Source organism: Chlorocebus sabaeus, chromosome 7 (assembly GCF_047675955.1).
Source record: "Chlorocebus sabaeus isolate Y175 chromosome 7, mChlSab1.0.hap1, whole genome shotgun sequence".
NCBI lineage: Eukaryota > Metazoa > Chordata > Mammalia > Primates > Cercopithecidae > Chlorocebus > Chlorocebus sabaeus.
This window is the reverse complement of record NC_132910.1, coordinates 129,705,789-129,777,877: the sequence shown is the minus strand read 5'-3', so window position 1 is coordinate 129,777,877 and position 72,089 is coordinate 129,705,789. Positions and strand designations below refer to the sequence as shown.

The 72,089-nt window shown below is 34.4% G+C and overlaps 1 long non-coding RNA gene across 2 annotated transcripts; it reads left to right on the top strand.

Moving 5' to 3' along the window:
* Positions 1-24,501: 24,501 nt before the first annotated feature.
* On the top strand, positions 24,502-59,670 carry LOC119622303 (uncharacterized). 2 transcript variants are annotated; one of them, XR_012093572.1, is made up of 4 exons: positions 24,502-24,557; positions 27,969-28,022; positions 36,060-36,221; positions 59,503-59,670. It is a non-coding gene; the product is annotated as an uncharacterized lncRNA (long non-coding RNA). The 2 variants fall into 2 exon arrangements; XR_005238950.2 differs by lacking the exon at positions 59,503-59,670 and having other exon boundaries at positions 36,060-36,507.
* Positions 59,671-72,089: the final 12,419 nt, after the last annotated feature.

The window sequence follows — 72,089 nt, the reverse complement described above, 5'->3', positions numbered from 1 at the left end:
ACTCATGGTGGGCTCCTAGATTAGTTTGTGTTAAGGAGATGACTTGAGATGGGATCTGGTCAAGCTAGAAAGAACAACCATGTGATAAGAGGATTGGGGCTTTGAGCCTAACTGCTGGGGACATGAGAAGGGCTTAAGACTGAGTCCTATGGCCAATGACTCAATCACACATAGGTAATTAAGTCATAATTAAAATTCTGGACACCAGCACTGGGTGAGCTTCCCTGATTGGCTGTAATCTGATTATGGTAACACACCAGTGTGCCTGGAGGGTAATGAACCCTGATTACATGGGAGAGGATAATGAAAGTTTCACCTTTGAAACCCTCTCAGAGAGGATTAAGAAAGCAGCTAATGATACTGGGCTTAATACTTGGGTGATGAAATAATCTGTACAACAAACCTCCATGACACAGTTTACCTATGTAACAAACCTGTACTTGTACCCTGAACTTAAAATAAACATTAAAAAATAAATCAATCAAAAATTTAAATGTGAGAAGTCAAAATTAATGATCTTGAATCTATGTATAGAGAAAGAAAGAAAGAAAGAAGGAAAGAAAGAAAGAAAGAAGGAAAGAAAGAAAGAAAAAGAAAGAAAGAAAGAAAGAAGAAAGAAAGAAAGAAAGAAAGAAAGAAAGAAAGAAAGAAAGAAAGAAAGAAAGAAAGAAAGAAAGAAACGCTCCCAGAACTCACCCCAAGTATCTTTCCATTTGGTCGGTTCTGATTTGCATCCTTTAGCTATAATAAAACCATAATCATATGTATAGGATTTTCCTGAGTTATATGAGTCACTCTAGAAAATCATTGAACCTGAAGGAGGATAGTGTAGTGACAGTCTCAGAAATTATAGCCAACTGGACAAAAGTGAGGGTAGTCTTGGAATTTCCAGAAGTGAAGCAGGTGTCTGAAGTACGAACAATCTTATGAAGGACTGCGCCATTAACCTGTGAAGTTTGCCCCAACACTGGTCATTGGTGACAGAAGTCAGGCAGTCTCCATCTACTACCAGCCTCCTGACACACGGAAACTGTGAGAAAATGGACTGTTTTGTTTTAAACTGCTAAGTTTGTGGTCAACAGTAACAACAGAAAACTAATAAAGTGACTATCCCCTTTTATATTTCCACAATATTTCCACAGTTGTTCCCCAGCCTCACCACCAGTGTTGTCAATTGTTTTTTTTTAATTTTAGTAATTTTGAGATACCTAAGATTGTCCTAGCCTGTTGTGTCCTGCTATACCAGAAATCCTGCCAGAGGGTAATTTAGAAGGAACAGAGATTTTTTGTTTGTTTGCTTTTTGTTTGTTTTGTTTTAGGAGCCGGGAAGTCCAAGATCAAAGGGCCCACACCTGGTGAGGGTCTCCTCACTGCATCATCTCATGGCAGAAGGCAGAAGACAAAAGGGCAAGGGAGGGGGCACGTGCAAGAGGGGCCAGAGTTGCTTTTGTAACAAATTCACTTTCAAGAAAACTAACCAACTCCAGTGAGAACACCATTACTCCATTAATGACAGCATAGCCCTCATAACCTAATCTCCTGTTAAAGGCCTCTCCTCTCGATATTGTTGCATTGGGTGTTAAATTTCCAACACATGAACTTTGGGCGACACATTCAAAACATAGGAATGATGGTCTCTCATCTTGATTTTAATTTTCATGTCCTAACAGCTAATTAATATTGAACATCTTTCCATGTCTTTACTTGCAATTTGGTATTGTCTGTTATCCATTGTGCCTTTGGGGTCATGTCTAGGAACATTTTTTCTAGCCCAAATTCACAAAGATTTTCTCTTATGTTGTATAGCTTATGGTTTACATTTAGATCTATTTGGAGTAAAATTTTTTGAATAAAGTGTAAGGTTTAGGTTGTGGTTCTTTTTAAAAAATATATTTCATATTGTCAGTGCCATTGGTTGAAAAGACTTCTCTTTCTCCGTTAAATTGCTTTTGCACCTTTATAAAAATCATTTGGGCATATTTTTGTGAGTCTATATCTGGATTGTGTTCTCTGAGTTGTATGTTTATCCTTCCATACAGTTTTGGTTACTGTAGGTATATAATGAGTTATAATTGGACTGCATGAATCCCACAACCTTGCTCTTACTTTTCAAATAATTTTACTAATTCAGTATTTTGTTGTTGTTGTTGAGACGGAGTCTCGCTCTGTCGCCCAGACTGGAGTGCAATGGCGTGATCTTGGCTCACTGCAAGTGATTCTCCTGCTTCAGCCTTCTGAGTAGCTGAGATTACAGGCAGGTGCCACTGCATCTGGCTAATTTTGGTATTTTTAGTAGAGACAGGATATCACCACATTGGCCAGGCTAGTCTTGAACTCCCGACCTCAGGTGATCTGCCCGCCTCAGCCTTCCAAAGTGCTGGGATTACAGGCATGAGCCACCGTGCCTGGCCATTTTTGTGTATGTATTTTCTTATAAATTTTAGAAATAGCATATCACTATTTACCAGTATCTACCTGAATTTGATACAAATTGCATTGGGGGAAAATTGACATCTTTATTATGTTGTCTTCTGTTCCACAGCCACAATATTTGTCTTCAATGGTTTAGGTCTATGTTTTTTTTTTAGCATAATTTAAAATTTTTTGGCATATACATATGTAAATATTTTATTGGAATAACATCAACTTATTTAATTTATTTGTGGTATTCTAAGTGGTACTGTGTTTCTTATTTAATTTCTGTTTATTGCTAGTATGTAAAATAAGATTGATTTGTATTTTGACTTTGTGTCCTATGAAAGCTTGATAAACTCTCTGATTGGTTCTCGTTTTTCCTATATCCTTGGACTTTTCTGACTAGACAATCATATTATCTGCAACAAGGAGCCTTTATTTCTTATTTTCCAATCTGTATAGGTTTTATTTCATTTTATTTATTTTTATTTCATTTTCTTGTTATTGCTCTGCTTAGAAATGTCAGTTGTTTGAAAACTAATTTACTTGTTTTTTTTTTCTATTTCTCTTTTCAGTTCTATCAGTGTTTTCTTCACGTAACCGAAGTTCTGTTTTTAGGTTCATAGGCATTTATAATTGTTATCTCTGATGAACTACTCACTTGTCATTACTAAATAACTCTTCACGTAGTTTGCGATCCTTTTTTCCTCTGGAATCTCCAGCATTTTATATTAATATAGCCATTCCATTAACAAGTTTTGCTTTTTAATTGGAAAGCATATCCTGTTTGTCTTTAATTTGATTATTGATATTTTAGAGGTTGTATCTATCATTTTGTGCATTTTTTAATCCATTTTTTCTTAGTTTTTTTTTTTTACCTTTTCCTGCCATTTAAAATGATTCTGTATTATTTGCTCTGTTCGCTTATTAGATATATCTTTCTCCCTCTCTCTCTCGTGTGTGTGCGTGCATGTGAGAGAGAGAGAGAAAGAGAAGTGGGGGAGAGAGAAATTGCTTTAGATTTTCTAGTGTAGGCCTTTACTTATCACAGCTTACCTTCAAATACTGTTGTAATATTTAAACCTTAAAAAACCTTTAAAATAAAAGTTTTTACATCTACTTTTCTAGACATGGTGCTATTATTTTTACATATTTGTTTTTACATATGGTATAAGCATCACAACGTGTTGGTGTTACTATTTAAATAAATTTAAAATTGAAGAAAAATTCTATTTATTTACCTATACAACATTTCAAATGTACTTTACTTCCTTTTAGAGATACAGATTTCAATCTGGTATCATTTTATTCTACCTGAAAAACTTTTTTTAAACATATTCTTAGTGTAGACCTATTGATGATAAATACTTGTAGTTTCTCTGAGTCTGGAATAATCTTTATTTTCATCTTTGTTTTTGAAAGATTGTTGGCAATTTCTTAAGTTCAATGAAATGCTGCTCTATTGTGTTTTGTTTTACCTGTTTTCATCCTTATATTTATTCTTCTATCCATAACATGTCTTTTTTCCCCTTTGAACAATTTCATGATGATATACTTTTATTAATTTTCTTCATGTTTCTTGTGGTTGGAGTTTGTTGAGATTCTTAGCTCTATGGGCTTATAATTTTCATAAAATTTAGAAAAATTATGTTATTATTTCTTCATTTTTTTTTTCTCTGCCCCTCTGCCTTCAACTTGCCCACTCTATTGGCTGTGTCCTAGACGCTCCCTCCAGAGAGTAAGTGAAGACATGAATCCGTCTTATATTCTTTATTTTCTGTCTTTTAGGTATCACCATCCAGCACTGCCAAATACTCATTGTCTGAAAGCTATCAATTTATATGCTGTGTAAGTTTCTTTCTATATTGTATTTTCAGAGGTAACTAAAGCAGCACAGTCAGAAACAGTATGGCTCCTGAACATTCAAAGAGGTTTACTCTAAAATGTTCTCAGGAAAGACAGCATGTACAAAAATAGTTCATTAATGCATTCCTCTCAAATGTAATGCATTTTAGCTGACTTTACAGTGCAAAAACTAATTAATACTTAATCTCATGGTAAAGAGGTGACATGAAAATATACATTCATTTTTCAAAATGTTCACTGTCTTCTCAACATTTAAAAAGCAAATTGTTCCATGAATTACTTTTTGACCTTCTTTTCTGTCCTATGCACACTGCATCAATAACTTTATTTAGTTTTACAGCTTTAAAAATTCAGCTGTATAATGGTATCAAATGTACAGCTCTAGAACATTCTTTCTCATGAGCTTTTCAGACTCATATGCACAACTGTGTACTTAACATCTTCAACCGAATATAAAATACAGACTTCAAAATTCATTTAAAATAAAAAAAAGAAAGAACAGAAAAAAGACACAAAGAAAAAGAGGGAGAAAAAAAGAAAAGGAAAGAAACAAACAGCTTAAACCCTACATCTGTTCTTCTCCCTGATTCTCCATCTTGATAAATGGCAAAGCTGTTCCGGCAACTGCTTGGGCGAGAGGTGGTGAGAAGCAAACCTGTAGTTGTCTCCTCTTCCCTTTCCTCTAATCTCAAAGCATTTCTTCTGTATTTTCTAAGTACATATCTGATCATTTTACTTCCCTATGCCAATACAGTCTTTTCCCGGACAATTTCAAGGATCTTGATATTGGTTGACTGTAGTTTGCCTTGTTTCACCTTCCTAAAACATTCACTTCACTCCTGAACACTTCCTCAACTTCACTTTCTGAAGTTCGTTCTCACCAGCAGCCAGATCGTGTCTCTCCATTCCTCTAACCAGCTCTCGCCATTTGGTTATTCCTTACCACAAATTATCATTTCTGGCTTCCTCAAACGTAACTTATTTCAACCCCCTCTTTCCTCAGCTTACTCCATTTCAGAACAACTGAATTTATTTCACTTCATTAAGCAGTTTAATCTTGTTTTGAACTCAGAATTTTAACTTTTATATTTACTTTCTCGTCTGCCTGGAATTCACTTTCCTTGTATCTTCAAATAGATGTTTCACTGGCATACTCCTTTCTTATTATGAACATCATTGGAATTGACAAGTTCACACTACTGTCACTTCAAATATGTAATGCATTTTATTTTGTGAGAAGAAAAAACTCACAACTTTGGATATGGAAATTTGAGATAAGAAGACTGAAGAAATAAATTATTCTTACAGAATCCACTTTTATCTTGTCTCTTTATCATGTTAATATCTATAAATCCTTTAATCAGAATAGTAATGCTAATAGTGAAAGTAGTTAGTAGATAATAAAATGCAATCATCTGTAACGACTTCAGTCACTCTAACCAGTGGAAATATTTAATTACACGTATGAAAGAGAATAAAAAGTTTTACCTATGAGAAGTAACAACACAAGTTAATCTACTTTGAATAATAAAGCAATCAAACTACTTTGTAGTTTGATTATTATAAATCATAAATTATAAAACATTAATAAAGTTCTCCATGATGATTTGTCTATAAATATATGTTTTAAAATAACCTTAACTTTTGATTGAGAAAAATTCAAACACATGCAAAATAAAAGTAATATAATTGCTATGTAATTATCCTATGCATCAATAATTACCAGCTCATGTCTGAAGGTGTATTATCTATACCTTACCTTCTTCCAGAAAACATAGTTTTTCTGTAAAAATTTTAATATGCATTTCTAAATAATATGAATAGAATTCTTACCTTACAAAAATAGATTTAAAAAAAAATCTACAATGTCATTATCACATTCACATTAAAAACTAACTTACATGATTAAATATGTAGTTATTGTTCATATATTTCTAGTTCTCTGGAAAATTCCATTGTTTTCATCTGTTTGTTTGGGTTAAAATCCACATACATAAAACTTATTGTAATTGGTTGATGCACACACGTGTGCACACACCAACATTCACATAAACATGAAAATGTACACACAGTATCTCAACGGCAAGTTTTTCCGTCTCTTGCTTTTCATCTTGCAGTTTATTTGTTGAGAAAGCAAATTCTTTCATGTTCTGGATTTTGTTGATTAAATCTTCATGCTATTGGTTAGCACATTTCTCTGATATCTGAATTTCTATAAATGGGTAGTTGAATTTGAAAGTTTTTACAGATTCAGGCTTAACATTTGGATTCAGCAATTTTTCATGAATCATATTATGTTCCTCCATCAGATGGCATATTGTTTCTGATTTTCTCCTTTTTGTGATATTAGCAGTTGTGATAATTAATATCTATATCGTTTTATCTGATAGATTTATTAAAGTTAAATTAATATGTCTTAAAATGGAATATCACATTTCACTGATAATAATTTTTTGGCAAGATCTTTTTAATTTTCAGAACATCAAAAGTATATATCAGTTTAGCCTTGACAGAATTATTATTAAATTTGGATGATAATTTATACCATCTATATTATATTTTAACAGTTGCTTCTAATAAATGCATTTCCTTTGAAAACATGTTGTTTAATGTGAATGTGTACTATGAAATATAGTTGATTTAGAATACTCAAGTAAGGCAATATTTTAGAAATAATCAATTTTATATCTTTCACTTCTTGGAGTTTAATATGCTATCAAGATAAATTTTAAATATTTGCCAATTATATCAATAAAACATGTATTCAAATAACTTTCTATTGTGTTTTCAAGGCAGAAATTGATTAATTTACAGTTAATATTATAGGGAATGTTAAACCTTTTAAAGCTGAATAAATCTTTTGAGATAAATTAGACCAAGCACTTTAATTTTTTGTTAAAAATGCTTTAACTATGATTTTTTGTGTTATCACTTCAGCGAGTGTTTGAGTTAACATAAGGGCATATATCTCTAAGTGTGACACTAAGCACAACTATGAAGTGAAATATATTTGCCATGAATCTTAATCCCGTTTTTTATACAGAAGCAGACTCTTTTCTCTTGTTTGCTATGCAAAGCCTCTGTGACATTACTTTAATACACAGTTTGCCCTCATTCTACATCAACAGGTCTTACATCACCGCTGAAGTTTCTTACTTCTTTCCTGTTTTCTTGGTACTTTCATTCAATATTTTTTTATGCCATGAATATCCCAATGTACTGGTATTATGCACTTGTAACTCAATATTGTTCAAAATTTTATTCTATAATAGGTAGAACGTATACTCTGTTCTAAACAAGGTGATCTTTGGTTTTGTTAACAAAAGACCATGTGATCTGCAGAGCAAAAAGGGAGAGCTCTATTTTCTATTTTTTTAAAAAGCCACAGGTTAGGGAGACATAGCCTCTGTTGTACAAAAGTAAGTGTACTCCAAGGGGCAGGTTGGACAGTTAGAGATGATTAAAGCAAAAACCAGAAGGCAAGGGAGGGGATTCAGGGGAGTGAGGGACGGAGTTGTGATTGGATGACCATTAAGCCCAAAATTGCCAGTCTCTCTCTCAGTTGGCTAGTTCCAGGTGGTCTGTTATTTGGCACCAGGTGGTCTGCAGGTGATCATTTGGGAAGTTTTCAGCTGCTGTTGTTTCCAGAAATGGTTATTTGACTTGGAGGCAGAAAAACAAGTTTTACAACACTTTGTAGGACACGGAGAACTTGACCATTCCTCAGCCTGCCATGGCCTCTTGGCTCTGCTCTTACTTTTGAGCCACAGGGAGTCCATCTTGCCTGTCAACTGGGGGCATAATTTGACAGTATTTAGGGCTTTATCCTTTATTTTTCTATTTGCATAAAAATATTTGATTAAACCATTCTCTGAAGGTGGCATATTTACTATGCATCTTCACAAAATAATGCATATATTATTTGCCTTTAAAGAGAGTTCATTAAATTGAAAATTTAAATTATATAACCCCATTCTAACTTTATTTTTATGTTTACCAGATATTTTTATGTTTCTGTGGAATTATCAATTAAAGTATTTTTTAATCTGTAATCTACTAGTTACCGTCAACAATTTAAGTGGCAGTCCTTCAGCCTTGCTTATGTAAGGAGCTATTATAGTTAGCATTATGGGCAGTAAATTACACATTCTACTAATGATTAATAATGGATGTTCTGCTAAGCCAGGTGCTTTGCCTCTACTAAAAATACACCTGGCTTGCCAAGTAGAAAAAGCTACTGAGAAAGCTCGTCTATCAAAACAAATGTCTCTGCATCTTGTTTGAGTAAGTAACTGCTATGTGTTATAATTCTTTATACATGTATATGCTGAATTTTTACATAACTGCCACAATTAAGTTGTATATCATGGGTCTTCATCTTCTCAAAACATAAGTCAGTGAATGACTGACTTACAAACTTATGAAGATATAATGATTCCATTGACTCATGAGGTGAAGCTTACATCATGGGGCTAAAAACGAAGGGAGGGAGGGAAGGAGAGTTTAATGCAGTTTTTACTAAAGTGTAAACTAAGAGTGATGAGCTCAAATTTCTTTGAGTTATATGTAAGAATGCATATTCCTAGAAATAATGAAGATCCACTGAATACAAACCCATGGGGTAAGTTAAGGGATTTATACATTTTTAAGTGGTTCTTGAGGGTTCAGGGATACATGCATTTTAAGTAGTTGATTACTTAACTACAGTTTGAGATCACTGGCTTAGGTCTTCAACTATTATATTTTTGAAATAGTTGGCAATTCAATCTATGGCTTCTTTTTTCTAGTATCCTTTTGTAAATCACTAAAATGCCTACTTATTACATAAGATGAAAAAATCAGTAGTCAAAGATTTGAAACAAGCTTGGAGGATGACTATAATCCCAGTACTTTGAGAGGCCAAAAAGGGACGATTGCTTGAGGTCAGGAGATTGAGGCTGCAATGAGCCATGACTGCATTATTGCACTCCAGCCTGGGTGTCAGAGTGAGACATTGACTCAAAAAAGAAAAAAAAAATGGCACAGGTGAATATAGAAATATTTGTTATACAGGGTTAGGCAAAAAAAAAAAAACAAAAAAAAAAACAAAAAAAAAAAAAAAAAAAACCTTTTTTGTTGTTGTTGTTGTCTTGTAATTCTGAAAGGACTTAAAAGTGTTATTTTGAGGACTGTACTATTAATTCAAAAAACATACAAGGTAACCTATTGAAGGAAGCCAAATTATTTCACCCCAAAATATATTTTCCTGGCATAGTTCAAGGTGACTACTTAGAAGGGCTTGGAACAAAAAGATAGTCAAAAAGGTGTCTTGCAGGATGAGATTTGCATCTGCAGGGGAAATCTGCATTGACACAGTCAGGTTTTCCCTGACACCCACCTTTATCTGATCTAGGAAATATTAACTGAAAACCTGACATCTTTAAAGTCTGGAAAAAACATTTCCCATCTTATTCTCTCAGGGGGCTGCGGCCTGCAAGGCTTCATCTGCTTGACAAGACCACCTTGGTTAGCCAGGCCTGGTCTTCTCTCCCTCCCATAACCCAACTTATTGCCATAACCTGTTTTGGGCCATTCTCTGAGCCCCCATTGATCATGTAACCAGAAGATGGTCTATGAGCTTCTGAACCTCACAGGGGCTTGGGGTAATCACTCTGTGAGTTTCCTCCATGCATGTTAATATATTTCTATGCATTTTATCTCATTAATCTGCCTTTTGTCAGTGGTTCAGTGACCCTTCAGAGGGCAACGAGGAAGTTTTCCTTTGGTCCTTACATTATATTCATAAGAAAGATGTAAATGACAGTTACCTTTTTAAAAAATTATAGATGAGTGAGACTGAAAGAGGGAAAATAAATTTTCATTTTTATTTTTGATTTGTTAATATAAACTTGGGAGTTTATTGGGAGAAAGAGATGGGAGGATCATTTGAGCTCAGGAACCTGGGCATCACAGGAAAAACCTGTCTCAATTGGAAAAAATTCATGGTGGTTCATGCCTCTGGTCCCAGCTACTTGGGAAACTGAGGTGGGAGGATCGCTTGAGCCCAGGAGTTTGAGGCTGCAGTGAGCTATGACTGCACCACTGCACTCCAGCCTGGGTGACAGACTGAGATCCTGTCTCAAAAAAAAGAAAAAAAAAAGACAATTATAGAACAGAAAAATAAGTTTTTGAAACATCTTGTTATTAATGGTGACATGTATCTACTATAATTTTGGAATTTTGCATTGGTAATTTTATGTCAACCATATTTAAATATTTATAACATTCCCATAATATAGGTAAGTTTTCTAATAAGTGAAGAATTTAGATAATTTGCCCAAGAGCACCCATTTGCAAGTAAAATACCTGAAGTAGAAATTGAGAAAATTTTTATTTCAGGAGACATCTATTTACTACATTCTTTATGCTTCCCTTCCTCGTTTTCCTCCTCCCATTCTTTTCTTTGTTTGTTTTTATTAATTTGTGTTGTGGCTATTATAAAGTTGCTTTGTGTACAAACCATTGTGATTCTTCAAGCATTTTCAAGGAAAATAACATAACCTAAAAATCTTTTCAAAAATAAACTTATTATTTTCCAAGATGTTTGGTTGTGACAAAACTTGACTTCCTTTTTAATAAATAATAAAATATCTTTATTGATATGATTAGGCTTTCTGTCCCCCACCCAAATCTCATCTTAAATTGCAATCCTCACATGTCAAGGGAGAGATCCAATGTTGATAATTGAATCACGGGGTTTTTCCCACGTGCTGTTCTCATGATAGTGAGTGAGTTCTCATGAGATCTGATGGTTTAATAAGGGGGGTTCTTCCCTCTTTGCTCAGGATTTTTCCCTCCTGCTGCCTTGTGAGGAAGGTGCCTTTCTTCCCTTTTGCCTTCCATCATGATTGCAATTTTCGTGAGGTCCCCCCAGCCATGTTGAAGTGTGAGTCAGTTAAACCTCTTTTCTTTTTAAATTACCTGATCTCGAGCAGTTCTTTATAGTCATATGAAAACAGATTAATACATTTATGTAGTTACAGAAGCACATTACCCACTGTGAAAAAAATTAAAGACTGTATGCATATCTTAAATCTTTGCTCTAGGTGTAACTCCTATGATCAATAGAGTGTTTATTTCTTCCACTTTTTAATTGCCCTGCAATATATGTATACAAAGATATATAAGGTTTCTCAGGTGTGTGTTTAACACAAAATCATAGAAAACAATATGTTGTTTTCCATCTTGTTTTTCATTTAAATTGGAAACTTGAAGCTTTGCAGAATAGTTCATGCAAGTATGCTTAATTCTTTAAAATATTGCATGGAATTCTTAGTGTAAAAATGATATATTTAATTTAATAGTCACCAATTTAAAAAAATTAAATGTTCCTGATATCTGCTATTATAAATATTCCATAAATTTCTTGGTCATGTATGTTTTGTGTAAAAGTGTAAAAATTATTAAAAATAACTGCCAAAAAGAGAATTTGGGATTAAAGCATGTGCTTAATAATACTATAAATTTTATGTTGGCCAATTTGCACTACAAGAAAAAATTATTAATTTTAGTTTTCACTTTCTCTATTACTGAGGTAGTAAATTTTAAAATACATTTTCACTTGCTAATTATTTTATCTTTTTAATGAAATACATTTTTGTTTATTTTACCCATTTTGGGTTTGTCTTTTTCATTATTAGTGATCTGTTAGGAATTTTACATATTTTGAAAATGAAGTCTTTGTTGCATTTGTGGTAAATACTTATACCCGTATTGTATTTTTCTTCATTGCTTTCTGTTGTATTTTTAAATTAATATATTTTTAATTAGTAAAATGTGTTGGTCTTCCTCTTTTATGGATTCTGAGTTTTCTGTTTGGCTAAAAATTTCTCAAGATTTTAAAGTATTCTCTAAATTTTCTGTAATTTTACTTCCAGTTTCATGCTTACTTAAAAATCTTTATTCTAATCCAGGCTTTTAGCAGGTTTCTGGCGAGCCAAAAAAGAAAGACTTGGGAAAAAATATAAAGGGGTCTCTTTTTTAACCTCTTCTTCAACTTGGTGCTAGTTTACTCTGGGGATTTCATTCACAGTTATTTACCGTATGTGGGTAAAGAAGGCTCAGAGATGCAACATTACACAACTCATCTAACTAGTGATCCCAGAGGAATAAGGGCCCTCTCTTCTCCATATAAATTTTGTATTAAATCTCAGTAAAACTTTCACAATTCTGCTTTGTTTTCCAAAACCCTCTCTGACTTTAGTAACAAAACCAAAAGGAAAGAAATTTTTCTAGGCAGTTTAAAAAATATGTTCACTCTGAGACATGCGTTAATTGAGGGAAACTCGATAAAAGCTCCACTGCACAAAGTTCACTATATGCAGTGAGAGAGGTGGAGATAAAGCTTACAGCTTGTTAGAAATGTCTCATCTTTTAGTTGAATATGCTTAAATTTTATAGCAACATTTCATTATAAAGATAAAATAAAAAGACCGTTGATCAAATTATAAATTGGGGAAGGTATTTTCAGACTATACTTCTCAAAGGCCTTTTGTGTGGTTCTAGAGGGGCAAGTGTATCAGCACCACGGAGAGCTCCGTGCCAAGGCAGAGGCAGCATTCCCTTGGGGTGACCATTTCTGTCTCCTTGTTTTCATCTCTGTAACAGAATTCCCATTTTATTCATGCATATTCTTCACCTTTTTCACTAGAGTTCTAAATATATTTTTCATAGTTGTAACGCATTTTCTCTCTGATAGTTCCAAGGACAAAGGCATGGTTTTGTTGATTACTTTCTTTATCGAGAGTGTTTACTATTCTTGTTTCTTTGTGGTATTTTTTTTATGATTTAGGATTGAAAACTAGATATCTCACGTAAGCCACCAGAGACTGTGTTAAATAATATCAATGTCTGCCAATGGACACGTTTCTTTTTCTGCTAAGCCTTTGTTGTGGGATGTTAAGTCAACCTGTTTAGGAGTTATCTGGGTTGGTTGTGTTTTTGTTATGGCTGTTCTCACAAACCATGGGCTTCAGATTCCTCCATAATTACCCTGTTCTTAATGTGGGAGTTAATTCTTCTTATGGCTTTACTCAATGTTGCTCCACCCTCAGTTTTAGGTGTTTTATCTGTGCTTGTGCCTCAGAAAATGTGTCTCTCGTGCTCTTGAGCCTTCCCAACAATGGATTGCTATTGTTTGTTACTCAGTGCATGCCAGCCTCTAGATGGGGAGAGTGGGGTGATTTTCTGTTGTCTTGGTTTAGCCTCAGACTTAGCTTCTTCTCAGTGATGCTGTCCCCATGTTAGTTATAGGGCATATCTGTGTACTGTTCCTACCCGTCACTCAGGTGTAGAATGAGATGCTTTCTCTTCTGTTCCCCCAGCTGCAATGGATCTTCACCTGTGCTCCAAACGCAACAGGATTTACTCCTCTTCTCCCAATGTCTTGATGTCTTTTCTCTTAGGAAGGAAAGGATCAAGGATCATTCTGAGGTGGTGTCACTTTCCCACATAATATGAAAGGGGGAGCATACAGCTCTTCTTTTCCAAATTTTCACAAAGGATTCTTTCTCTGGTCTCTCGTCCTGACTTCAGTCTTTCTCATAAGCATGCAATTGAGTTCATGAAGAAGAGCCTATAAGTGTTAATGGCTCTTGGTTCTGTGTCCTCCGATGTTTATGTAGCCCACAACATCCTACAATAATTTTAAGAATTTATTGAATTCTGTAGTTCTTCTTAAGAGTTTGTACATCACATTGCATCCACTGCAAATTTCAAGTGCTTAAGATCTGAACCTCTTTGGAATTGTGTGTCTTTCCTCAGATTTCAGGCTAGTGGGTTGCTCTTTTACTTCAGTTTTCTAAGAAGCCAACAAAAGTTATGTTCTTACAGGTTAAAAGGTTTTCTTGTTCAAAATATAAAGAGGTGTCTTTTTCATCCTCTTTTGTGTGATGCTACTTTCCTCTCGGGATTTCATTCTCAGTTACTTTCTGTATGTGGGTAAAGAAGACTCAGAGATGCAGTATTACACAATCCTTCAAAGTATTAATCCCAGAGGAATCCGGACCCTCTCTACTCCATATAAATTTCATATCAACACCCCACACTGAAGGCCTAGAAGCAAAAGAAAGGTGTCCATGTGCAGGCATTGATATTATTTAATTTAGTCTCTGTTGGCTAACAGATACAAGCTTTCATTCCCAAATCATTTAAAATCACACACACCAAGAAACAAGAATAGCAAGCACTCTCAATAAAGAAGGTAATCCACAAAACCAGCCTCAAACATGCCCTCGCTACTGGTACTATAAGACAGAAAATTTATTTTAACTATGAAAAATACGTTAAAGACTTTAGTGAAAAGGGTGGAGAATACGTATCAATAAGATCGACATTTTGTAACAGAGCTAAAAACAAGGAGACATAAATGGTGACACTAGGTGAATGTTACAGAGGCCTGTTCATGGAGCTCTCCATGGTGCTGATGCGCTTGCTCTCCTAGAACCACTCAAAAGGCCTTAGACGAGTACAGTCTGAAAATATCTTCCCCTGTTCGTATTTCATAAGATAATTTTTACCTTTATGATAAACTATTACTATGAAATTCAGACACAGTCATTAAAATATGTGACGTTTCTAACAACCTGTATACTTTATCTCCACCTCTGTCAGTGTGGATCAGAAATCTGGTGCAGCTTGACTGGGGTCCCCTAGCTCAAGGTCTGTCATAAGGATGCCATTGAGTTGTCAGCTGTGGCGGCAGTCATTATGAAGTTTGATTGGGAAAGGACCTGCTTCCAGGCTGCCTCATGAATGTTAGAGGTCTCAGGTCTTTTCTGACTTTTGATCTGAGATAACAGTTGATTGTCACATGAACTTCTCCATGGGGTAGCTACATCATGGCAACTTACTTCTCTGAGAAACAGAAAGAGAGAGCAATAGAGAGCTGATATCATTGACATATCCTCTGTGTTGCATATTTTATACATTATCAGAAATTCACTTGGTTAAACCTTCCATTGAAAGGAAGAGATTACACAAGAGCATCACATCAGGAAAATGGGAGGCCTGAAGTTGAGAATTATGTGTCCACCTGACTTCTCCTCCAAAGAGATAAATTTTTTCCTATGCAAAGCAAATTAATATTTCTGCGCTGTGGAGTTTGACTCTCACCATTGTTTTAGTAAAAGACGTGCATGAACCTTCTAGTCTCCCTACTGTGCATCTTCGCATTTCTTTGTCTGAGCACATAAATGTAATTAAATTTTTTATCAACTTAGAAAGACTTTAAAAGCTTTAGAACACTATGGGAGGCCGAGATAGGCAGATCACGAGGTCAGGAGATTGAGACCATCCTGGCTAACACAGTGAAACCCCGTCTCTACTAAAAAAAATACCAAAAAAAAAAAAAAAAAAAAAAAAAAAAAAAAAAAAAAACTAGCCGGGCGAGGTGGCGGGCACCTGTAGTCCCACCTACACAGGAGGCTGAGGCAGGAGAATGGCGTGAACCTGGGAGGCGGAGCTTGCAATGAGCTGAGATCCGGCCACTGCACTCCAACCTGGGCGACAGAGCAAGACTCCATCTCAAAAAAAAAAAAAAAGCTTTAGAAAGCTTGGCTATGAAAAGAAAAAGTGCTGTAGAGTTATGGCAATATGTCTCAGTCCATATGTTTACCTTCCAATCACTTATTTACCTATTTCAATCTTACTCTTATATCTAACTCTTCACTGAAAGTTTACTGAATAATGCTTTTGATGATTGTTACACCAAGTTCATTCAGCACTCTTCAATCTTAATTTTATTTAAAATTTTTTCTGGCATTTGACACTCTTGGTATCTTTTTTTCCCCTTGAATGTATCTATTGGATTTACTAAGATTTGTATGTTGGTTTAGGCAGGCATCAATTTATACCTGCATTCAGAAATGCTCAGGGTAGAACCAATTCAGCCATGATTTGTGAAATAGAGCATTGTGAGCTTAATTCTCAAGTCAACTGTGCAGTAAAGTGAATTGAAAGCCATTATCTGAAGTTGATTTTGGCTGCTCTGCCCGGGGCCCCTCTCAAGGCTTATGTCTGAATATAGGTTGAATGTTCTACAATTCAGATGCCTTTTAGACTGTTCAGCTTTCATGGAAGGGTATTAATACCTTGTCAGCTCAACATATGTCTGATGAGTGCCCTTTAATAATTTTCAAGCAAGATTTGGTCAGGGAGTATGATTTTGTATTTATTTTAATCTCTAAATATTTATCAAAATCTTAGTTTGCAGAAATAATATTGAGGAAATATTGATGAAAATATAACCAAATTATCCCCTCTTTCTGATATGCCCAGATACAAACACACTAGCTCCTCCACCCAAACAAAAGAGATCTGTGCATGTATATCGCATTATGCTGACCCATAAAAACTTGTTATATACTGAGAAGACAATATAATATAGTAATCAAAAACTTGTACTTTGGAGTGAGACAGCCCTGGGTTTGAATCTAGTTGAACAAATTCTTAACTGGGCAATCATGTAAAATGCTATTTCATCTCACTAAATCTAAATGGAATGACAATTACATCCACCTGTGTAAGTTAGCTTTCAATCCTAGTAAAAAGTAACTCTAATAATATTCATTATACCTTCTCATCCAGCTGAGACTAACAGTTTTCCTAATAGTATCACTAGTATTAAAGTCCTCAGAAATCAGAAACTTCTTTTATACTTTTACACTTAGGAATTTATCCTGATACCACAAGGCCTAGTATCTGTTTATCAGTCAGTAAAATGTGTGTACTGTTGTCTTCTCTGCCTTAGGAATACCTAGTGTCTTTTACACCTATGCTACCACTATATTATACGTTATATATATACTTACACATGATATATGCATATATTATACATTACATATAATTATATATATTATATATAATTTATTTTATAGACAGGATTTTCTAAAATGTGTTTGTGAATATGGTTGTGCCTGTGTGTGCATCTCTCCACTTCACTGACCACATGTATGAACTTCGGGGAATAGAAGGTGGTTTTCATTTTTTGTTTGTTTTTTTGTTTGTTTGTTTTTGTGTTTTTGTGTTTTTGTTTGCTTTTTAGATTTTTATGGCCATTAATTAATACAATAACTGGTCATTAAAAACATGGCAAAAGCAGTTTCTGGATGTACATATAAATAAGTAATTGATAAAATACATCATAGCTTTATCTGGAGTCCTATCTTCTGTTTTATCAACATTTTATCAATAATTTTAATCAATCTACGGAAAATACCAAATTTGCAGATGACAGAGAAGAGAATAACACATACATGATTAAAAGTTTGTCTTAAAATCTTTGAGTGGGTGAAGTAATGAGTTGGTACTGAAAACAGCAGATACAGGTAAATTTTTCAAATATAGTTAGAAACATCTCTGTACATGTTCAAAATACAGATAATATAGATTAATGGACACACAAGTATATATGACTTTAGGTTTTTTATGCTTAAAATAATTTTATAAGACTTCTACTTCAAGAAAGTTGCAGCAGTTATATTTTTCCTACTCTTTTTGCTAAGTACAAATAAAAACCTTAAGCAGTACATATGAAAATTATAAGTAAACTCTGAAAGGCAGAGAAAAACCTAAGGACCAAATAGAGGCCTCTGGACCTAAGGAACTACAAGATAGTGAGATTCTTGTTTTTCTTTGGTTTGTTTTTCTTCCAATATCATGAATTTAGAGCCAAAGATACTGACAGCTGGAAACATCAAAGGGTACAGACACAACTTTTAGACAATAATTGCACTACTACAGAAAAATATTGCATAAAAAAATATGTCCCCCATTTTCACCCATACCACAAAAGACCTAACGGAAAGCTTAAGATTTCATGCTCTTCAGGCCAAAATTAGGCACCTCAAACCTCTCACTAAGGTGGTATCAAAGAAGTCCAGCTATAGGTCCAGACCTTACATCCCTGCCAGGCTATAGCCAGGCAAGGCCATACCCCTCTGGAAAAGCAGTGACCACAGTAAGGAATATAGATTGCTACCTAAGCAGTGTTCTCAGGTGTCCTTCTCCTGTCTTCCTCTTTTGAGTGGTGTCAGAGGAAACATTGTAGAGTATCAGGACTTTCACCACTGCCCAGTAGTATTGATCACCCATGCTTCCATTCTGTCTGTGGATTCCAAATAGGGAACAGTACGAAGATAATCCCAACCAGATAGATCACAGGAGGCTGAGGAGAGAGCCAGAACACCCACCATACTCAGTATTAATGAGATGTTTTGTGGGTGTCAATATATGCCAAGTGAGGGGCCCTGGCAGGGCAGTAATGATAGATCATCAGGCATCAGGAGAATAAAACAGAAGGCCTAAAACATAGTCATGTTCAAAATGCTCAAGTTTCTATAAAATTACTTATCATACCAAAACCCAGAAACAACTCAAACTAACAAAAAAGAAAATCAATAAATCACCACCAAGACAGCATAGATGTTAAATTTATTTGTAAAAATGTTAAAATATCTATTATAAAAGTGCTACAGTGAGCAATTGCAAACATGCTTAAACACTGAAAAAGTAGAAAGTTTCAGCAAATACGGAGTCTCAAAAAAGAAATAGAAGAAAAAGAGAAACATGAAATTGTAGAACAGAAAATTACAATAAGCAAAATAAAGTACACAGTTGATAGACAGAACTGCTGAATGGAGGAAAAGAAAGAGTAAATCTGAAAATAGGAAAAATTAAAATTATCCAAACAGAACAAAAGAGATAAAATAAGACAAGAGGAACAACAACAGCTATAAGAAAACAGAACATCAAAAGTTATAGTATTAAACAATAAAACTAAAATTTTTGTCCCTGGATTCTCAGAAAGAAAAAAAAATGAACAAGGCTGAAAACACTATTCAAAACAATAGATGACAGAAAGTCTCCCAAATGTGGGGAAAATGTGTCTAGAAATTCAGGAAGTTTAACAAGCTGCAAACAGGATAAAGTCCAAGACATTTACACCAAAAGACATGATAATCAAACTTCTGAAAACTAAACACTAAGAAAAAATATTGAAAGAAGAGGGAGAGTAAAATGACATATTATCTGTAGGGGAAAAACAGTTCGAATGACAGTGGAGGCCTCCACAGAGACAGTGGAAGCCAGAAGGAAGTGTCTCAATATTTTTCATATTTTTCATGTATTGAAAGAAAGCACATGTGTACATGCACATACACACACACACACACATACACACAGATGAAAAGCACTGTCACACCAGAATTTTATATTCAGAGAAAATATCCCTCAAAATGAAGGAGAAAGACATTCTCAGATAAAGAATAAAGAATAAAATTCAATTACAGGAGATTTCCCTTAAAATAATGACTACAGAAAATTTTCTAAACAGATAAAAATAATAATAAAGAATATTGAAACGAGAAAAAAAATCACATTTCACATTGTCTTGAGAGAATTATGTTTGAAAGTTGAAGCAAAAGTTATCACACTGTCCTATGTGGTTCTAAATGTAGGTATAGAAAACAATTATGATAATAAATTATGATAATGATAATAAAGGGAAACAAGGTTTCTAAACTACTGATGAACTGGTAAAAAGTTGATACCAGTAGACTGCAGTGAGATACAGCAACCACTAAAAAGAGAAATATATCATACGAAGACACACTCAACAACACTGTAGACAGGTTTTATTAGTCTGCTTTGGCTGCCACAACAAAATATCATAGACTGGTTGACTTAAATAACAGAAATGTATTTTTTTCACAATTTTAGGGGCTAGAAGTTCCAGACCAAGTTTCCAGCAATTTAGATTCTGGAAAGGGCTCTCTTCCTGATTTGCAGATAGCAGCTCTGTCCCTATGACCTAACATGGCCTTCTTTGGTGCATGTGTGTAGAGAGAGAACGAGCTCATTTGTCTCTCTTCTTATAAGGATACTAGTTCTGTCAGATCGGTGCCCCACCCTTATGATATCATTCAACCTTAATTGCCTTTTTAAAAGTCCCATCTCCAAATACAATCACACACAGTAGAAGTTAGGGATTCAACATATGAATCTGGTCAGGGTAGCACAAATACTCATTTTGTCATACATCTCTAAAACCGTGAAAAACAGGAGCAAAATAAACCCAAGACAAGCAGCAGGATGGAAGTGATAAAGATAAGAACAGGAAGAAATGAAATTGTAAATAGAAAAAGTGATGGAGAAAATCAATAAAAAATGAGCTGGTTCTTTGTAAAGATCAATGTATTTGACAAACTTCTTACAAGACTGACAAAGAGGAAAAGACACAAGTTACTAATAATGAAGAAGGAAAATCTCAACAGACCACACAGACACTAAAATGATAATAAAACAATACTACAAAAGGCTCTGCATACAAAATTTAGCAAGTTTCATAAAATGTGCCAATCCCTAGAAAAGTACAAATTCCCAAAATTCATCCCGTATAAAGGAAACTGAATAGCCCTACTAATTATTAAGAAAATTGAATTTGTGATTAAAAGCAACAATGAAAAGCCCTCTAAACCCAAGTGATTTTCCTAAATAATTCTGCTGAATGTTTACAGAAGAGCCAATTCCTCACAATCTCTTCCAAAAAATAGAAGAGGAGGAAATGTTTCCCAGTTTTTTTTTTTTTTTTTAACGAATCTAGAATTACCTAGATATCAAAACCAGAAAGAGATAGGAAAGGGGGAAAAGGAAGAAAGCTAATATCTGTCATGAATATAGGTACAAAGTGCAAAGTTTCTAACAAAATTTGGCAAACAGAATTTACTAACATAAAAATTAATTCCACACCATGACCAAATAAGTTGATTCCAGAGATGCAAAGCTGATTTGATGTTGGAAATCATTCAAAATAATACACCATACTAAGATGTTAGAGAAGAAAAGCCATATGATTATTTCAATGAATGCAGAAAAAATATTTGACAAAGTTCAACGATGATTACATATAAAAACTCTGAGGAAAACAGCAAAGGCCATTATCTCAAGCCATAAGTGTCTTCTACTTAGCTAATATTATACTTAATAGTAAACTTCTAAGTGCTTTCTCTCTAAAATTTGAAATGAGAAAAGGATATTCACTTTCACCACTATTATGCCACATCATACTGAAGTTTCTAGCTGGTAAAATAAGGCTACAAAAGAAAATAAAAACATTCAGATCACAAAGGAAAAATGAAAGTGATTTATTTTTGCTGATTACCTAATGATCTATGTATAAAATCCCTAGGAGTCTATAAATAAACTTCTAGAAATAACAGTGGCTTCAGCAAGATCGAAGAAGTAGTATAAACATACAAAATCAATTCTTTTTCTATATACTTGCCACAAAAATAGAAAGTATGGTACTATTTACAATTACGGAAAACAACAAAACCTGGGTGTAAGTCTTTCAAAACAGGTACAAGATTTATATAGTAAAATATTTTAAAATTACAAGATTAATCAAAGCAGATTTAAGTAACTGAAGAAACAAATCTTAATTCATGGTTTGGGAGATTCAATATGGTAAATTTGCCAATTTTCTCCAAATTGAAAAGAAGTTTATCACAATTCCTATCAAAATCTCAGCAAGATTTTTAGTAGATATAAGCAATATAATTCTAAACTTTTTCTGTAAAGGCAAAGGAAGTAGAATTGCTAAAACAATTTTGGAAGGGAAAAATGGGGTGAGGGGACATCTCTACTCAGTTCCAGGACTAACTGTATAATAACAGCGATCAGGACTGTGGTGTTGACATAGAGATACACACATAGATGTATCAAGTAGAATTGAGAATCTAGAAATAGATGGAGATATATACATACATATATATATGTCATAGCTGATTTTATACACAATCAGATGCAATTTAATGGAAGAAAGCTAGCCTTTGCAATAGATGGTGCTGGAGAAATTGGTCACCCCTAGGCCAAAAAGAGAAGAAAAAAATAAGCTTAGCTTATGCTTAATATTTACATAAAGTTAACTCAAAATGCTATTAGATTTAAATGCAAAATAAGGAGCTACAATTTTTTTTTTTTTTTTTTTTTTTTTTTTTTTTGTCAACAAATGAGAAAATCTTCAGGATCTAGAGCTAGGCAAGGAATTTCTCAACTTGATACAAAAAGCATTTTTATAACCCATAAAAAGAAGAACTGATAAATTGAAACTCAACAAAATTAAAACTTTTTTCTACTCCAGACAATGTAAAGAGAATAAAAATTCAAGATAAAGGCAGAAGAAAATATTTTAAGCAGTATATCAATTAATAAACTAGTATTTAGAATACATTTAGAACTCAAAAAACTCAACGGTGAAAAAACAAATAATTCAGTGTTTCTTAAATGGGTAAAAGACCCGAAAAGACATTTTATCAAATAAGTTATACAGAAGGCAAATACGTATGCAAAAAGAAATTCAACATCACCAATCTTTAGGAGATTAGTTATTAAAAGCACACGGAGTCACATGTGTAATCCCAGCATTTTGGGAGGCTGAGTTGGGCAGATTGCATGAGCTTAGGAGTTGGAGACAAACCTGGGCAATGTGGCAAAACCCTGTCTACCTGAAAAGAAAAGAAAATAAAAGAAAAATTAGCTGAGCGTGGTGGCCTGTACTTCAGTCTCCCTAGTTGGGAGGCACAAGTCACAGAAAATATATATGCTGGATGATTTCACTTATGTGAAGTACTTAGTGTAGTCAACATTATAGAGACATAAAGTTTTGTGACTTGGAATTGGGCAGTGGTTTCTTAGCTGCAACATCAGAAAGACAACAAATAAGTAAATAAGAAAAGATTGATAAATTGGACTTCATGAAAATTAGAACCTTTTTTGCTTCAAAGAACACCATCAGGAAAGTTAAAGTCTCAATGAACTACAAATAGCAAAACTTTACTGAAAAAGGAGAACAGAGCTGGAGGACACAACTTCCTGCCTCAAAATTTGCTACAAAGCTTTGTTAATCAAAACAGCATGGTGCTTTCCTAAATACAGGCACATAGACTAATAAAATAGAACAGAGATTCTAGAAATAAGCCTTCACATATGTAGTCAAATTATTTTTAACAAGAGTGCCAAGACCATTCAATTGGGAAAATAGTCTTTTCAAAAAAAGATTCTGGGAAAACTGCCATACATGCAAAAGAATGAAGTTCAACACTAAATTAACACCATAGTCCATATTACACTCATTACAGTAGCTACTATCAAAAAATGGAAAACAACAAGTGTTGGTAAGTATGTGGAGAAATTAGAACTTTTGTGTACATTGAGAATGTAAAATGATACAGCCACTGCAGAAAGCAGTATGAGAGTTCCTCAAAAAAATTAAAACATACTAGCCACATAGTCCAACAATTCCTCTCCTGCTTATATACTCAAAATATTTGAAAGTAGTATTTCAAAGTGATATTTGTATACCATGTTTTTAGCATCATTCACAGTAACTAAGATGTGGGGAAAACTCTAATGAATGATTGAATTGAAAAACGGAATATACATACAATGGTATATCATTCAGGCTTAAAATGGGAAGAAATTCTGACATATGCTGTCACAGGGATGAAACTGGAGCACATTGTGCTGAGTGAAATACACAAGTCACAGAAAAGATATATGCTGGATGATTTCACTTATGTGAAGTACTTAGTGTAGTCAACATTATAGAGACATAAGGTAGAACTGTAGTTGCCAGTGCCTAGGCACTGGGGTAATGGGGTAATGAGGAATTATTGTTTAATGTGCAGAGAGCTTCAGTTTTGCAAGATGGAAAGAGTTATGGAGATTAATTCTGGTGATTGTTGCACAATATTAAGATACTTAATACCACTGAACTGTATATTTAATAATGGTAAAGACAGTAAATGTTGTTATGTGTATTCTTACACAATAAAAAATTGTGGAAAAAATGAAGACAAAATAACTTTTTTAAACAAATGACATCATCAAGAGTTTTAATTCTATTGAAATCTTCTCTGAACAGTATTTTGTTGTTCAAAATAATTGAAAGAACATCCTATAACACATTATATAAAAATTAAATATAAAAAGACCTTTTAATATATATGAATGTTATATACATATGTGTATACGTGTGTGTGTGTGTTTTATATGTGTGTATATGTGTGTGTATGTATATGTATATCATATCAGAAAAATATTTGGTCACGTGTTCAGGCAAATGTTTGATTTTGTTGACTAGTGATGGTGTTAAATCATTTTCAGATATTTTATGGCATGTAAATATTGCTTCCCTAGGACATCCAACTGATACCATGAACTTCCGAGCTTCAGTGAAGGTGTGTTCATCATGTAGAATTAGCAATTTATTGATTGAATATAATTGTCAGCCATGGGATTATGGACTTGCAATCTAAGCGTTTTTTAAAAGGAAACATATTTTATTAATTTCATTGGCACCTGATTGGTCTTCTTGATCATTTTAGTGTTTTATGTAGTGGAGGTCTCAATTAAGCAAGAAGGGCTGTGAAAGAAATTTTCCTTTCTGTCACACATAACATTGTAAAATTAAAAAGTGTAAAGTAACATTAAATATAATAAAACCTAAGGCCAGAATACCCCTCTGTCAATGCAAGAATGGAATAATATTGGAGGGCTGAGATAATATTTGAGGGGTGAGATAATATTGGAATATTTAAGAAAATGTGTAAGGAAGAAAGATCTCATCTTTCTTATTGTTTAGTACTCTGCATCTCACAGCACCTCATTGTAGAAACTACAGTATGACCTTATTGAGTGTGGCTATACAGAAGGAAGTCCTCACTTTAAATATTCAAAGCTTTTCTCCATTTTTATCTTACATGAACAGTGTTAATATGGGAGTGGATAATATAGTCCCTTATAATATAATATGGAAATCTTGATATGGGATCTCTGTTGCCAAAACATATAAAGTGAACTTCCTGGTTCATGGTTATATGGGAATCACAGCAGACCCAAAATGACAGGTGGAGACTATGTAGATAGACTTGAGGGCATCTGCAGTATTAAGGGCTGATGTAGAGCTGCCACATCCCAGGAGATGCTATAAATATGTACAATTAATACAAAAAGAAGACTAATGTAAAAAAAAGTTTGGGAATTGGCATGAAATATGCCATCAATGACAGCATGGGGTGATACAAGCAGGTATCAACTAAGAGCAAAATCTGGGCTAGTGATTTCTAATCAGAGGCTGCTGAGGATATCACTTTTACTTGACCCCCATATGGTCAAATAATTCACATGAGTCAACTGTGAATCCACTTCATATCTTGGAAATTAGCAATAAAGTATGTATGGAAAATATTCTTTTAAAAGAACATTTTATCTAACAGAAACTGCATTACTTATGGGCATATAAAAATTATCAAATTAGAATGACTTTTCTGGATTTTAACAAATCCCCATCTCTCTTACCATAGTGAGGATTTTTAATTGAGAAGAATGACTTAAAAGGAAACAAAACAAGAAAGGAATAAAATGAGTTATCTTTATGTCTGAATATAGTGTCAGTAAATTTGGGACCACACATAAACAATGTAAAGTGTGTATAAGATAGAAAAAATCTATACTAAAGAAATACAAATTCTCTCTATGGAAAGACTGAGGTAAATTTTAGACACACACACACACACACACACACACACCACTTGAATAAGATTATTGAATGGACATTCATCAGATGCCACTAACTAGGAGGAACATTATATAAAGTAACCAGGATGTCCAATGTCACTGTATCATCATATATTCTAGAAGTTTGGGAGAAACAAGAGGTTTTAGAATCATTTAAGTTTGAAGTGCAAATAAAAGAATGATGAAAGACTAGACTTCAGAAATAGAAAGAATTAGGTGATGGATTGTCTACGAAAATGTTTTTTAAAAGGGAGGGCTATGATTTGATATGTGTTTTGGCTTGATCACTGCCTTAGCAGTATGAAAAATTCACATAAAGATGGAAGATACTTGAGCAGAGAGATTACTTATGAAATATTTGTAGTAATCCTGGAGATTCAAGATGAAGATCTGCTCAAAGTAAATTATTAATGGCAGGAATCCATAGGTGAAAAGAAATTTGAAAGATATTTGAGAGTGAAATTGATAGTATTCAGTAAATGGTTGGCGAAGGTTACTGAGGGAAAAAGTGAAGACATGGACCCTTCCTTAAATATATATGTTTATAATTGGATGACCACTAGTGCCATTTGTATAAAGTTAGAAAAAGCAGGGGTGAAGTGGGTTTGAGTCAGAGATCAAAAAGAGGAAATGCTGAGTTCCGTTTTTAAGTTGAATTCGTTTTCACCAGCACATCAAAAAGAAGATGTCTTGCAACAAACATTCTCTTCAGAAACTCAAAACTAGGGATATGAATGTGCTGGTCAGTGACTTACCTATCTACCATCCTCTTGTGCTTCTAAGCTCTCTGACTGGGACTACAGGCATACACCACCATGCCCAGCTAATTTTTGTATTTTTAGTAGAGACGGGGTTTCACCACCTTAGTCAGGATGGTCTCAATCTTGACCTCGTGATCTGACCGCCTTGGCCTCCCAAAGTGCTGTGCTGGGATTATAGGCGTCAGCACTTATTTGCAAAAAGAAAGTTTGCATTCCTTCCATTATATTAAAACTAATGTAGATATTTACATGATACAGAGGAAACTAAACATCAGGATTTGGATTCAGTTTTAGCTGGGACAAGACGTGAAATAAATATTGAAATTATTATAATATCCATATTTTCTGAATGGATTACATTGAGAAAATGTTTCTTTTTTTTTTTTCATTCATTTTGATTAACTAACAATCTTACCAGAAATGGAATGTCATGGCAAATACATCAGTATACTCAACTTAAATCTTTAATATTATTCTTTACACAAATAGTTTGTAATATCAAAAAAATCACTTTCCTGACAGGAACTAAAAAGAATAACAAAAGCACTAAAATGAAAGCCAGCATTCCACTGAGTTAGACAGAAATTCATTTAACTTGTTAGGATTCTGTCTGAAATAACTGCACTCAATTTGCTAATAGGTCTGTGAGTTCTTTTATAGGCTGTAAATTTTAAAACTGTTCCACTGACAGTTCAACATTCACAAAACTAGCTCTAGTTCTATCAACACACTGCATGAATTGTAAATTTCACATTTGGCAAGCAACAGAAATTACTTTACCTACAGTGAGTATTCTTAAATGTAATTTAAGACATGGTGTTTAGTCTTCTGTTTGTTAATAGCATCTACTGAGAAATAACTTTTATTGAGGAGCCAAACAACTGGAATTTATTTCATGCTCTATAATTTTATGAGAAACAAATGATAATAAACAGACTGATAGCATGACTATATTCACAAAAGCAACTTAGAGATTATACTCAGTCTAGATACTATGTTAATAATTGCACTTTTTACAGTAAGATACTTGATGTATATAGAATAAATCCATACTTATTAAAGGTAACATATTGAACTCTCAGAAGAGGTGAGCTTATTTGCGAAGTTTAGATTCCAGAGCTTAACTGCTTGAATTTCAATTAGTATTCACTGTAGTTGTTGTATTAAATGCAGATTGTGTTAATCTAGCTAAGAACAAAACAGAAACCTACACATTAGGGTATTGGTTAATTATCTTTCCATTACAAATATTTATTTAATTACACAATATAAACTTTTAAAGACCTGCTTATTATTCTCCCCATTTTACAGATGAGAAAACTAACACATTCAGTGGTGAAGAAACATGCCCAAGTTTACCAGCCAGTAAGTATTAAACTCATGTTATCAAACCAGCTAATACTCCATGGATGCCAAGGATATTTATTCTACTAAGAATTCTGTGCTAAATATATAACTGTAAAATAAAAAAGTATCTTACGATCATCTTAGGATGATCTAGCGGTCTTACTGGACTCACTAAAAGAAGATTACCATGTCTAACTTTTAAGAGAATATAATCTGAATTGATAATTATAAATGTCATTTATTTACCTAAAGATATCACCAAAATATGTTTTGGACTCTTAGCTGACTATACATTAAATGCAGAGTTCACTTAGGCCCCAAGTACTAGAAAATATCATATCACTCTAGATAGTCATTGTCACTATTACTCTTAGAGTTTACCTAATGGTCATTTAAAAATATGTAAGCTTGCATTTTTAACCTTCTTTTACTGGAGTTAATAAGTGAGGGTTTGGGGTTCATTGCACTGATGTAGCTCTCCTTACCTGATCATTTGTCAAAACTCTTATGTGTATTTATTACTTATATGTGTAAATGTATATTTCTGTGACCAACCAGCCATAGAATACATGTCCAGCCTGTAGGTTCTCTATGGTTGTTTAGTAAATCTTAACACATGTTTTTGTTTACTTGTTTGTTTTAGTTTCCTACAGATGCTTTGAATCATGGATTTACTTATGTTTCACAAATTGAGAGATGAAAATTTTATAGTAAAATATCTGTATTGCTTCCCTATAACAATTGTTCTAGACTTTCAAAATGCCTTTTTGTACTTTTCTTATATCTGACTTAACCTTATTTCTCACATCCTCTTCCTTTGGCCTTAATATCTACTTAATCAATACCTTTGATATCTATTATTGATCTTGGTAATGAATGAATTCTTTAATTTGTATAAATAAAGACTGGTATTTATATGTGTATTGCAAATAAGGAAACAAAGCAAAGCAAATCACACGATACCTTTTAGGGTATTTAAAATCTTGAAGTTTCAGAGTAGAGCCAAAGGAAGTTTAACCAAAACAGTTATGATAAAAATTGGCATATCCTAAGACCATCAATGGTGATATATCTAATAATACTTACTAAATACTTAACTATGCATACTTATGGGCACAGTATATTTATAACCAAAGGTGAATGAAATATCTGAATTAGAAATACACACTATTTAGAAGAGTATTTGTAACCTTATTAAAGATATATTTGCATGATCTGAATGCTTTTCTTATGGTAGGCAGGAATAAAAGCTGTGAACAAAGTCTGAAAAGCATAATGACCGACTCTAACACATATAGGATACTACATTAGAGGACCACAGCAGAGAGGAATCATGGAAACAGATATGTGAATTGAATCTGATGTGGAAGGCACTGGCAACCTCTCTTCATAAAATAGAAATGTGTACCGTCTTTAGTGTTGTGGATTGCTGGTGATTGAGCAATTACTGTGAACCACTGACTCAGAGCTCAGAGGTGGTTGTTGCTGTTATCGTTTGTTATCGTTTGCATGCTGAAATACTTCCATATCCAACTGCTTTGGGGCATAAATAGTAATCCTTGATAGTGTGACATATTTTTTTCTATTTGTAAACATTATATTGAAGTATCATAAACCATACAGAGAAGCACACAAATCATAGGTGTTCTCTTCAATGAATTTTCACCAAGTGAATGTCTCCATGTAACTACCATTTAGATTTTGAAAAAGAAAACATAAACAGGACCACAGATAACTGCCTTGCCTCTTTCGGACACTAAACTCTCTAAGGAGAATCCGACTTGACTTCTAGACCATAGACATATTTTACCAGGTTCTAGATTTTATATAAATAAACATATACAGCATATACTCTTATGTCTACTTCTCTTACTTAACATTGTGATTTTCAGTTTCATCCATATTATTTTATATATAGTTTTAAATAATTCATTCTCAGTGTTCCCAATAGAACTTTCTGCAGTACTAGAGTACTTCTATATCTGACCTGTCATATTGATGCTGTAAAATAACAGTAGCCATTATTCACGTACAGGTACTTAGTACTTAAAATATGATTAGTGCAAATGAGCAACTAAGCATTCCAAACAGTATAACACTCATTCTTATGTAGAATACTATTTGGGTATTTCATATTTATACTGTTTGGAATGCTATTGTTTTGCATTATAGTTATATGTCTTTTCGTTTTGAGACGGAGTCTCACTCTGCCATTCAGGCTGGAGGGCAGGGTGCGATCTTGGCTCTGAAAGATTCTCCCTGGGGCCTGAAAGCTTAAGGGAATGGGTAGCTGCCCCCTCCTCAGACCTAGTCCCAAGGCTCAAGACCACTTGCGCCAGCAGCGTGAGTCAGCAAGATAGCAGAAGCAGGCAGAGAGCTGGCCAGAAGATACGTAACCCCTGAAGATCCAGAGGGAGGCTGTCCAGGTGCTACGTAGCAGTCATGTCAGAGAGGGACACTTCGTGTTTACAGAGGGTTATAAAACCCATGCCCTGTCCTCACTTGGGGCTGATGTCGTTTTAGGCCCCAGCTTGCCTGCACCCAGACGCTCATTAAAACAGCGTGTTGCTCCACATTGCCTCGTGTTGTTTGTTGGCACTCTCTCGGCGTTCAAATCAATACAAGAACCTTGAAGGCTCACTGCAACCTCCACCTCCCAGATTCGAGTGATTTTCCTGTCTCAGCCTTCCAAGTAGCTGGGATTACAGGTGTGAACCACCACGCCAAGCTAATTTTGTATTTTTGTTAGAGACAGGGTTTCACCATGTTGACCAAGCTGATCTCGAACTCCTGACCTCAGGTGATCTGCCCACCTTGGTCTCCCAAAGTACTGGGATTACAGGCGTGAGCCACGGCACCCGGCCTACTTTTATATTTCTTCGGGGTAAAATATGTATATATTTCCATTAAGTATTTATGTAGGAGTCATATTACAACCTGTAACTTTAACAGATTCTGTCAAATTATTTTTCAAATAGGTTGCACCAAAGTATCCTCTTAACAGCAGGGTATGTATGCTCTATCTAGTTACTCCACATTCTCATTAACTATATTGTCTGTCTCTCAATTTTACATTTTGGTAGATATTCGATACAGCAGTTGTGATTTTTACTTCCATTTTTCTTATTACTCAAGAAAGGGAACATTTTTTCATACATTATGAGAATGGCAGTTCACCAATGTGATCTTCCTCCCAAACACTCATAACCCAATGTATCAGAAAAATCCAATTGAGCGGCACTCTAGAAAAAAGCTGACCAGTACTTTTCACACTTTGAAAGCAATGAAAATCATGAAACGTCTGAGAATCTATCACTGTCAAGGAAAGCTTAAGCTACATGACCACTAAACATAATGTGGTTTGCTGAACGGGAACTTGGACCAGTAAAAGTACAGCAAGTAAACACTGAGACATTCTAAAAAAGGCATAGACTTTAGTTACTAATAATGTGTCCCATTAGTTCATTAATTGTAGTGAATACACCATATTCATGTAATATGTCAATAATACAAGAATATTAGTGTAGGTTATATGGGAATTCTCTGTACTATCATCACAAATTCTCTCTCAATCTACAACTGTCCTAAAATGAAAAATTTAAACACATAGACCTAGAATATTTTTTTTTTGCATTGTTTGACTGTCCAGAATCATACTCCTAAATCTTAATAAACAACTTTAAAATACTCTACTAATAAAGATATTGCTCAATCTTAGAGTAGAAATTGAAGTTTCATGTCTATACATGTTTAAAAGAATTATTTTATTTTTTTCAAAATTCAGTGTAAAAGGTCACTAAATTCTTAAAGGTACCTTTTGTAGACTCTGAATGAGAGACTAAAAGGAACATAGATTTCTAAACTGCCTCACAGCACTGATACTCCATGATTGACTTACTGTGACAAATAGTAAATGAGATTTTTTTTTAAAGTCCACAATGCCACAGTGAGTAATTTTTCTGCCCCAAGCATGCAGTAGGTAAAAGAAGCCAAATATGTCTTTTTGAGAAGGAAACATCACTTTTATTTTATCAACGCATGAGATTAATTTCAGTAGAGCTGATCTCCATGAATATATTTCCCTTCTGACATTGCCAAGGTCAATGGAATTTTAACTTCCTGGTGCATTTGTACTGGTTACACAGCTTAAGCCTTCGTAGAGCAAATATAACTCACCATCTATCAAGTTTGCTTTTTAAAGTTCAAGTTGAATATTTCTATTTCTAGCTCAGCCTTTACATGCTCTGCTGGTTTTTTCTCTGTGCCATATTCCTTGGCTTCTTTTATGTACCTAAGATCTCAGATTATATTGATTAAGGTTTCTTAGTGAACACCAAAAAAAAAAAAAAAAGGGAAATAAAAGATTATTGGATTTAAAGCAATAATTACTCATGAGCACTGAGCTTGCAAGCATAAACTAGGGTTGATGTTTACTATAATTAGAATTACGCGGTGATGAGAAAATTCAGTGTTATGTGTATATGTGTGGAAGAATGGGTAATGTGGTGGCCTTTTTAGACCATGTGACTTATGTGATTGTTCCAGACAGATTTTTAAATGAATGACTTCAAGCAATATACAAAGTAGAATAATGTACACAGATAAAAAATAAAAATATTGAATTTATACATCTTAAATAATTTGGTTTTAAACTAAATCTGTACTCTAGACATTTATCTTTACATATTTGATCCATTTGAAACATCTTTTAAGTTTTAGCAATTTATCATTTTTTTAATGAAGAACTCTATCAAAGCTGTTCCTCTACATTTGCCAATTCTAATACTGCCAGTTAAAGTAAACAACCCTGCAGTTTGATAAACGAAAGTTCTGCTGTATATTTCAAAAAGTAAAATACAACCAAGCACATCTGCTTGGGTATACTAAGGCATAAATATGATTTTACTTTTAATGAAAAACTCACCTGTTGTTTAATGAATGAATTTCTTTTTTAAATTTAACTTTTATTGTAAGTTCACGGGTACATATGCATTTTTGTTATGTAGGTAAACTTGTATCGTGGGGGTCTGTTTTATAGATGATTTTGACACCCAGATATTAAGCCTAGTACCCACCATTTTTTCTAATCCTCTCCCTCCTCCCACCCTCCAGTGGGAGGCCTCAGCGTCTGTTTTTTTTTCTTTTATTTGTCGATAAGTTGTCATCATTTAGTTCCCACTTATAAGTGAGAACATGCAGTATTTGGTTTTCTGTTCCTGCATTAGTTTGTTAAGGATAATGACCTCCAGCTCCATCCATGTTCTTGTAAAGGACATGAACTTGTTTTTTATGGCTGCATAGTATTTTATTGTGGGAGCTGGCCAGCAGCCCGCAATGTAACAGGGGCTCTCTCTTTGTTCCCAGGTGGATCGGCAGGTCGAGAAATAATAGACACACACAAGATAGAGAAAGCTGGGTCCAGGGGTGTTACCGCCTTCTGGTCCCATGGTGCCAACAATGCACTGGATATACCAGCGTTTATTATTACGTTTAGTGAGGGCCAGGGTAGGTTAGTGAGGGATTTAGGATCATTTGATTATGAGGTGAGATGGTTATATGGGCATTAAGTAATTCTTTAACATAACATCTGCATGCAGAAGAATAGTACACAGAGGTAAGAATTTACAACATAGTGTGTGCATCAGTAGTTTCTAACAGAGCCTTAAAACAGAAACACAGTCTTTCCATAACCTATGATTAGCAAGATATTAATCAGCAGTAACAGTTGCAGCAAGAGCTGGGTACAAACAATCCATAGTAACAGGACGTGAAGCTAGACAAATGGTTAGACCAGAAATTCTCAGAAGGGAGTATGCCTTAACCCCAAAGAGGCCCAGAAGACCCGGGGCAAGATGAGGGCGTTTGTAGCCCTATCTTATCCATATGGACAGGTGCCCCCCATGTGTCCATTTATAGGCTCTCCACAAGGGTGGCATTCCATTCCCAGAGCTATGAACATCTGTTTTTCTGGGATAGGAATCTTGGTGATGTGAAACCTCCCTGACTGCACGTCCATTCACAGGCTCTCTGTAGGGGGAAGCACATCACATGCTGTTGGCTCATTCTGGCAGACCAACCTGGCATTGTCTTTACACAATCCTGCATACAATTTTGTATTTACAATAATCAGGAGCATTTCATCTTTTATTCCATAGCAATAGTTTCAGGGGGTCTCCCTACAGTATGCCATGGTGTATATGTACCATATTTTCTTTTTCCAGTTTTCCTTTGATGGGCATTTAGGTTGATTCCATGTCTTTGCTATTGTGAATGGTGCTACGATGAACATATGCATGCATTTCTTTATGATAGAATGATTTACATTCCTTTGGGTATGTACCCAGTAATGGGAATTCTGAGTCAAACAGTGTTTCTGTTTTAGGATAGGTCTTTGAAGTAATCACCACACTATTTTTCATAGTGGTTAAACTAATTTATAATCCCACCAACAGTATACAAGCGTTCTTTTTTCTCCACTACCTCACAGGCATCTGTTATTTTTTGACTTTTTATTCATAGCCATTCTGACTGCTGTGAGATGGTATCCGATTGTGGTTTTGATTTGCATATCTCTAATAATCAGTGATGTTGAACTTTTTATACGTGCTTGTTGGTGGCATGTATGTCTTCCTTTGTAAAATGTCTGTGCATGTCCTTTATTCACTTTTTAATGGGGGTAATTCGATATTTTCTTGTAAATTTGTTTAAGTTCTTTTTAACTTTCTATTAGTTTCTGCACAAAGAGTGCAGAAACTCTTTAATTACATCCCATTTGTCAATTTTTGCTTTTGCTGCAATTGCTTTTTGTGTCTTTGTCATGAAATCTTTGTTATTCCTAAGTCCAGAATGGTATTGCCTAAGTTGTCTTCCAGGGTTTTGATAATTGTGGGTTTTACATTTAACTCTTTAGTCTATCTTGAGTTAATTTTTGTATATGGTGTAAGGAAAGGATCCAGTTTCAATCTTCTGCATATGGTTAGCCAGTTATCCCAGCGCCATTTGTTGAATAGAGTGTCCTTTTCCCATTGCTTGTTTTTGTCAGTTTGTTGAAAATCAGACAGTTGTAGGTGTGCAGCCTTGTGTCTGGGCTCTATTCTGTTCCGTTGGAATATGTGTCTGTTTTTGTACCATGATGGCCTTTTCCTTCTTAATTTGCCTTATAGACAACTTGCCACCTGGCAACATTTGGATATGATCACATTTGTATAAAGATAAATGTAAAAATTTTTAAATGAGAATTTCAGACTATTGAAGAAAATAATATTAAAGAGATTCATCAGGGAAATAATTTATCTATTTCATGGTTTCTTTCAAAATGTCTAACATCGTTCTTTTTTATTCTAGTAACAGAATCCTGTGTTTTTTGGGGGAATAGTTCCTCCCTTACTTGATGTGGTCAAGTGAGGCCTTCAGCATGAGAAACAGAGTGGTAGAATTATGAGCCAGGTCGGCCAGTATCTGCCAGCTCCTTGGGCATGGGTTTTGGTTGAGAAAATGGCATATGACACAAACTGGGACAGTCAGATTTGTTTTACTGAATTGAAAGGACACAGAAAGATGACATTTTCTTTTAAAGGTTATTAAGAGTAAGATACATTTTAGCCTAAACCTTCTGGTGCTTATTTGTTCCACCATGTAGAAACATCCCTCAAGAGAATGGAGTCAGCCTGTACGAGCATGGAGCCAAAACACAGACAGGCATATCCCTCAAAATATTTTTGAGTGCTTCTCTCAAGCCGTACCTAAAGCTACTTATAGCTTGACCTTCTCAGTGAGACTCTGAACGCTTTGCATTTGATTTCTGTCCCTTTCATTGAAACATAAGAGAATAATATGTGAAAGCATACATATATAGTTATTTCCTTCATCTATGTCCCCGTCTGGTTTCTGGCCAACATTGTTTATAGCAATTGCAATGGACTGAATATGTATATGTCCTCAAAATCTATATGTTGAAATCCTAACCCTCAAGGTTATTAAGAGGTGGGGCCTCTGAGAGATGATTAGGTCCTGAAGGTGGAGTTCTCATAAATGACATTATTGCTCTGATTACAGAGACCCCAGAGAGATCCTGTGCCCCTTCCTACATGTGAGACCAGAGTGAGAAGACGGCCATCTGTGAGGAATTGGGTCCTCACCAGACCCAATCTGCCTGAGCCGTGACCTTACACCGAATCTGCCTGAGCCGTGACCTTATACTTTCCAGCCTCCAGAACTGTGAGAAATAAACTTCTGGTTTTTTTGTAAGCCAGTCAGTCTGTGGGGTTTTACTATAGCAGGCTAGCCTGAATTAAAACAGCAGTCCATGATAAATGCCATATATACATTAGGAAAAAGGAGACCACAATGCTTAAAACATCTTGCCAAATACACAACCACCTTAAGCTTTTTAGGAAGTCACAACTATGAGAAAAGTCAGTTCTAGCAGGGGTTTCAGTAAGGTGATTCTGCTTTGTGACAATGGAATCTTTGTAAAAACAGAATTAAAAAAAAAAACAAAACCCAAAACTGTTGTACAGATATTCTCCTTTGATTGATTGTGTATCAGAAAGACACTAATTGTTCTTTTTGGGAATACAATTAAGAAATTAAAATGTATACATGCCAAATCAGTAAAATCTAAAAGAGCAAAATTGAAGAATTTTGCCATTAATCTGCATTTAGCCCCATTTGTCATCCAAAAGAGTAATGATCCCATTTTATCAATGTCAAGTTTTAATGCCTTACTTTTATGGCGGGGGCTCTATTTTCTTTCACCTGGTGCACTTTTAAATTTCACAATTAAAGAACAGCATTTACTAAGCTTTAATTAAGTTTGATTAATATGTATGAATATTTCACTCCTATTACTGGAAAAAATTTTTGGACTTTTTTTCAGTAGATGACATGCCAGTCTAATATAAAAATCAGACTTTTAGTTTTGAAATGTTGGCACGTTTTGCTTTGTGGAATATTCCAGTGAATCAAATAATTTCATGTGGTGTATGAGCTTAATGGCATTGGAAACGGCAGGGCCTTGGCTTGTTTTAAATCAGAATTAGAGATGTGCCAACCTGTCAGAACTCCTATGCACAAAGTACACTATAGTTCTTCACACCCTTTTGAGTTCATATCAATCATTTGAAAATAACATTTTTCCCTCAGAATGAGCTGTCACTATCAATTTGAATAGTGGCTGTTGCGCTGGAATGTATCCAAATTTTCAGCAAGCCATTTGGTTCATTATATCACAAACCAAATGACTCGCAAAACCGTATTTTTTCATACCGTTTTAAACCAAATACAGTAATATCTCTGCACGGATTTCAGTCATAATTAAGATATTTTAATGCAAATATCTATTTAGATTTCTATTTTTTCCTATTTTGTTAGTATTTCTGATTCACTTTGCGATATTCAATTAAAAACCATTTTTCTCAGTTTGCAAATGTGTTTCATTCAGTGGTACTCTAATTCTGGTTATATGTGATTACCAAAATGCAAACAAATTTTGTGATGTCCTGTTCCTGTTAGAAAACTGTAAAACACTAAATGTCATTCAATAAAGATCGTGCTCATGATAAAAGAATACTTGTGAAACATAGATCTGAATAAAAAATATTTTTCTCATTTTAGCACAGTTACCATACATGGCATTTCATAAAAGTCCTGTGATTCTAGGATGTTACTTGCACTGATGTGTCATTAAATGTGGCACAATCTTTTTCATGGGACCTACAATGTAAAATCAGCTGCATTTTTTCCTAGAGGAAAACATCTACTGCCCTTCTCTCCTTGCATTTTTGTTTCATTCTATTTCAAAATTAATACATAAGCTTTTGTATTTCAGGAGATAAATTATTTATTTTTTCAACCACAGAGATTTCCATTTGTACAAGCTATCAATTCCAATTGAGTTTGTATTATTAACTCAAATAAGCTTTACAAACTATTATGTAAGACATATTCATAGAGGATTATTGCAATGAAATCACATAAACTTTACAGAAAACATATTTCACAAGTTCTGGAAAAATTAATACCTCAGAAGATATTGTTGATGTAGAAAATATGAAGTCCAGATTGGGGCATTCACTTTTGATTCCTAGATTTCAAATTACTTTGCCACTTTGAGTTTACTCTGTGTTATATATTACATAACATGAGGCTGAAACACTAAACTGCCTATATCACTAGGAAGTTGTAAAAGTAACACAAAGTAACAGGTGTAAAAGGAATTTGAGGCATTGGAAGTGTCACACTGCAGGAAGTACAGAGACATCACCTGCTACAATGATGCTAGAAAATCCAACTTAATTTTACCTACATTTTTAAATGATGTCTGAAAACACCTTTTGCAGCACATTTACTTCTTTCTATCTTTTATCAAAACTTAAAACCTCAGAATTTATTTGTTGGTTCTCCTGGCTAACCGATCAATTCTTGGTAGTTACTCTTCTGTCCTTTCTATTTTGCCCTAGGAAGTCTGCATTCTCATACTGAACAAAATTTTTGGTCTTGAACATTCGCAATTATTTCTTTGATTCTGTGTTCTTCTCTGGTGATAACTTCTCTTTCAATCATAGACAGTGTGCTTCCCACTCCCCTAATTCATAAACATGGTGTTATGGATCATCATGTTACTAATTCACTTTCATTTGCAAATTATTGATCTGACACTACCATTAAAATTACTTCATCAGATTTAATGGCACTTTAGCATGACTTTCTATTTTCATTACCTCGATTTATGCCCAGGATTACATCAGTATCTTGTTCATTTTCTTTGTAATTAGATGTGTTTTGCCATATATGTCAATGACTACTGATTTCCTATTGATTTCTTATTTTTCTTCTAAATTTTGTAAAATTATTATTTTTAATCACCAAATTTCAATGAATTTTATGTGTATTAGGTTTCACTTACACACATGGGCAAATAACACTTGGATCACATCACCGTGAACTATGCTTTGATCCAAAGATTTTAAATTCTAACACTCATAGTCATCCCCAATAGTCTAATTATTGTAATATCTACATCCAATATTTGTATAAAATACTCGCATTCCTTCAATCTTAACTTCAGCATTTAAACCATCTCATATTTTTTCAAAACTTAAGCAGCAAAATGAATGTTCTATCCTTCCATTGACTCTTTGGTGGATCATTTAAAAAATACATTATATTCTCTTTTTATTGTTGTCACTATTATTATTATTATTATTGCCATATTAGTGGGTGTGAAGTGGCATCTTGCTGAGATTTTGATTTGTATTTCCCCAGTGACTAATGATGTTGAGCACCTTTTAGCCATTTGTACATCTCTTTGGAGAAACAGCTATCCAAGGTTTATTCCCATTTAAAAAATTGGTTCTTTGTCTTTCATTGTCAAGTTGTAAGGGTTCTTATATATTCGGGATAGTAGATTTTTACGATATCTTGATTTGCAAATATTTTTTTCTTTTCTGCAGTTGATGAAAATGTGCTGAAATTGGAATCCTCAAACATTGCTGGTGAAAATGTAAAATACAGTTGCTATGGAAAGTAGTTTGTTGGCATCTCAAAAAGTTGAACATAAAATTATTATATGAGCCAGTGATTTCACTCTTAGGTATATACTCAAAAGAATTAAAAACAAGCACGCAAACAAATACTTGCGCATGAATGTTCATTGCAGCACTATTCACAGTAGCCAAAAAGTGGAAACATAACAAATGTTCATCAGAAGATAATAAACAAATGAAATGGAATGGATTCATACAAATATTATTCAGTCATTAAAAATGAAAATAGTTTTATATGCTGTAACCTAGGGGAACCTCAAAAGCATTATCTAAGTGAAAGAAGTCAGACACGACAATCCTATATTATATAATTCCATTTATATGCAGCTTTTAGAATAGATAAATACATATAGACTGAAAGCAGACTAGTGTTTATTGGGGGTTGGAGAAGAGAGATGGGATTGATTGCCTAATGAGTATCGAATTTCTTTTAGAATGATGTAAACACCTTAGAACTAAATAGGGGAGATGGTTGCACAATATTGTAAATGGACTTAATACCACTGAATTGTACACTTTATAAAGGTTAATGCTTAAATTGATGTTACATGAATTTTATCTCAATTTTAAAAGTTAAATATTATAAAATTTTGTAAAACGTCTTAAAATTCTTTCCATCTAACTACAGTACTATCTTTGGGTATCCAGTAAGATCTGTTTGTGCTTCCACTCCTCACTGACGATTTTTTTTCATCGTATGTAAGACTTTCATTTCTTTAGCCACCTTTCATACCATTTCTCTTTTTCCAGCAAGAAATGTCTCATTCTTTTCCAAAGTTACAGTTTTTACATATATTGGCTTCATACCCTCTTCTAGGTCCTGCTTCATCAATTAAACCTACTCTTCCTCTTTTCTGTTTACCTGCCATCCATATTTTGTCCTTTCTTCTGGATCTACACATTTAACTTGATTGATTTACTGTTGGTACCTTCCTTTACCTTCACTCCATATGAAAACATCTACCCCTCTTTCTTTAAATTTTAACAGCACTCATCCTGAATGAGGGAGATGAAATACATCTAAGGCACTGGGATTGTCTATTGTATTTGAGAAAGGGTCAGCAAAATATATCCTATGGGCCAAATATGGCCCAACATCTATTTTGTAATTAACATTTTGGGGAACAAGGCACACTTATTCACTTATATATTGTCTGTAGTTACTCATATTACAATGACAGTGTTGAGTAGTGAACACAGAGACAATATTGCCCACAAAACCTAAAATATTTACTATCTGGCCCTTATAGAAAAAAAATTCAGGTTCCTATATTGAAATATCAATAGATTTCAGAATTCTATATTAGAGTAACAGTAGGTATTTTAAGAGATAAAGCTCCAAATCTCTGGATTTACATGATAGAAATGTATTCTCACCTAAATTCTATGAAATAGCGATATGGATTCAGGAAACAAGCTTGCAGATGCTTTCCGAAAGTGCCTGGACTTCAACTGGCACGTGGTCAAAAAAAATGTGAATAATTATATTGAACTTTTCCTATTTTTCTTTCTTCTTTAATAGAATATACCTTTAATTGTTATATATTGCTTCCACCAATGCCACCTTCTGGTTATACTTCTACTACTAGCTCAGTCATGCCTCTTCAGAGGTGCAGGGTACCAGTAACTTCTTGGAACTTTAACTCCTTAGATTTCTAAGGAGAGAAAACATTTCCTCCCAGTTCCAGATATACCTGCAACAGGCTTTGAAAATCCTCCTCGAGCTCTGGATCTTAGCTGTGGAGAGGGCTTCTTCTAACTGTTTGCATTTAGACAGTATCAATTCCTGGTGTTTCCTGGATCTGGCTAAAATGACAACAGTGACATAATGCCAAGTTCTGCTGAAAGGTAACTGGAGTAGACTAAGAGTCTCTTATCTCAATCCAGAGTTGTTTTGAGGGCTTGGACTGGGCAGGTCTTGCATGTAAGAGAATGAATATTGTCAGTGCTTCTAGAGACGGAGAACACAACACTTCAGACATTCTCCTGAGAAAAATGGCTTTCCTTGTGTGTCTGGTTTGTTGTTGTTGTTGTTTGCTTGTTTGTTTTGTTTTTGAGACGGGAGTTTCACTTTTGTTCCCCAGACTGGAGTACAATGGCACGATCTTGGCTCACGGCAACCTCTGCCTCCAGGGTTCAAGCGATTCTCCTGCCTCAGCCTCCCAGGTAGCTGGAATTACACTCATGTGCCACCACGCTCGGTTAATTTTGTATTTTTGGTAGAGATCGGGTTTCTCCATGTTGGTCAGGCTGGCCTCAAACTCCCGATCTCAAGTGAGGCCTGCATCGGCCTCCCAAAGTTCTGGCACTGCAGGCATGAGCCACCGCACCTAGTGTCTATTTTATACAACAAACTATTTAAACGCTTTGACTCGAGCTTCGAGCAAGAACTGGTTATAACGTACCATATCGAAGGACAAAACATAATGAATTCATCAACGGATCAATATAATGAGTGTTTTCTTCTTCCCAATCCTCAGTATTCTACATGTTTCTCTTATATTTCAAAATACCGAAGTACATTATTTTAACTGTTATTAAATACCTCTTTCTTTTTGAAATCTGTGTTCTTGTCTTCTTTAAAGCCCCTTGTTTTCCTCATATATATCCCAGACTATTCCACCTTTATCTCTCTTACTAAATCTATATCCTAGCACCAACTAGTCATTGCCCTCACTGTTAATTATGACCAGATTCTGTACTTGTTTTTAATATCTCATTTTTCAAAAGTTGTCTGCAGTTTCCCGTTTCCCACATTCAAAGATCACCATTATTTTATCATTTACATTTCTATGTACTTAGTACTAATGTATTTTTTTCAATTACTAAATATAACATACAGAGGAACAGGTTTATAGAGTATTTTAGTGCACCGTAGAAATAAAGCGAGCAGTTGTGTAAACAATATTCTTATTCCTGTGATTAGAAATTAGAACCCGGTAGATCTCTAAATTCATTTTTTTTTTTTAATTATAAGGCCTGCCCACTGTCTTCAGATAAATACTTTCCTGACTAATTTTCTTCTGTTCTGATTTTATTCATAGATTTTATCACCTAAGTTTTCATCCCTAAACTATAATTTTGTTTTGCATATTTTGAATTTATATTATTGTAGTCATACTTTTCAAGTTCATTTTGGCTAGCTTATTTCCCGCAGCATTACATTTTAAAATGCATCCATGTTCCTGTATACTGCTACCGTTTGCCTTTTATTGCAGTATAAAGTCTAATTGAACATGCAATTATTTAATCAGCTATAATATTTGTGATGGCTATTCAAGTTAGTTCCAGTTTTGTCAATAATAATCTATGGCTTGTGAACATTCTAGTACGTACATTATGGTGTTCATAGGGGAAGTTTTATAAACAGCAGAAAGAAAAATTGTGGCATAACAGGACTTGTGTTATTTTAAATGTTATTAGATGATTTTAAATGTTATTAGATGATGTCAAAGGTTTTCTAAACTGAATTTACCAATTGATATCTCAATTAGCAATGAATTAGAGTTCCCATTTCTTTGTATCTTTCTTGTAATTGCTTTTATGTACAAAAACTTTCCTGATTTTACATTTTTTCCACATGGATAATGACACAATTAATTAAAAACCATATTTTCACCACTCTTTTCTTTAATAACTTCTAATAGCTTTTAAAATGTTTCATGATTAGCTTTCCCGTGTCTGGTTGCATGTACTTTAAAGATGTCATATATTTTGATGTAATAATAACTGGTAGCTTTTAAAACTTCATTTTCTAATTAGCAGATTATCTGCATAAATAAGTAAAATATCTATTTTTACAGAATTTTCATATATAGCAGCTATATCAAAAAATCTTAATGATTGTAATATTTATCTGGAGATTACTTTTCAGATTTTTTTCTTTTTTTTTTTGAGATGGAGTCTCGCTCTGTCGCCCAGGCTGGAGTGCAGCGGTGCAATCTCCGCTCACTGCAAGCTCTGCCTGCCGGGTTCACGCCATTCTCCTGCTGCAGCCTCCCAAGTAGCTGGGACTCTGGGCGCCCGCCACCACGCCCAGCTAGTTTTTTTGTATTTTTAGTAGAGACGGGGTTTCACCGTGTTAGCCAGGATGGTCTCCATCTCCTGACCTTGTCATCAGCCCGCCTTAGCCTCCCAAAGTGCTGGGATTACAGGCGTGAGCCACCACGCCTGGCCTCAGATTTTTTTCATATCTCATCTCGCTTTTGTAAACACTTGCAGTTTGTTTTTACCTCTCCAATTATTTCACTTTTTTTCTTTGTTTTCATATATTTACTTACATGCATTTTAAATTGAACGTGTCAAAATTAAATATGTTTACAGTGTACATTGTGTTTTGTTATATGCATACATGTGAATAATTCAATCAAGCTAGGAACATATCTACCACTTGAAATACTTTTCATTTGTTTGTGAACATTTAAGATATCTGTTGGAATTTTTCAAAAATGCAATACATTATTAACTACAGTCACCACGCTGTACAGTAGATCTTTAGAGCTTACTTATCTTATTTAACTGAAGCTTTGCACCCTTTAAGGAACATCTCCCCATTCCCCTGGACCTTACCACCATAGCTTCTGTCAACCACCATTCTACTTTCTGCTTCTATAAGCGACTATTTTAGAGTCTACCTGTAAGTGAGATCATGCTGTTTGTCCTTCTGTGATTGACTTATTTCATTTAGCATGTCATATTGCATATTTATTCACGTTTTTGCAGATGACAGGATTTTTCTTTTTTTTAAGTCTGAATGGTACTACATTCATTTCATTATTTTCCCTTTGATCATACAACCAGAAATAGGATTGCCGAATTATCTTTCTATATTTTAAACATTTGAGGAACCACTATATCGTTTTCCAAAATTATGGCTCCAGTTTAAATTTCTACCAACTGCATACTAGGATTTCCTCATATCTACATCCTCAAGAGCAGTTATTGTTTACCTTTTTGATAACAGCCATTCTAATAGTCATGAAGTTTGATTTAATAGTTTATTGTGGTTTGATTTTGCATTTCCCTTAAGATTAATGATGTTGCATATATTTTCACATATCCATTGGCCATTTGCAAGTCTTTTCTTGAGAAATGCCTGTTTAGGTCTTTTGCCCCTTTTTTAATTGGATTATTATCATTACTTTGCTATTGAATTGAGTTTATTATATATTTTAGATATTGACTCCTTATCAGATGTCTGGTTCACAAATACTGTGCCCCATTCTGTAAGTTGTCTCTTTGTTTGTTGTTTCCTTTGCAATGCAAAGCTTCCTAGTTTGATGTGGTTTTATGTCTGGTGTCGCTTTTGTTGTTATGCTCTTTTGGGTGATAACAAAAAAATTATTACCCATACCAATGTCAAGAAACTTTTCTTTCATGGTTCTTTCTAGCAGTTTTATAGCTCAGTCTTTAATTCATTTCAAACTGATTTTTGTATATGGCATGAGATAAGAACCCAATTATATTCTTTTGCATGTGAATACCCAATTTTTTCCAACACTGTGTATAAAATAGATTGTCCTGTTCCCATAATGTTTCCAGCACCTTTGTCAAAATTTGATTTACTCTAAATACGTGAGTTTATTTTTGGTATCTCTTTTAGTTCCCCTGCCATTGGTCTACATAACTGCCTTTATGCCAGCATTATGATGTTTTGATTACTGCAGTTTTGCAGTGTATTTTGAAATCAGGTAATGTTATGCTCTAGCTTTGTTCTTTTGTTCAAGATTTCTTTGGCTATTTGGATCTTTTGTTGTTCCAACTAATTTTAGAATATTTTCTATTTATGTGAAAAATATCATTGGTGTTTTGATATGGATTACATCAAATGTTTGTATCAAATTGGATAGTACAGACAGTTTAACATTATGTAGCCTTCCAATCCATGAACATGGGATATACCTTTATCTGTTTGTGTCTTGTTTAATTTCTGTCATTAATGTTTTGCATATAAGTTTATTAGAGATAATGGCCTATAATTTCATTTGCTTGTAGTGTCTGGCTTTGGCATAAGGGTAGTGCTGGCCTCATAAAGTGTACTTAGAAGTGTACTCATCTCTTTAATTGTTTCGCATTTTCTATTTCTTCATGGTAATCTTGATATGTTGTATGTCTTCAGAAATTTGTTCATTTCTTCTAAATTATTCTGTTTGTTGATACATAATTATTCATAGTGCTCTTTTATAATCTTTTTATTTATTTGGTGTCAGTTGTAATATCTCCTTTTTTGTTTATGATTTTTGTCTTCTCTTTTTTCCTTAGTTGGTCTTATCTAAAGGTTTGTCAATTTTATTTTTAAATAAACAACTTTTGTGGATAATTTCTATTAATTTTTGAGACTCTTCTTAATTTTATTTCTGCTCTGACCTTTATAATTCCCTTCCTTCTTCAGAATTTGGTCTCAATTCTTGAGGTGTAATGTTAGGTTGTTTATTGAAGATCTTTCTTCTTAATGTTTGAGTTTATCACTATAACTTCTTTTAAATTTTGCTTTGGATTTCTTCTTTAACCTTTTGATAGTTCAGGAGTATTTGTTTAATTTCACATATTTGTGAATTTTTAAATTTTCCTCCTGTTATTAATTTCTAGTTTTATACCATAATGGTCAGATAAAAAAATACTTGTTATAATTGCAATCTTCTTGAATTTGTTAAGATTTGTTTTGTTGCCTAACACATCATCTATCCTAGAGGATGTTCCTTGTGTATTGGGAAAGAAGGCATATTCTAGTATTCTTGGATGAAATGTTTTGTATGTATCTGTTAGGTCCATTTCATCTATAGTATTGCTTATATCCACTGTTTCATTATTAATATTCTGTCTGGATTACCTGCCTATTATTTAAAGTTGGGTACTGAAGTCCCTTTCTATTATTGTAATGCTGGTTGTTTCTTCCTTCAGTTCTGTTAATATTTGCATTATTCATTTAAGTGCTCTAACATTGGGTGCACATATAGTTACAATTGTTATATCTTGTTGATGATTGACTCCTTTATTATATAATAACCATCTTTGTGTCTTGTGATAATTTTGACATGAAGTGTATTTTGTCTGATATAAATTTAGCCACACCTCCTCTCATTTTCATGAATTTTTTTAATCCCTTCACTTTCTACTTATGTGTGTTCTTGAATCTAAAGTGAGTGTCTTATAGGCAGACTATAGACAAATCTTTAAAAATCAATTCATTCACTGTATGTCTTTTGGTTGAATAATTTAATCTAATATATTTGAAGAACTGATGAAGAGGTAAGGACTCATTATTGCCATTTTGTTAATTACTTTCTGATTATTTTGTATTTTCTTTCTTTCTTTCTCTCTTTCTTTCTTTCTTTCTTTCTTTCTTTCTTTCTTTCTTTCTTTCTTTTTTCTCTTTCATCTTTCTTTCTTTTATCTTTTTTGATTTGATGAGTTTTTGTAGTGGTAAGATTTGATTTATTTCTCTTTGTCTTTAGCGTACCTACTATAGATTTTTTTTTGTTACCATGAGGCTTAGAAGAAACATATTATAGTTATAATACTTTATTTTAAGCTGAGGGTAACTTAATTTTGACCATATACCAAAGGTTTATATTTTAACTTCTCTCCCAACATTTAATGTTATTGTTATCAATATAAATTCTTCTTGTGCATCTATTAAATTATTATAGCTATAGTTATTCATAGTATTTTCATCTTTTAAGTTTTATGTTAGAGTTAAAAGTGATTTATGAACCATTTTTACAGTATTAGAGTATTCTGAGTTTAAATGTATTTTTATCTTTACAGTGAGTTTTATGTATTTACGTGTTTTCATGTTAGCCACTGGTATTTTTTCATTTCCACTTAAAGAACTTTCTTTAGCATTTCTTTTAAGGCAAATCTAGTAGTAATGTTTGTTGTTTGTTGAGGAAGGTATCTTACTTTACATGCTTTTGTTTGTTGAGGAAGGTATCTTACTTTACATGCTTGCTTGGCATTCTTTTCTTGGCAGGTAGTTTTTTTCCTTCAGCATTTTGAATAGATCATTCCACACTCTCCCAACCTTCAATGTTTCTGCTGAAAGGTCAGCTAACAGTCTTACAAAGATTCTTTTGTATGCGATGAGTTGGTTTTTTCTTGTTGCTTTCAAAAGTCTCTCTTTTTCCTTGGCTTTTAAGAATTTGATTATAATATGTCTCAATAAAGATCTATTTATATTAACTTATTTAGGGTTATTTTGACTTTCTGGAGCTGATGTTCATTTTTCCTCTCCAGATTTGTGAAGTTTTCTGTCATTATTTCTTTAAATAAGCTTCCTGTTATTTTGTTTTTCTGTTTATTTTTTGACTCTCATAATGCATCTTTGGTCACTTGATGGTGCCCCATACTTCCTATAGGCCTCCTTCACTTGTTTTTATTTATTTTTGTTGTATTTTTGTCCGTCTTACTAGGTAATCTCAAATGATCTGTTTCTGAGCTCACCGATTCTCTTTCTTCTGATTGACTAAACCTGCTGTTGAAGATGTCTATGAAATTTTTCAGCTCAATCATTGTGCCATTTTGCTCAAATATTTCTGTTTGATTCTTTTTTATGATTTTTTTTGTTGAATTTCTAATTTTGTTCACATATTGTTTTCCTGATTTTGTTTAGTAGTCTATTTGTGTTCTCTTGTAGCACACTGAGCTTCTTTAAGATGATTATTTTGAATTCGTTGAAAATTTTGAACTCATTGAATTCAATCAAATAAATATCCATTTCTTTTTGGATCAGCTTCTGATTCTTTATTTTATTCCCTTGGCAGTGTTATGTTATCTGGTTTTTCATGATCCTCATCACCATGCATTGGTGACTATGCATTTGAAGAATTAGGCACCTATTACAGTCTTTACAGACTGGCTATGGCAGGGAAAGTCCTTCACCAATCAACTGGTCCAGAGATTCTGGGCAGGTTGTCTAGTGGGATCCTCAGATGGGCCTGCTGCCCAAATCACTGGGCAGGCTTGGTGGCTGGGTAAGAAGGTGGGGTGACCCTGGTGCCTGGGTCCAAAGTATCCATAGTTATAGGTCTGATACTTAGGTCCACCATAGTGATACCGCAGCTAGGATATTCTCAGGTGGGTGTGGATCCTCAGTGTCTAGTCTGGCACTCTTATCTACTGAGATATACCTGTGCATTGGGTCCTTGGAGGCAGGCCTGGAGCTTATGTCTATAGGAGCAGCCGGAAGCATGGGTTGATAGGGGCTAGACTGGTACCAGGGTGGACCTGGAGTTTGAGATGTAGGGGAAAGTCTAAAGCCAGGGTGTATGGGTGAAGTTCTGGAGTCTGACTTTAGTGGGGAAAGCCTAGAGTCTGGGCCTGTGGGGACCAACCTGGTGCCAAAATGGGCCTGACTCCTGAGACTATAAGGCTGACATGAAGGCTGAACTGTGAGGGCTGGCTTGGCATTGGGACAGACCTAAAAGCTGGATAATTGGGTTCTGGCCTGGAGCCTGGAGCTGTGGGGTTGGCCTGATATTGGAGTAGGCCTGGAGGTTCAGTCCATAGATACCAGACTGGAACTTGGGGCAGTAGGAGTTGGTTCGGTTGAGTTTCACTGAAGTGGCCCAGTGCTGGGGTTCACAGCAAAGTTGGGTGCTCACTTCACACTCTTCCCTCCATGCAAGGAAGGAAGGAGTTCTCGACTGTCCTTCTATTTATTTAGGGTATATGGATTATTAGATTACATATTTTATAGTTTTGCATTTTTCAATGTATTTTATCATCTACATAAATTCTATGATATGTGAAATTTTCTAGGTCTCTTAGTCTTACTTATTTTTTTCACAGGAATGTTCACTGTCATTAAAGTCATTTTCTATTAGTCATTCCAGGAAAAATATAGTGAAAATGCTCAATCCATTTAAAAAATTAGTGCTTAAAATAATATACTATCAGGAAACTGGCTGTTTATGCCTGTTTATGTGCAATCTACAACTTCTTATCCAGATTCACCTACAATGTTAATATTTTCACTGGAATCTGCATGCAGATGCATAGTAGCAGTGTTTTTATTTTAATATGAAATTTTTGATTAAAATAATTGTAATTATTATAGCATATATTTGGGTATGTTGAAATCAAGTTTAAAGATCTAGTCCTTTAAAATAAAGATGTATTGATACAAACGTTAGGGAACATAACATGAAAACATGACAGAGAAAACATGAAGTAGGGAGAATGCATTTTCCTAGGGCTTACAATATTTCTCACAAAAGATTTACTAAAATTTTGTAATTTGAGCCAAAAAGAGTGATCCTGGATGAGCACACTTATAGAGCCAAGAAACAAGAGATTCCTCACTTTGAAGCCTTTAAAACTTTGATTGAGTATAACCCATCAAACTCATTCATGAATATCTAAAATTCAAACACTTTCTCTGTTTTTTGTGAGCCAGAGTTACATAATCAAGAGTTAGGATACTGAAAATCTAACAAATTTTATTTTATATTTTTATCAACATCACATTTTTAGTGAGTTATTTATTTATTTTTCAAATAGGTATTAAACAGCTATTCTTTACTAGGGACTACTCTAAGCTTTGGAAATGGAACAATAGCTGAACCAGATAAAGTAACTTCAGTAACTTACATTCCAGTAGTGGAAGTAGATAATAAATGAATGATAAAAAAAATACATAGTGTGTCAGATAATTTTTAAAATACTGAAAAGATTTTAAGAAATAATGCATTGGGGACAGAGTGTGCTGGAGAATTAACGAAGGCTTTCCCCATGTTGGGACAGTTAGCTAGGACATATGCAATGGTCATTTAATGGAAAAATTTTTCAGACAAAATTATGTTTAAAGATTCTGAGGTAAAGCTGTACTTAGTCTAACTGGAGAAGGGCAAAAGGGTTAGGTAATTGAATCAGGCAAAAATGTGAGAATGACCGAAAATGGAGTCTGAAAATTAATGTAGGAACAGCAGCTTTTGGCTTTTGAAAGGTATATTAGTCATGGAAAAAATATTGATTTTATTTTATTGAGACAAAAATCCATTAGAAATTCTAGGTTAAAGAAATGATCTTCATTACCTCTAAATTATTCAATCTAGTTTCATATTAAGGAAAGATTTCCTGGGATGAAGGAAGTGGTGCTGATAATGGCGGAAATAGGATGTATTTGTTTTCATGCTGCTAATAAAGCCATACCCGAAACAGGGAACAAAAAGAGGTTTAATTGGACTTACAGTTTCACATGGCTGGGGAGGCCTCAGAATCATGACACAAGGTGAAAGGCACTTTTTACATGGCAGTGGCAAGAGAAACCTGAGGAGGAACTAAAAGCAGAAAACCCTGATAAACCCCTCAGATCTCAGGAGGCTTATTCGCTATCATGGGAATTGCCCAGGAAAGACCAGCTCCCATGATTCAATTACCTCCCCCTGGGTCCCTGCCACAACATGTAGGAATTCTGGGAGATACAATTCAAGTTGAGATTTGGGTGGGGACACATCCAAACCATATGATAGGACATCATTTAAAAGACTATTGCAGGTATTCAGTTGAGAGCTAGCATTGATGGATGGTAACAGTGCACGTATTGGTAAATAGTTAGATTTGGAATCTATTTATGAGGATGAATCCACAGTACTTGATAATGTATTGTATATGGGTGGGGTTTATTGGAAGAGAACGAAGACAACTCTAAGGTTCTGTGTTGCAACTGATGAGTAGAAGGTATATCATTAACTGAGACATGAAAACATGCAAGAGAAAAATTTTGCTTTTTTATATTACAAACTCATAGATGACTATCAGAAATCTAAATTGAGATGCTGAATGGACAGCTGTATTTATAATTCTGAGATCCATGAAAGATTCTACAACCACACACACATATACACACACACGCACACAAATGCACAGAAAGAGAGAGAGGAAAAATTATCTAATGAGAAGTTTATATTCTGGATAACTTAACTCTAACCTAAGAATTTAAGAAAAACTTTGAGCAACAGAAAGATGAAGCTAAAAGGAAAATGAAATAAAAGTAAAATCAATATATTTGACTACTGGACAATCATCATGTATGTTCCACCCTACTTTTGGAATACATATGCTTCCTCTAACCCTGTCCAAATGGATGTTTATAGTTTTTTTTAAAGAAATTGAGTATCTTCCGCAATGACTGTGCATACTTACACTGTGAGATCTCTCTTAAAAATAGAGCACTTAAAACCAGAACACACTTCAATATCAGCATTCAGCATTTTTTTTCTGTTCTCACATGTGAATGGTTTTTCTAAACACCAAATTGTTTGTTGGATGCCATTAGACACTAACATTTTGGAAGCCTTGATCCATTCTATTAAAAACTTTAGGCCATTCACCTATTTTTTTATTTGACTGTGACCTTCCTGCTGTCCCTCCATCCTTACGCAGGAACTTTATGATCAGCTTTTTCTAATGTTTAAATAGTCCTGAAATTAGTTGGTGGCATATTTTAATATGGGTCTTTTACATTTATTGTCTCGGGCATGTGGTTAAGGTTGCCATTTTAATGATTAGAATTTTCTTCATAGCTGTCTTTGTTTGTGCTGCTATAGCACAATACCAGAGTCTGGGTAATTTATAAAGAAAAGAAATTTATTTCTCACCATTTTAGAGGTGGGGAGGTTCAGGATAAACCTTCCAGCAGGTTAGTTTTCTAATGAGGATCCAGTCTCTACTTCCAAGATGACACCTTGAGTATCATCCAGAATGGAGGTGGAGGAACACCGTTCTCACATGGCAGAAGGTAAAATGGCAAAAAGGGACATTCTCTTCTGTCAAGTCCTTTGATTAGGTGACCTAATCCTATTCATGATGGGGGTGCCCTCATGGTTCAATCGTTTCAAAATGCCATATCTCTCAATGCTGTTGCATTGGTGATTAAGTTTCAACATAAATTTTGCAGGGGACAAAAACATTCAAACCATAGAAATTGCTGGGAAACTATATATTTATATGTAACCAAGAAATAGAAAAATATAGAGTCAAGGAGTTTAACACAGGGTAGTCATTGCAATATACAGTTAATTGCTCTTTCTGAATAGGGTCATTACAGTATATTCATTCTCACATGCTGTTCTTGTAATGTGATGTCGATACTTTTATTATTGAGTAGAAGCATCCATTCCTCTTGAACTTCATTAAATTATTGTGTCTGCTTCTCTCAGTAGCAAATGCCAAGAGTAAAGCTATTTGTCTTTTAAATCCCAGTATAAAAACGTTATGAACTTCTGCTTTGTTCCTTTTGAGATGCTTTCTCTGGAATGCAGCCATCATGCTGGGAGGGAGACATGAACATACATGAAGAGGTCTTATGAAGCCATTCCAAATAGCAGACCTAGCTGAGGTCTCAGCCTACAGCCTGTATCCACCACCAGGTACATGAGAGAGCAAGCTTTCATGTTATAACAGCCTCCCCCTGTTTAGTTTTATAAAAGAAGTCATAATAATGTATTTTGATTCATCATTGAATATTATCATAATGAGAATAACTACTGACTGCTAATTTAATGTTAAAAATCCATCCACTTATTGGTTTGGTAGCAAAAAGGAACCAGTGAAGATTTTAAACCTTTTTCTAGCAAAAAAAAAAAAAAAAAAAAAGAATTATTTAATAATATTTAAAATTGGTTACTCCAAAAATATATGTATAACCATTTTTATTTAGAATGACACATTTATACCAAAGGAATTCTCCATTTTTTCAACCTTCAGCACTATTGCTTTTTAAAATATACACCTCTAGTACTCTAATATAAATTAAAATAATATTTAAAAATTATGAACTGTGTTCTTTAATTTGAACAGTTTATTTATTATGGAAAGTATAATTTGCAATAAGTCAGAGAAGATTTGGGGTCCTCAAAGTCCTAGCTTTTTTAGATAAATACAAATTTTCCAACTATCAATTGTGATCTTCAATTACAGTCATCAAATAATACTGTAAATACTCATATTCTAGCACGAGATCGTTTCCAGTTTGTTCATAAAACTGGTGCCTTCCTACATGAAATCATTATACCTTTTTCTTTTAGGCAAAAGATGCTTATAGTATGATTTACATAAGGTCAGAGCCATCTTTACTGGTCTTTTCTAAGTTCTTTTTCATAAGTTATCTTCCTATGCTGGCAAAAATTTCAACTTTCTAAAAGTTCTTATAAAACCACTAATTATACAAGAGTGAAATGCTTATGATAAAATACAGAGAAAATAGAACTAGGTTTATTTTATTACCTCTCCATTGAAAATAACATGTGCTTGGTACATAAAGGTGTGGGAGAAAACCAAGATTATCTTCAGAAAGGGTAGAATGAGGTAGAAAGAGAACACTGCACATTCCAAAAGAGTGCAATATCTGCCTTTGTAGAATATTGAGTTTCCATCAACTCGTTCCATAATTGGCTACAAGGATTATGCAGTTTGGTTAATTAAAAACACTGATAAAACACCAACACGAATTTCTATATGATTTTATTAAAGGAAAACAATATGTTACTGCAGGAGAAAGAAAACACCAGCAATTATCAGGGCTTTGAGAGACTTATAGAAACAGCATCCTAAAGTGTATGCTTTGTCTGGAGTATGGTAATATAATACATATGAGAAATCTTGTTTGTAGAACTCCCACAAAAGTTTTCAGTGGGGTCTTTTATGTCTCTCAAGTCAGGGAGTCAAGCCTGTTTAACAGATTACAGCAGGTAAAAGCCAACAACAAACAAAGTCATTAGGGAAGGGTAAACTTTAAAGAACACATTAGAAATTATTATTTGGCTGACTCATCCTTATTTTGTCAAGAATCAGTATTAGATACAGTCAGCACTATATGTGAGCATATAGCTTTTCTAGGTCTGCTACAAATAACTTGATTTTATACACTGTTGCATAGCAGGCACTCAATAAATATTTGCTAAATGCGTGAAATAGTGTAGAGTCTCACCAAGCAGAAACTATAGCTCCAATAGGTAAAATACATGCATTGAGGCAAGTTATATCAGATTATTAAAAGTATGAATTAAAACTGAATGAAATAAGTTCAATTCAAACTTGGATATCAGCAGTAATAATTACCATCAAAATAAGGGAGGTCAATTTATTCATTAGTCATGCAGTCAATCAAGAAATATTTGTTGATAGTCAACTACATGCCACACATAGCACTCCTTATTACTATTATTATTATTATTTTATTTTTATTTACTTATTTATTTATTTGTATTTGAGATGGAGTCTTGCTCTGTCGCCAGGCTGGAGTGCAGTGGCGTGATCTCGGCTCACTGCGACTTCCGCCTCCCGGGTTCAAGCGATTTTTCTGCCTCAGACTCCCGAGAAGCTGGGACTACGGGTGCGCGTCACCATGCCTGGCTAATTTTTTTTTTTTTATTTTTAGTAGAGACGAGGTTTCACCATGTTGGCCAGGATGGTCTCAATCTCTTGACCTTGTGATCCGCCCACCTCGGCCTCCCAAAATGCTGGGATTACAGGCGTGAGCCACCATGCCCGGACAGTTCTCCTTATTATTTTAAAAATATATTTAACCTCCTCTTTATTATTTGTAAAACATATTTAGGTAGGTTGTTTAGTAGAATCCAAAACCCTTATATATATCAAGAAGCAGCCTGTAATCAGGTTTCTTGAAACAACTTTGCATTAATCTATAAAAACCAATCCATTGCTTCAAGTGTATTTTATTTGGATGTCAATAAGAAACATCCCAAGAGAAGAATGTCGGTCACTGGGAAGCAAACTTTGAAGAATTAAAATGGCCATAGAAATATAGCCACAGGCCATGGTGACAGTGCTATCCTACTGCTGTCATAACCATTTGAGTGGCTCAGTACAAATTAGGGCGGCCAAGGTTTTCTGGATCCACAAACGATCTCTAGCTGCGTCTCAGAGAATGCAGAAGGTAGCCAAATGATAAGTTAACTGAACTAATAAACATTTTCTGTAGCAGGGCTCACAGGTAAATCAGCATAGGCCATTGCACGGACTGTTACTAAGGGACTTAGTAGAGAATGGGATAGAAGAGAAGACATCTACAATGCTTTGCTTCACTTTGTGGCCATGGATTGCATTTATTATGAAAAAATAGTAAATATGTTAAAATGATTTAGATCTAAATTTCAACGATATCCAAAATTTAACATCTATTACTCACGCAAAATGTTTTGTGAACACGATATTTTAGAAATATTGGTATTTCAACTGTGGTACTCTGATGGTTGCAACTTGTCTTATTAAAATGTTCTAATTATGGAAATTTGAAGAACTGAGTATGATTTTATGATGTTTTAGTTTGCTTTTTTATATGTAATATCATAATATTCAATCAAAACACAATAAATGAGCTCAAAATTATTAACAAGTAAGACGTGTAGTCAGGTTATAGCAAGAATAACGAAAAGCAAATTTTTTTAGCCTGCCTGTCTCTACTATCAGAAAAAACACAAAATCAAAGGTGATAAAATTTATTATGTGCACAACTGACCATATACTGGACTGAGAACACGACACTACCCTGTAATAATTTCCTTCCATTTCTCCTACCCCACAAGCAAGAGGAAAAAAATAAGAACTTTATTATCTTATATAAAAAATGGGATCCAATTAAAAATACACATTATATCTAAAGGTCTGTTATTATGGGTAGTTTAAACATGAGGTTAGCTATATTTATAAATTGTCCGTATAAATCATAAATAATGAAAAATACTAATTTAATATCACAACAGAAAAGTGTTCTGTTTTATTAATTGGTATTTTTTGCTTATGTCTTTACCATCAAATGAATGTGTTCTCAAGCATTTGGTTATAAGGTATTTAATATGACAATATGACTTTTGATTTCTGATAATGGATTTGTGCATTGTCTTCTTTATTTTAATTAAAGATAGAAAATTGTATTAGAATCATGGGCCCTGTATTGACTTAATATCTTTACTCTCTAGTTCACCTTGATAATTCATTTGTTATTGTAACTCATAGAAAATAGAAAACAATATGCATCACTCTTTTCCCAGCTTTTGTTTTCAAAAGGGGAAAATTATATAAACCTTAGAAAGCTCCTGAACAGTACAATCCTATGAGCTTTGTTACAATGTCACTGATGGAACCTGAAAGGTATTTTGCAAAGTATTGCTGATGTACATTAAATATTATTAGTAATCTACTCCATATGATGAAATTGTATTTCTACCCCATACGACATGCCTATTTTTTTTTTTTAGAATGACTATTTTGTTTCTTACTTATGACTATCTTCCTAAACATGTATGACTTAAAAGGGGAAGAGAATAAAAATAAGAATTTAAGCGGTCCTGTGTTTTTCAGAAGACTATATTTTTATGGCCATTTAGAGCTCTTTAACTACTTGTTTTTTGCTCTCCTTGCCAGTTTTTTCCCCAAGCCACAGATGTCAGTTCCTACTCATCTGCTGCTCTGTTTCTTGCGGACACCCTGCAGCTTGCGTGGGTTGTATTCCAGCCCAAATTTGAGCATTTGAGTAAGATGGGAATTTTACAATCTGTTGTCTTTCCTTTAACTTCTCTTTACCTCCTTGCCACACCTTTGTATACTTTTGTAAACAAAAGTGGTTTGTATTTTTTTATCTTAATATTTTAATGTTGGGCAATTGACATATGCATAGGTCTTGGTTTTGCTTTTGAAAATTCTCAAAATACAAAGCAATTCCCTTTTCAACAATAATTTATAACAGGAAATTGTATATTTTGAAGATCTTGAAATGGTAGTCAATTATGTAGATATTTAAAGCAACAGACAGCATGATTCTGTAAAAGCAACATAAATGTCATATTACAATATATTTTAGTGACATTTGGTTCATAACAGTCAATTAATATTAATTTCCAAATATTTTAATATAATTTAGATATTTGTTTTTATAAACAACAACCTAACAACAGTCAACATTTTTCAATACATTAAATAGTTGGTAATCTTTTGTAATATTTTATAAACATTTACTTCTGACAAAAAAAATAAATGATTTGAAATTATCCTCAATCAGTAGCCTCTCTCAGTAGCATTTTAATGTTTACAAGAATCTATGATCGTTTCTTTGTATTTTCAGTCTTTCATCTTTAGTGGCATTACAACTCAACAGTTTAAGCTATCCAGTATATTCAAGCTCACTCACGCCTTACTTTTAGGAACATATAATTAATTATTATGAGAGCCAAGGTTTAACACTTTACTGTACACATAAATTACCTGAAAACTTCTTTAGTACCCATTTTCGGTCTCCACTAGCAGAAATGGGATATATCTAGAAATGTTTAAATAATTTGCACATTTGGTAATTTTGATACCAGGGCTCTTTTTGCCCACATTTTAGGAACTCTATACAAGAGAACAGGTGATTAATTGCAACATGAAGTATTTTCCTATCCACGAGCGTTTTTATTTTACTGTATTATTTTAAGCAAAGGGATTTAGACATTTATTAATGGATTGAGAACAAACACAATGAGAAAAATGAAAGAGATTATGTTTTCCCGGAAAATCCTTAAATGTTATCATATTAGTGCTTTTACATCATTTCAATACACTATGACAGCATTATCTGCAAAATTATTTTAGACAAAAATATTAATGACTTGCTGTTCTGTGAGTCAAAACAATTTACAAGCAGATGTTGAAGTCAGACTACCTAGTGTCAAACTCAAGCTCCTCAGTGTACTCAGTGATATAAACTGTGTTCTAGTTAACAAATTTACAAAATTACTTGAAAATATTGTCAGCACTTCATAAAGTTATCATGAAGATGAAATGAGTGATAACATCTACAACATTCAGGAGTGTCTCATATATCACATGTGCTTGTTAAATGTTAATTCTGATTACCTGTTATTTTGGTGATTAAGTCAATTATTACTTAATATTATTTTTATTTTAACTATAAATAACATACAATAAAGTATGTTGATATATTTGGGCTAGTCAACTCTTCTAGTAAAGATTTACAGAAAAGGTGCCTCCTTTTTAATGGATTAATGAAGATGCTCTTCGATTTTTGTAAGAGAATTTACCTTTGCTATTTTTGCAAATCCCAAGGAATATGTAGAAATAGAACAATAACATATTATTGGGAGATAAACAGTCTGAAAGTTCCCTGCCCACATTTTGACTCACAAGAACTTTTAGGAAATGAATCATGGAATAGATATATACAAAATTAGATATCTCATTAAATTCCTGCTATGCTTTAATGGCTTTGAAAGTTTAAAGATGTTGTATATAATTAGAAAATTAAAATGTATTGTGACTTAATTCCATGCAATTATTTTACCTCAAAGCTTTGTCAAATCATATTGTTTCTATTGCATATTTACCTCAAATGATGACTTCTTAACTTAATTCATAGCAAGTTTCAATATGTATAATTTAAAATCATTTAAGCATCTGTCTTCAGCAATATCTCTGAAATCTTGATATTCTACAGTCTTTGGTACAGACAGCTGAAAAAATGAATAGTCCATGTGGACCATTTCAGTTTTCTGGTCACTGCTCTATCATGTATAGTCCCCAGGACTCCTGTGCCTCCTTTATTTTGTTTCTGGCAGCCTTGTGTAAATTGCAGTGTTCCTATTCTCATCTGCTCATTCCTTTACTCTCATAACAATCCCATTTTGTATTGGAAATTGGCCTTCTCTGAGGCTTAAATATTGTTTTATGTTCTTTAGGGTTTCTATATTCTAAATGAAAACTAAGATTTATGATGCCCTGGAGAGACCACTAGGTTTCAGTCCTTCAAAGAAAAATGCTGCATTAAAGACAGTGTTAGTAACCCTGCAGTGTATCAGAGCATTTTAGGACATATTAGCTATCCTAGAAAGAGAGATAACAGCACGCCTGGTTACGGAGCTGACAATTATTGTATGTGCTAATGTGATATTATGAATATTTACAACGTTTCTTAAATTACTCTTTTTCTAATACAGTGATCAACACTGGACCTTCCCCAGAAATAACTCCTACCCTGTCATCAGCTCTTCACCTATTCTCCGTATATCACCATGCAGAAAGTGAGGAATAACCTCAAGGTAATTCATCTGTCGTCTTGCAAAAGAAGAATCTGTCTTTTAGGATAAATGAGAGACATTAATAAATTCCACAGGATGCCATATAAGTTGCATTCTCATCCAAAGCAGAAACAACCATTATTTCTAAGGTTTATCTTCAAAGGATTATTTTTATATTATTTTCCTGAACTCCAACTAGAATAGTGAATGAAACAGCCCACCATTAATCTACCTATCATTTTAATCACTGTCATTTTAACCCCATGGATATTCCAATTTCCATTTTCTATTGATTTTCCTCCTTCTAAGACTTAAAGCAGATGATCTTAGAGTTAAGGAGGGTCGGCCTTAGGAAATACCATTCATAAGATGGGTTGTTTTTGAGATATTATAAATATTTCCTTCCAAGTCTGTGTACTCCTGTCACTCTACAAAAATTATTTGGCAAGAGTTAGAAATGACCTTCAAATCATTAGTGTGTTTTTATTTCTATATCTCACTTTGGATCAGAATCAATGTATTTAGTTAATTAAGTTCTCCCTCTTCAAACTGTTGCTTCCTTGGCTTCTGCCACGCTACTTTTCCGCTGTTGGTTGCTCATCCTTATATTTTATTTACGGAAAGTTTTTAACCACTTCATGCCAAAATAAATAATCTTGTGTCTAACACAGAGGCCCTCAACCCCAGGTCACAGACTAGTACCAATCTGCCGCCTGTTAGGAACCTGGCATACAGCAGGAGGTGAGTGATGGGCAAGCATTACCGCCTGTGCGTGGCCTCCCATCAGATCAGCAGCTGCAGTAGGTTCTCACAGGAGCACAAACCTTATCGTGAACTGCGCATTCAGCGGATGTAGGCTGCATGCTCCTTATGAGAATCTAATGCCTGAACAGTTTCAACCCCAAATCATCCCACCACACCCCATCCCTGGAAAAAATTGTCTTCCACGAAATTGGTCCCAGTGACAAAAATGTTGGGGAGTGCTGGTGTGACAGATTCCTGTGATCTCAATCTCCTTGCTAGTGATTAGTAAAAGGATGCCCATGGTGCCTAATTATGCCCTCTGGAACCCAAGAGAGAGCCTCTTGGTCAGCTTCTGGGAAAGGTTTTCTCTGATAATGCAGACAGTTGCTAGAGGAAAACACGTCTCTTCTCTGGGTATCATCCTGTGTTCACACAGCGTTATTACTGCTATGGTCATCTCATGATCATGAGGGAAGGTAATACCAAGAGGTGGCGATGCCAGCATAGAAAGGGCCCAGTTCCTTGAAGATGTTGCTAAGCAACCGAACTAACCAACCTTGAATTGTTCCTATTTCCTACTTGCTTATTATCTCTAACTCACATATAAGTCTAGCATTTCAGTGGAAAACATTCTAAATCATTCACCTGGATTTGGGGTTAATCTTTACCAAGTAAAGAATCAAAAAATCATTTCCTTAGGAATGGGCAATGTCTGGCTAATGTCAAGGCCCCGTGTGAGGTGTGGTGTTCCCCGTTTCTGATCAGACGCCTGGCAGCACTCACAGAGGACACCGGCAGTTAGATTACTTTTTTCCTGAGATACATTCTGAAGTATTTTAGAAATAATCTGTAGTGTAATGTTGGAGTAGTAGAGAGTCAAAATGTAGTCATCAGATTGTAGTACCATTGATGTCAAGTACAGGGCAGTAGAAATAATTGAAGAAGAAATATAAGCAGAAGGGTTTTTTTTTTGAGATGGAATCTTCCTCTGTTGCCCAGGCTGGAGTGCAGTGGTGTGATCTCAGCTCACTGCAACTTCCGCCTCCCAGGTTCAATGATTCCCCTGCCTCAGCTCCCCAAATAGCTGGGATTACAGGTGCCCACCACCATGCCCAGGAAATTTTTTGCATTTTAGTAGAGATGGGGTTTCACCATGTTGTCCAGGATGGTCTCGATCTCCTGACATTGTGATCCGCCCACCTCAGCCTCCCAAAGTGCTAGAATTACAGGTGTGAGCCACCGGGCCCAGCTAGAAGGTTATGTTGAAAGAGTATTTAGTGGTTGACATTTTGGTGGTATCAATGTCCATGATATAACGATATTATTATATAACTGAAGTAGAATGGGAAAAAAATTTGCATAATAGTTTGAGGAGTAGAGAGAATAAGTTGCCACAGAGATCTTAAGTTTCCTGACACCTTGTATAAGAAAGTCAGCGAGTCAAGTGCTAAAGTCACCATTTCCAAAGAGAAGTGTCGATAATTTTTAAAAAACCATTTATTTAAAAGCCTTTATTGAGCATTTGCTATGTGTTAAGTGCTGCGCTTTACTGCTAGATGCCAGCATTAAAGAAAAATGAAAAAGAAACATATAACTTATGCACTCATGGGATTAATAGTCTAACAGGGGCTACAAATATGAATTGAAAAATTTTATAGTACAGAGGAAAAGACACATATTTTAATGAAGGTGTCAGGTGAAAGGATCTGACATAAACCAAGGAGTCAAGGAGATTTTTCAAAGGAAGAAATACTTTCCCTGAGAATGAAGGATGAAAATTAATAAGATATACATTAAAAAAAAAAGAGTTTGAAATTTAGCAGGAACAAAATTATGACCAAAAGATATGTGTAAGAATGTAATATAACATAATTTATTTAAAAAGATAAGGTGTCCTGTTTGAAATATAAGAGGAAGAAAAAAGTGTACTAAATTTGTAGAGTTGAGGAGACTGTCAGTAGTTGAATATACAAAACATTAAAAGTCATGTAGGATTTGGTTTCAATATTTATAGAATTTTGCAAGCTGGTCAAGTGTGTTAAACAAGAAAGTAACATGGTAATGTAAGTTTTTAAACATTAAATTGGCCGGGCTTGGTGGCTCACGCCTGTAATCCCAGCACTTTGGGAGGCCGAGGTGGGTGGATCACGAGGTCAGGAGATGGAGACCATCCTGGCTAACACGATGAAATCCCGTCTCTACTGAAAGTACAAAAACAAAGTTAGCCGGGCATGGTGGCGGGTGCCTGTAGTCCCAGCTACTGGGAGGCTGAGGCTGGAGAATCGCTTGAGCCCAGGAGGCAGAGGTTGCAATGAGCCGAGATTGTGCCACTGCACCGAAGCCTGGGCAACAGAGCCAGAATCTGTCTCAAAAAAAAAAAAAAAAAAAGCAAATTAAAAAACCTAACCCAACCCAACTATGTGCCATTTAGAAGAAACACATCAGATTCAAATTCAATGAAATATAGGTTGAAAGATTTAAACTTAAAATGTGATGCAAATATTAGTTAAAAATGCAAGAGTTGTTGCATCTTTATTTAATTAAGTGGAAGCTAGTAAAAGAAAAATTACGGCCGGGCGCGGTGGCTCACACCTGTAATCCCAGCACTTCGGGAGGCCCAGACGGGCAGATCAAAAGGTCAGGAGATCAAGACCATCCTGGCTAACCCGGTGAAAACCCGTCTCTACTAAAAAATACAAAAAACTAGCCGGGCGTGGTGGCGGCGCCTGTAGTCCCAGCTGCTCGGGAGGCTGAGGCAGGAGAATGGCGGGAACCCGGGAGGCAGAGCTTGCAGTGAGCTGAGATCCGGCCACTGCACTCCAGCCTGGGCGACAGAGCCAGACTCCGTCTCAAAAAAAAAAAAAAGAAAAGAAAAGAAAAGAAAAAATTACTGGAGAAAAAGGGGAACATTATATAAAGATTCAAGGATGAACCCATCAGGAAGACATAAATATTGAGATATGTACATATGTAACAACAAAATTCCAATATACGAAACAAACACTGAAAGACCTGAAAGGAGAAACAGAAAAATTCACAAATACAGTTTGAGACTTCAACACTCTCCTCTCAGCAACCGATAAAACTACTAGACAAAAATCTACAAATATTTACAATATGTGAACAACACAGTCAACCAACAGGATCTAATCGACCTATATAGAGCATTCCTCTCAACAGAAGAATGAAGGTTTTGCTTTTTCAAGTATCCATGGAATATTCATCAATATAGACTGTAGCCTGGGACATACAAGAAACTTCAGAAAATTTTAAAAAACTGAAATCACACAGATAATATTATTTGACCATGAAGTAACAGAAAGACTATAGTAAAATATCTGAATATAAGGAAATCAAAATAATATGCTTGTGAATAACCCATGGGTCTATGAGAAGGCATAAAAGAAAATTTTATGTGTGTGTATGTATATGAATTAAATTAAAACTACCACATTTTAAAATATGCGTGATGTGTTTATGGAAGTATTGGGTTCATAGCATTAAATGCTTACAATAGAAATGATGAAAAGGTTCAAATCAGTGATGTATGCTCTCCCTTAAAATCCTAAAGAAAAAAGTGCAAAAACAAAAATCATACAGAAGGAAAAAAAAGTAAACACTACAGCAGGAATCAATGAAATTTTAAAAATAGCAATAAGGAAAACAAAACAAATATCTTGTTATTTTTAAAAAGCCAATAAAATTGACAAAGCTCTAGGAGGATAGACAAAAATAAAAACAGAGAAGACACAAATCATCAATATAAAGAATGAAAAGGGGAATTTCATTCATATCTTGTGGCCATTAAAAGAATTATAAAGGAGTACTGTTGCCATTTGTCTCATAGAAATAAAAATTATACTAAACCCTAAGCAAAAATACACATTGTAGCTTTAATCATAACAGTCTACACTGGAAACAATACAGATGTCATTTAATAGGTAGAGGATAAGTGGTAAACAAACCATCTTGTAGATGGTACATCCATCTTATAGAATAACTACACAGCAATTAAACAAAAACACAATGACACACCAGACAACTTGGGTAAATCTGAAAGAAAGAAACAATCTCAAAAGGTTACATACAGGTTGATTTCATGTACAGCATGTTTTGAAAAGCCAAAATTAATTAACAGTTGCCAGCAATTAGGGTGTGGTGGAGGGCAGGGGATGGTGCCTGAGACAGGTGGATATTAAAAAGGCAACAGGAGAGTCTTGTGGTGATGAAACTGTTCTGTATCTTGACTGTGGTAGTGGACACATGAACCTACACATGAGATAAAATTGAAATCCATACATGCAAACACAAATGAGTACAGGTAAAACTGAGGAAATTTTAATAATAATGTATTGTATCAATATGAATATCGTGGTTGTGAGTATAATACTGTAGTTTTGCTGGATGTTAACTATTAGGAGAAGCTGGGTTAAGGGCATATGGGATTTCTGTTTTATATGTTATAATTTCATGCAAGTCTATAATTAACTGAAAAAAATAACTACAAAAATAAATAACTAGTGTTCTAGACAACCATGGTTTACACCTTCCCCCATTAATATTTTAGAAGCGGAATTTAGTTATTAAAAATTTAACCTGTAAAATAATCCTAAATTCTGACTCAATACCTGTTTGGTCTTTATTGTTCATCATATTCCTTTATATTTCACAAACATGTTGTATTATTTTATGTATCTTTGGAGGCAAATAACAAAAACAAACTAATAAAACCTTAGGTAGCTTAAATAGTAAAGAAATGTGTTCGACATGAAGGGAAATTCAGTGATAGTGAACCCTCATTATTGACCAGATTTGGAGTTTAATGACATCATAAAAATTTACTTTCTTTTCTCTTAACCACATTTGGTAGATGGGATTTTGTGTCAATCTAGTTTCCCTTTTGGTAACAAGAGATATGCAGCTTTCTGGCATATCATATCCAGAAACAAATGTGTCCAGAGGAAACAGAGATCACAGATTATATATTCATGTAGCTCTTTCTTTATATTGAGCAAACTTTTCCTAGAAATTCACTCACACCTACTCTTGTTTTACCCCATTCTTATCTGCCTTCCTTTAATAACTCATTATCAATTTTTAAGTGTTCAAGCCTAAAAGAACTACTAGTAATGGAAATTAAATCATCAAAATTCTCTCTATCCAACTTGGGAGGGGAATGAAGTCAGATTCCCCTGAGAAGTATGATGAATTTTTCTAAGTCTTCTTAATGGCTTCCTGCTCACCAAGCATACAATATCATCACTCTAATGAATGAATGTGCTGTCTAGGAGCTGCATATCGTTTTACTTACTATTCCAGTTGTGGTAATTTTTACATGGACCATTTTATTTGTGTTCATAGAAATGTCTGATCTGTCACCAGTCTCAAATATTATTATCTTTATCTTTTTCCCCCTCCCTAAATTATGGTATGCTTGGTAGGGCTGACTCCAGAACTCCTAGAACTTCTGAAAATTCTAGGTGTTCTGTTTCACTAGGGATGTGAAAGAGGCCTTTGTTTCATCTCTACATTGGGGTAAATGAACCATTTCAGCAAAAGTTAGGCCATAGCAAAGCCCTGTCTCCAGGTGACTAGCTTACTTATTTGATTACTTACGTTTTCAAGCTGCAGCATGTAGAACTCTGATTAATGTTAAATATTTTTGTTGTTTTACAGTTTTTTTGAAGGCAAAAATCTCTATCCCTGCCTCAGTCTGTTCTTTACCACCTGCCCATTCAAAGTAGGTGGTTCACTTTCAGTTCAGATAAATACTTTCAGAAGCTGAAATAATTGTGTACGGATATTAAGAAGACCCATGGACTGAAAGATTTCTATTTTATATGGCACTACTCCTACCCTTATTCTCTTGCTGTCTTCTGTGGCTACAGACATTAGATTACCTCTCGAAAGGCATTCCTTTGCAGAGGCTGAAAGCTCTATTGTCAGCCTCTAAGACTTCATTATAGCTAGATTGGTCACATGACCTTTCTCTGTTAAGTTGTAAGCAGAAATCTCTGGCGATGCTCTCAGCCAAGCTGATGACAGAGACAGGCTGGATTGGCTTACAGGATTTTCCTCTTTGTGTCTCTGTACCTTTGGCCTTCCCTATTCTTTCTATCTGTGACACAGATTGAGGCTGGGAAGGGCTACAGTCACATTGCAATCATGAGGAAAACAACTACACGCTAAAGGAGAAAACAAGCAGACAAAGGGATCCAGAGTAGTGACAACAGCCTGGAATTCATTAGAAGTCAACTTGAATGACAAAAATAAAGCTTTATGTTATTAGACCATTGTGGTTGCATTATCCCTTTCTTATAACTACATGTACACAACTCGCTGAAGCAATCTGTAAATTAGAGAGCATTGATAGAGGTTTTCAGTATGTCATTATACAGTTTTAGCAGTACCTCATTGCATTAGTGCAAGTTGTGAGCCAACAGCTGGAGACTTACCCAGCAGGGTGATGATGAGAATGGAGATGATGATGACTGCAGTTAAGATGGTTATGACAGCTGCAATATCCACAAAGCTATTGACCACTTATTTTATATCAGATATTGTTCTAACTACTTCATAGGTATTATTGTCTTTATCTTTCCAAACAATCATTGTGACTTAAAACCATTCTGTCTCTATTTTACATGAGATGAAGCTGAGCTCAGAGTTAAATTATTTGCTCAAAATGACAGTAGGGGTGTGGCAGAGGTTGAATGTCATTCTGGGTTTGCCCAACTCCAGAGCTCAATATATTCATTCTTGCTAATTACAACTGCATTATGACTACTTGAAAACATTAGCAGATTTGACATTAGTGTGGCAACATTTCTCAATATGAACTTTTTTTTTTTTTTTTTTTTTTTCTTGAGACGAAGTCTCGCTCTGTCACCCAGGCTGGAGTGCAGTGGCCGGATCTCAGCTCACTGCAAGCTCCGCCTCCCAGGTTCATGCCATTCTCCTGCCTCAGCCTCCTGAGTAGCTGGGACTACAGGCGCCCGCCACCACGCCCAGTTACTTTTTTGTATTTTTAGTAGAGATGAGGTTTCACCGTGTTAGCCAGGATGGTCTCAATCTCCTGACCTCGTGATCCGCCCGCCTCAGCTTCCCAGAATGCTGGGATTACAGGCGTGAGCCACCACGCCCGGCCCACTATTGAACATTTTTATTTCGTGGTGGAAGTTTCCTTTTGATGAAATGGAAATTTTCTCCAAGTGCTGTGTGTTGGCTGAACCACTTTGAATTCTCTGAATTGGTAAAAGCTGTAGGAGAGTCTTCATATAGTCTCAATGCTGTAGAAAATACCAAAAATATATAATTAATGTTTTCTGTGAAGGTAGCTTATTTTTCCAGATGTATAAATACGAATACAGATTTTAAAAGTATAGACATATTTGAAACTGTAAACATTATTTCTTTTGCAGTGGTTGTAACAGTCAGAGGACAATTTTTTAAATGAGTAGTTTTCTTTCTCACTTAAGTATCATTTTGTGGGTCAAAAATAAAAGCAAAAACTAAAGAATCTTAAGTGGTTAACTAAGGAAAATCAGTTTTAGAACATTTTCCACTTTAAAGATAACATTTAATCTGAGTATAAAACGTAAGTTTCACAGTAAAATTTATTTTCAAATTCTCACATTTTTGTTAGCTTAGGTCTATCTAATCAATCCACTTTGGGCTTGAATTATATTGAAGTTACTTAACATAAAAATATGCCATTAACAATTACATATTTTGTGTTATTTATGCAAAGATAGTATTCAGTTTATCCAAGTAATTCATGATCATATTTTCTAGGTATTTTAACATGTATTAGTGTGAATACCCAAATTGGAAGAGAATCACAAGTAGATGAGTCTTCATCTGTTTTTTGGAGCAAACATTGTGGTGGATTAATTCTTATGATCCAGTTCATGCTATAACACAATCACAGCGATCGTCACTGGGGAGGCAGCAGACTCTGTTTCTTTTATTTGTCTAAGTTTTTTTCTAAGTTGTTGCATTCTTTTGATAGTAATAAATTCCATTATATTTCCTAGATTTCAAGTCAACTATTGCTACATCTAAATGGAATACAAAATCAATAATGGATGATATACCAATTAGATAGAATAGTTAGAATGCCATTTTGCTTCCAGGTGTCACATACAATAATTGCTGTGATATGTGTTAGAAAGAATAGCCAAATACTGTAATTTCAACAATAAATTTGCATGTATTTTTAAAAGCATAATCATAAATACAAAAAACGACAAACCTGCAAGAGCAGATAAGGTAAGATTGTTATGCATATGAAGTGTTTGTTCTTTGAAAAACTGCTTAATTAAGATACTGCAATATAATCTGTATATTCGCCTTCTCCATGAGACTCTTTCATAAATCACATCCCAATGGATTATAAAACCGACACAATGCTAAGCAACACAGAACCTGTTTCTGTTACTGCAATAACAGTAGTCTCTTCTTGGATTGGTTTCATTCTGTGTTACTGTTAATCTTTCCTTCTTTATATTTTTTGAAGACATTGTAGAGGGCACATAATGTATAGAGTAAACATTACAATTCTAAACAAATATACAGATATGGAATTACAAACCCAGGGATTCCACATTAAAGCAGTGTAGCATGCAACTCTAGTTTATTATATGCTAGCGTATAACACTTACATCTTATTTTATCAATAGGTGTCCTGCCTGAGTCTATTTGTAAGTGCTTAATTTTGGAACACGTTAAAATATTATTGTTCATTTTGACAAAACATCTATTTAAAACTGTTTAAATGTTATCAATATTAGAACCAACTAAAATATAAATATTTTAGATAATTGTTGTGTTTAATGGCTTCATACAAATTGTTGTGATTAATGGCTTCAGAAATAATTCTGAAATTATTTGACCAGACATGATGATATTTCTTGAGGTATTTACATTGCCATTATACCTAGTGTATGACATGTGTATATGTATATACAGAGAGATGTGAAAACAATATATATTATTACATTTGCTGTTACTTGCTTTTTATGGTTACTAAACATATTAAACTTAAAATGAAAGTTTACTTAAAATTTAACTTTCTTAGGTTTCTGTTATTGTACTCTAGTTACATATCATATTTCAAGGCTATCATTCTTTAGTGTTTCTCTTAATGTATGAAAAATATGATGAGGAAATAATCTCAGTGAATTATGAGAAAAAAGTGGAAGCACTTTTATGCTATTTCTCAAGTGTTTTATTTTACTTATATTATTAGACAGAGCTATTTGTCTTAAGTCCCAGTTTTATGAAAGTTCACAAGTCTGTAGGTCATAATCTTTAAAGATCAATTTAGTTCCTAACCAAACCAAAAGATCAGAGTAGGGCAAGCATGAGTTAAATACACACCATTATCATGTATTTACCAACTTCCCGTTGGAAATATAATTGACAAAAGTGATAAGCCAGGTGCTGTGGCTCACGCCTGTAATCCCAGCACTTTAGGAGGCCAAAGCAGGCAGATAACCTGAGGTCAGGAGTTCGAAACCAGTCTGGGCAACATGGCGAAACCCTGTCTCTACTAAAAATACAAAAAAATAACTGGGCATGGTGGAGCCTACTTGTAATCCCAGCTACTCGGCAGGCTGAGGCAGGAGAATCACTTGAACCCAGGAGGGGGAGGTTGCAGTGAACCGAGATCACACCACCTCACTCCAGTCTGGGAGACAGAGAAAAAGTCCCTGTCTCTCTCTCAAAAAAAAAAAAAAGCAAGAATGATAGCGAGATATTTAAAAAGTTCTATATGATTAAGGAGTAAGATACAAATAAAATGATGCACATGCAGAGAATATTGATAGAAATTAGAAGAACAAGAAAGCAACAGAAAGTGAGAAAAATGAAAGTTTGGAAAAGGTAAAAATAAAGTTAAAATAGTGATAGTTAAGGAAGTCCCAGTACTGCCTTTTGTAGCAGGATCCTGAATTTAATGCAAAGTGATCCTGAACTTTTGAATTAAACTGAGCTGGAATCTCTTAAACCCACATCGCTCATCTTCTCAATAAGGTATCGTGAGTTACACCTTATGCTTATATTTTGCATCTCGGCTGGCAGTAAAATTTTTCCCAATGCTTCTATATGTCCATTACGAATATCACTGCCACTCTTATTTTATTTGCTTAGCATTAATAGTAATACTCCTGACATATTTCATTTCTGCGCTACACATTTTGGAATAACAACAATAGGTATAAAATTTCTTTTAGTGTCAGTTTTTGAAAAATGTGCATGGAATATAATTTTTTCTTACCCTTAGTATGAATTTCAAGACTTTTTTTGAAAAAAGACTGTATTTGCTCTGTCGACGAGAAAAACAGAAAAGTGAATAGATTTTATCTTCTATTTATTTTAATTCTAAATAATTAATTGGTTATTATAGTAGTAATTATTTTGTTAGTTATCCAATTCATTTCTCCTTCATCCATGGAGAGCAGAGAGAGTCAGCACACTAACAGTTAATTCATGACTCCACAAATGGAAACAAGAGTAAGCCATCCCAAGCTAAGGACACATCTCTTAGGAGTTCACCCAAATCAGAGATGACCAGAAGGGGATCTAAGCAGGTGAATAAGACCACATTTGACTTAATCTTTGCTTTGCCTTTATTAGAGGTAAAAAAAAAAAAAAAAAAAGAGAGAGACATCAATATTAGAATAACATACTTACTTCCCAGATGTGCTCAATCCTATCAACAGTCATCAAGAACGAAGCCCATGAACTCAGTGGAAGCTAATCTGTCTTTCAACAAAGCAGATGAATTAACTCTCATTCTGTTTGTAAATGCTTGTCTCCACTGGGCCATTTACCTTCATCATCAGGGGCAATCAATATAATTGAAATAATAATCTACTTGCTTTTATACACACAAGTCAAGAGAGACACAGATACTCACCCTTCTATCTCTCCTTTCATCCACAGCTGTACAATCACTATCTGCCTTGAATCTACCTAGACCATGAATTCCTCCTGTTTATGTGAGTTACAATACACATTTCTAGAATCAGGTCAGCCATAGCTCTGCACATTCCTGTCTGTCCCCTTCCTCTCCTCCTTCCAAAGTGCTTAAGCCCTCTCAACGTTCTCTTAGAATGCAAAGTCTTCCAAATCTCAACGTCTTCTATGAATACTCCTCTCAACATTTTGCTCTATTGGGAAATTGGCCTTCCTCTGAAGACACCACTTTTCCTGGAGCCCACTCAAGTGATGGCTCATTTTCGTTTGTTTTCATGTAACCTTCATACCTTTGGGCTTGGAATGAGAAATATAAATGATATTCATTCCCCTTTTCCACTATTTGTCCCTTCTCCCTGTGCTTTTCTCTAAAATTTCCTCACTTCTATTCCTGTGTCATCATACTATATCACCCACTACACTTAGTTGTCATTGTAATTACGTTACTTTCCTTATTTCTCGTGGTTTTATTTTCTAGCTCAATGTTACTCTTAGACTCTATTTCTGCCTTATCTTGGTGATTTTAAAATACAGTTAAGTAATCTTCTGCATATCCTGCCTGCACAATTTCTTGCTCTCTTCTCTCTTTCCAGTGAGCTTGACCTCCATTTCACCATAGCCATTTATTCACATGGTCATATCTTATACTCATAATCTCTACACTCATACACCCTGCAAAATCTCAGCAAACTCCAATCTGTCAGACACAGAGCTGACTACTCACTCCAAATAGTTTACAGTCTCAACATTAGCTCACACTACACTCCTGTTGATCATGTCTT